We start from the raw sequence: 61972 nt of genomic DNA on the forward strand, positions 1-61972 counted from the left end.
TGCCAGCTGTCCTCCTCAACCTTTTAGTATCTCTCTCGATTTCAATCTCTCTCAAGCGCTTAGTACAGTGCTCTGCACACAGTAAGCGCTCAATCCTGCCGGCTGTCCTCCTCAACCTCTTAGTCTCTCTCTCAATCTCTATCTCTCTCAATCTCAATCTCTCTCAAGCGTTTAGTACAGTGCTCTGCACACAGTCAGCGCTCAATCCTGCCGGCTGTCCTCCTCAACCTCTTAGTCTCTCTCTCAATCTCTATCTCTATCTCTCAATCTCTCTCTCTCTCAATCTCAATCTTTCTCAAGCGCTCAGTACAGTGCTCTGCACACAGTAAGCGCTCAATCCTGCCGGCTGTCCTCCTCAACCTTGTAGTATCTCTCTCAATCTCAATCTCTCTCAAGCGCTTAGTACAGTGCTCTGCACACAGTCAGCGCTCAATCCCGCCGGCTGTCCTCCTCAACCTCTTAGTATCTCTCTCAATCTCTATCTCTCTCTCTCAATCTCAATCTCTCTCAAGCGCTCAGTACAGTGCTCTGCACACAGTGAGCGCTCAATAAATACGATTGAAAAAAAACTCTCTGTCTCTCTTGTCTCTCTGTCTCTCAGCCCGGGCAACTGGGCTTCGTGCAGGGCAGAGATAAGAGGTGGCGCAGCAGGGGAGAGGGGGCCTCAGGGGTGGGGAACGAGGGATAATAATAATAATAATAATGATGGCATTTATTAAGTGCTTACTATGTGCAAAGCACTGTTCTAAGCGCTGGGGGAGATACAAAGCAATTAAGTTGTCCCACGGGGGGCTCACAGTCTTAATCCCCATTTTACAGATGAGGGAACTGAGGCACAGAGAAGTGACGTGACATCCAAAGTCACACAGCTGACAGTTGGCTGAGCCGGGATTTGAACCCCTGACCTCTGACTCCAAAGCCCGTCCTCTTTCCACTGAGCCATGCTGCTTCTCTGTAACCTCCCCAGCGCTTAGAACAGTGCTTTGCACATAGTAAGCGCTTAATAAATGCCATCATTATTATTAACAAAATATAGTAAATATGTATAAGTAAAATAAATAGAGTAATAAATCTGTACAAATGAAGCAGCGTGGCTCAGTCGAAAGAGCCCGGGCTCTGGAGTCAGAGGTCATGGGTTCAAAGGCCGGCTCTGCCAATTGTCAGCTGTGTGACTTTGGTCAAGTCACTTCACTTCTCTGGGCCTCAGTGACCTTATCTGTAAAATAGGGATGAAGAATGTGAACCCCCCTTGGGACAACCTGATCACCAGTGGAAAGAGCTCGGGCTTTGGAGCCAGAGTTCATGGGTTCGAATCCCGGCTCCACCAATTGTCAGCTGGGTGACTTTGGGCAAGTCACTTCACTTCTCTGGGCCTCAGTGACCTCATCTGGAAAATGGGGATTAAGATTGTGAGCCCCCCGTGGGACAACCTGATCACTTTGTAACCTCCCGAGTGCTTAGAACAGTGCTTTGCACAGAGTAAGCGCTTAATAAATGGCATTATTATTATTATTCATTCATTCAATCGTATTTATTGAGCGCTTACTGTTCATTCATTCAATCATATTTATTGAGAGCTTACTGTGTGCAGAGCACTGTACTAAGCGCTTGGGAAGTCCAAGTTGGCAACATAGAGAGACGGTCCCTACCCAACAGCGGGCTCACAGTCTAGAAGTGTGCAGAGCACTGTACTAAGCACTTGGGAAGAACCAGTTGGCAACATGTACAACATATTATTGTAACCTCCCCAGCGTTTAGAACAGTGCTTTGCACATAGTAAGCGCTTAATAAATGCCATCATTATTATTTTATTGTTATACAAATGCTGTGAGGAGGGGAAGGAGGTAGGGCAGAGGCGGGGAGGATGGGGAGGAGGAGAGCAAAGGGGAACTCCTGGCATCCCTAGAGAAGCATCCCTAGAGAAGTAGCATGGCTCAGTGGAAAGAGCCTGGGCTTTGGAGTCCAAGGTCATGGGTTCAAATCCCGGCTCTGCCACTTGTCAGCTGTGTGACTTTGGGCGAGTCACTTCACTTCTCTGGGCCTCAGTTCCCTCATCTGGAAAATGGGGATGAAGACTGTGAGCCCCTCGTGGGACAAACTGATTACCTGGTAACCTCCCCAGTGCTTAGAACAGTGCTTTGCACATAGTAAGCGTTTAATAAATGCTATTATTATTATTATTATTATTATTATTCTAATCCCGGCTCTGCCAATTGTCAGCTGTGTGGCTTTGGGCAAGTCAGTTCACTTCTCTGGGCCTCAGTGCCCTCATCTGTCAAATGGGGATGAAGACTGTCAGCCCCTCCTGGGACAACCTAATCACCTTGTATTAGCCCCCCCAGCACTGTACCTCGCTCTCGCCTGTCCCGCCATCGACCCCCGGCCCACGTCAGCCCCCGGGCCTGGAATGCCCTCCCTCTGCCCATCCGCCAAGCTAGCTCTCTTCCTCCCTTCAAGGCCCTGCTGAGAGCTCACCTCCTCCAGGAGGCCTTCCCAGACTGAGCCCCTTCTTTCCTCTCCCCCTCGTCCCCCTCTCCATCCCCCCGTCTTACCTCCTTCCCTTCCCCACAGCACCTGTATATATGTATATATGGTTGTACATATTTATTACTCTGTTTATTTATTTATTTATTTTACTTGTACATTTCTATCCTACTTATTTTATTTTGTTGGTATGTTTGGTTCTGTTCTCTGTCTCCCCCTTTTAGACTGTGAGCCCACTATCGGGTAGGGACTGTCTCTATGTGATGCCAATTTGTACTTCCCAAGCGCTTAGTACAGTGCTCTGCACATAGTAAGCGCTCAATAAATACGATTGATTGATTGATTGATTGATTAGAACAGGGCTTTGCACATAGTAAGCGCTTAATAAATGCCATCAGTACTATTATTATTATTAACACATGCCATCATTATTATTATTATTACAAGGTGATCAGATTGTCCCACGGGGGGCTCCCAGTCTTCATCCCCATTTTCCAGATGAGGTCACCGAGGCCCAGAGAAGTGAAGTGACTCGCCCAAAGTCACCCAGCTGACAAGTGGCGGGGCCGGGATTTGAACCCATGACCACCGACTCCAAAGCCCGGGCTCTTTCCACTGAGCCACGCTGTTAATGATGTGCCTCTAGCTGTAATTCTATTTATTCTGACGGCTTTGACACCTGTTTATATGTTTGGTTTTGTTGTCTGTCTCCCCCTTCTAGACTGTGAGCCCGCGGTTGGGTAGGGACCTTCTCTAGATGTTGCCAACTTGGACTTCCCAAGCGCTTAGGACAGTGCTCTGCACACGGTAAGCGTTCAATAAATAGGATGGAATAAATGTTTTATTTGTGCTATTTATTTACTTATTTTTTGTTCATATGTTTTGTTTTGTTGTCTGCCTCCCCCTTCTAGACTGTGAGCCCGCCGTTGGGTAGGGACTGTCTCTATATGTTGCCAACTTCTACTTCCCAAGCGCTTAGTACAGTGCTCTGCACACAGTAAGCGCTCAATAAATAGGACGGAATAAATGTTTTATTTGTACTATTTATTTGTCCATATTTATTCTATTTATTTTATTTTGTTAATGTGCTTTGTTTTGTTTTCTGTCTCCCCCTTCTAGACTGTGAGCCCGCTGTTGGGTAGGGCCGTCTATGTTGCAGACTTGTACTTCCCAAGCGCTTAGGACAGTGCTCTGCACAGGGTAAGCGCTCAATAAATAGGATGGAATAAATGTTTTATTTGTACTATTTATTTGTCCATATTTATTCTATTTATTTTATTTTGTTAATGTGTTTTGTTTTGTTTTCTGTCTCCCCCTTCTAGACTGTGAGCCCGCTGTTGGGTAGGGACCGTCTGTGTTGCAGACTTGTACTTCCCAAGCGCTTAGGACAGTGCTCTGCACACGGTAAGCGCTCAATAAATAGGATGGAATAAATGTTTTATTTGTACTATTTATTTATTTGTACATATTTCTTCTATTTATTTTATTCTGTTAATGTGCTTTGTTCTGTTGTCTGTCTCCCCCTTCTAGACTGTGAGCCCGCCGTTGGGTAGGGACCATCTATGTTGCAGACTTGTACTTCCCAAGCGCTTAGGACAGTGCTCTGCACACAGTAAGCGCTCAATAAATAGGATGGAATAAATGTTTTATTTGTGCTACTTATTTAATTTGTCCATATTTATTCTATTTATTTTATTTTGTTAATGTGTTTTGTTTTCTGTCTCCCCCTTCTAGACTGTGAGCCCGCTGTTGGGTAGGGACCGTCTCTAGATGTTGCCAGCTTGGACTTCCCAAGCGCTTAGTACAGTGCCCTGCACACAGTAAGCGCTCAAGCAGCGTGACTCAGTGGAAAGAGCGCGGGCTTTGGAGTCAGAGGTCATGGGTTCAAATTCTGGCTCCGCCAATTGTCAGCTGTGTGACTTTGGGCAAGTCACTTCACTTCAGAGAAGCAGTGTGGCTTAGTGGAAAGAGCCCAGGCTTTGGAGTCGGAGGTCATGGTTTCGAATCCCGGCTCCACCACTTGTCAGCTGTGTGACTTTGGGCAAGTCACTTCACTTCTCGGTGTCTCAGTTCCCTCATCTGTAAAATGGGGACTAAGACTGTGAGCCCCAGATGGGACAACCTGATCACCTTGTATTTATCCCAGCACTTAGAACAGTGCTTTGTACATAGTAAGCGCTTAACAAATTTGGGCAAGTCACAACTTCTCTGTGCCTCAGTTCCCTCATCTGTAAAATGGGGACTAAGACTGTGAGCCCCAGATGGGACAACCTGATCACCTTGTATTTATCCCAGCGCTTAGAACAGTGCTTTGTACATAGTAAGCGCTTAACAAATACCACTATTATTATTATTATTCTCTGGGCCTCAGTTCCCTCATCTGGAAAATGGGGATGAAGACTGTGAGCCCCCTGTGGGGCAACCGGATCACTCTGTAACCTCCCCAGCGCTTAGAACAGTGCTTCTCTAACTTCTCTATGCCTCAGTTCCCTCATCTGTAAACTGGGGACTAAAACTGTGAGCCCCAGATGGGACAACCTGATAACCTTGTATTTATCCCAGCGCTTAGAACAGTGCTTTGCACATAGTAAGCGCTTTATAAATGCCATCATCATCAGGGGACAACCTGATAACCTTGTCGGAGAAGCAGCGTGGCTCAGTGGAAAGAGTGCGGGGTTGGGAGTCAGTGGTCATGGGTTCTAATCCCGGCTCTGCCACTGATCAGCTGTGTGACTTTGGGCAAGTCACAAAGAGCCCGGGCTTTGGAGTCAGAGGTCATGGGTTCGAATCCCGACTCTGCCACATGTCTGCTGTGTGACCTTGGGCAAGTCACTTAACTTCTCTGAGCCTCAGTTACCTCATCTGTAAAATGGGGATTGACTAAGAGCCCCCCGTGGGACAAACTGATCACCTTGTAACCTCCCCAGCGCTTAGAACAGTGCTTTGCACATAGTAAGTGCTTAACAAATGCCATCATCATCATTATCATTATTATTATTATTATTCTCTGTGCCTCAGTGACCTCATCTAGAAAATGGAGATGAAGACTGTGAGCCCCACGTGGGACAACCTGATCACTTGGTATCCTCCCCAGCGCTTAGAACAGTGCTTTGCACACAGTAAGCGCTTAACAAATGCCTATTATTATTATTATTATTATTATTATTGTATCTCCCCCAGCGCTTAGAACAGTGCTTGGCACATAGTAAGTGCTTAACAAATACCCAAATTATTACTATTATTATTCTTTATCCCAGCACTTAGAACAGTGCTTGGCACATAGTAAGCACTTAACAAATGCCAAAATTATTATTATTGTTATTCTTTATCCCAGCGATTAGAACAGTGCTTGGCACATAGTAAGCGCTTAACAAACACCAAAATTATTATTATTGTTATTCTTTATCCCGGCGCTTAGAACAGTGCTTGGCACATAGTAAGCGCTTAACAAACACCCAAATTATTATTATTGTTATTCTTTATCCCAGCGCTTGGAACAGTGCTTGGCACATAGTAAGCGCTTAACAAACACCAAAAAATTATTATTATTGTTATTCTTTATCCCGGCGCTTGGAACAGTGCTTGGCACATAGTAAGCGCTTAATAAATGCCATCATCATCATCATCATCATCATTATTATTATTATTATTAATAAACACGATTGAATGAAATGACTAGAAGGGAGGGAAGGCCTGTCTCCCTCTCTGCGGCCCCGGAGTAAGGACGCCCCCCAATCCTGGGCCCCTCGACCCCCTCTTCGGTGGGCTCCCTCCCCTTCATCTGGCCCCCCACCGCTTCCCTCCCCTTGTTTGTTATTTCAGTGGGGACATTGCTGTTTTTCTTTCTTTCTTTCCAGGGACAGGAGATAAGAGAGGGTGGGAGCGGCTCCCTGCGGCTCCCCTCGTCAGCCTCAAAGGCCCCGGGGGTCTCGGGGGTCCCGGGGGTCCCGGGGGTCCTTTCCACTCCAGGTCTCCTTGCAGCCGGAGGGCTTCCCGGAGGAGGCAGGGGGAAAAAAGAGGGGCTGCCCAGAGTCCAGGCCTGGAGGGTCGCTTGTATGCAGGGGGGGGGGGAGAGACAGAGAGAGGGGGACAGAGATAGAGAGATGGACAGATAGAGACAGAGAGAGAGAAGGGCAGAGAGAGACAGAGAGATACAGACACAGGGAGGGAGATGGAAAGAGACAGAGAGAGACAGACACAGAGATAGAGACAGAGAGATGGAAAGAGAGAGAGAGACAGACAGACACAGGGAGAGAGATGGAAAGAGAGAGAGAGAGACGGACAGAGAGATAGAGACTGGGAGAGAGAGATGGACAGAGAGAAATGGACAGAGAGAGAGATAGAGAGAGAGAGAAGGGCAGAGAGAGACATAGAGATACACACACAGAGATAGAGACAGAGAGAGATGGAAAGAGAGACAGGCAGAGACAGAGAGATAGACACAGGGAGAGAGATGGAAAGAGAGGAAACAGAGAGAGACGGACAGAGACAGAGAGATAGAGAGAGACAGAGATGGACAGAGATAGAGACAGAGAGAGAGAGACAGAGAGATACAGACACAGAGATAGAGGCAGAGATGGAGAGACAGACAGACAGAGAGATAGACACAGGGAGAGAGATGGAAAGAGAGAGATAGACAGAGATAGAGACAGAGAGATACAGACACAGAGATAGAGACAGAGAGAGATGGACAGAGAGCGAGAGAGACAGAGAGATAGACACAGGGAGAGAGATGGAAAGAGAGAGACAGAGAGATAGAGACTGGGAGAGAGAGATGGACAGAGAGACAGAGAAGGAGAGATGGAGAGAGACAGACAGACACAGGGAGAAAGATGGAAAGAGAGAGACAGAAGAGACAGAGAGAGACGGACAGAGACAGAGAGATAGAGACTGGGAGACAGAGATGGACAGAGATAGAGACAGAGAGAGAGGACAGAGAGAGACAGAGAGATACAGACACAGAGAAAGAGACAGAGAGAGATGGAAAGAGAGAGACAAAGAGATAGAGACTGGGAGAGAGAGACAGAGAGAGACTCAGCGATAGAGAGAGACGGACAGAGAGACAGAGACAGAGAGAGATGGACAGAGAGATAGAAACAGAGAGAGATAAGGACAGAGAGACAGAGAGATAGAGACGCAGAGATAGAGAGAGACGGACAGAGAGATAGAGGCGCAGAGATGGACAGAAAGACAGAGAGGCAGACAGGCAGAGATAGAGAGACGGACAGAGAGATAGAGACACAGAGAGAGAAATGGACAGAGACATAGAGAGAGACGGCAGAGAGACAGACAGAGATAGAGAGACGGACAGAGAGATAGAGACAGAGAGAGAGACGGACAGAGAGAGAGTAGAGACACACAGAGAGAGAAAGAGACGGACAGAGAGATAGAGACAGAGAGAAAGACGCAGAGATAGAAATGGACAGAGAGAGACAGAAGACAGAGATGGATAGAGACAGAGAGAGAGACAGAGATGGACAAAAAGATAAAGAGAGAGACAGACAGAGAGAGATGGACAGAGACAGAGAGATAGAGAGAGATGGACAGAGACATAGAGAGAGAGACGACAGAGAGATAGAGACACAGAGATAGAGAGACGGACAGAGAGATAGAGACAGAGAGAGATGGACAGAGACATAGAGAGAGAGAGAGGTGGACAGAGACATAGAAACAGAGAGAGATACGGACAAAGAGATAGAAACGCAGAGATAGGGAGAGACGGACAGAGAGAAACAGAAGAGAGATAGAGGCACAGAGAGAGACAGAGAGATTGAGGACGAATCCAGGCGGAGGGCGGGCTGGAGAGGCGCGGCAGGGGGGGGGACAGGAGACAGCCGGAGCCCACCCACGAAGCCCAAGGGAGAGGCAGGGCTTGGAGAAAGAAAAATTAAAGTTTCCTACAGGAGAAACCGAGAATCAATCGTATTTATTGAGCGCTTACTGTGTGCAGGGCACTGGACTAAGCGCTTGGGAAGTCCAAGTTGGCAACATAGAGAGACGGGCCCTACCCACCAGTGGGCTCCCAGTCTAGGGGAAAAGGAGGGCGACCCTCTCCCGGCCCCATCGCCCCTCACCCAAGCCTCCAGACTCTTTTTAGACTGTGAGCCCACTGGTGGGTAGGGACTGTCTCTATGTGTTGCCAATTTGTACTTCCCAAGCGCTTAGTCCAGTGCTCTGCACACAGTAAGCGCTCAATAAATACGATTGATTGATTGATTAGGTCCGACCCTAAGCGCTCAGTCCAGCGCTCTGCATCATCATCATCATCAATCGTATTTATTGAGCGCTTACTGTGTGCAGAGCACTGTACTAAGCGCTTGGGAAGTCCAAATTGGCAACATCTAGAGACAGTCCCTACCCAACAGTGGGCTCACAGTCTAAAAGGGGGAGGCGGAGAACAAAACCAAACATACTAACAAAATAAAATAAATAGAATAGATATGTCCAAATAAAATAGAGTAATAAATATGTACAAACATATATACAGGCGCTGCACACAGTAGGCGCTCAATAAATACGACTGAATGGATGGATGACACCCCCCCACACACACACACTCCCTTTTACCTGCGAGCCACTCGACCCCCGAGGGAGAGAGGAGACGAGGCCCAGCTGCTGGAGGCTTGGGAGGGGGCCGAGGAGGATTTGGTTGGGGTTGGAGGCGTCTACTACAGCTGCAGCCGCTGCTACTGCTGGAAAATTAAACTCTGTTCTTGCCCTGTTCCTGCCTGCCCGCCTGTGAAGTCCCTGGAGGCCCGCCTGCCCGTCCTCTCCTCTTTAATTCTCATTTCCCACTGACGGCCTGGGCTGGAGGGATTTCCAACTGCAAGGGTTGCGACGTCACCACATTCATTCAATCGTATTTATTATTAATAACGATAATGATGGCATTTATTAAGCGCTTACTATGCGCCAAGTACTGCTCTAAAGCGCTGGGGAGGCTACAAGGGGATCAGGTTGTCCCACGGGGGGCTCACCGTTTTGATCCCCATTTGACGGATGAGGTAACTAAGTAATAATAATAATAATAATAATGGCATTTATTAAGCGCTTACTATGTGCAAAGCACTGTTCTAAGCGCTGGGGAGGCTACAAGGTGATCAGGTTGTCCCACGGGGGGCTCACCGTTTTGATCCCCATTTGACGGATGAGGTAACTAAGTAATAATAATAATAATAATGGCATTTATTAAGCGCTTACTACGTGCAAAGCACTGTTCTAAGCGCTGGGGAGGCTACAAGGTGATCAGGTTGTCCCACGGGGGGCTCACCGTCTTAATCCCCATTTGACAGATGAGGGAACTGAGTAAGTAATAATAATAATAATAATGATGGCATTTATTAAGCGCTTACTATGCGCCAAGCACTGCTCTAAAGCGCTGGAGAGGCTACAAGGGGATCAGGTTGTCCCACGGGGGGCTCACCGTTTTAATCCCCATTTGACAGAAGAGGTAACTAAGTAATAATAATAATAATGGCATTTATTAAGCGCTTACTATGCGCCAGTCTTCATCCCCATAATAATAATAATAATAATAATGGCATTTATTAAGCGCTTACTATGTACTTTGTTCAGGGCTTGACACATAGTAAGTGCTTATAATAATAGTAAGACAGGGGCTGAGAAGCGTAGCATGATCATACAGTACACATACACAGCTATTCTGTTCTACACGGAATCTATTACCACCAACTTCCCAAGCGCTTAGTACAGTGCTCTGCACATAGTAAGCGCTCAAAAAACACGATTGAATGGATGAAGGAATGTTTTGTTTTGTTGTCTGTTTCCCCTTTCTAGACTGTGAGCCGGTTGTTGGGTAGACGTTGCCAACTTGGACTTCCCAAGCGCTTAGTCCAGTGCTCTGCACACAGGCAGCACTCAATAAATGAGAAGCAGCATGGCTCAGTGGAAAGAGCACGGGGCTTTGGAGTCAATCAATCAATCAATCGTATTTATTGAGCGCTTACTGTGTGCAGAGCACTGTACTAAGCGCTTGGGAAGCCCAAGTTGGCAACATCTAGAGACGGTCCCTACCCAACAGTGGGCTCACAGTCTAAAAGGGGGAGGCAGACAACAAAACCAAACATACTAACAAAATAAAATAAATAGAATAGATATGTACAAGTAAAATAGAGTAATAAATATGTACAAACATATATACATATATACAGGTGCTGTGGGGAAGGGAAGGAGGTAAGATCGGGGGGATGGAGAGGGGGACGAGGGGGAGAGGAAGTCATGAGTTCAAATCCCGGCTCTGCCAGTTGTCAGCTGTGTGACTTTGGGCAAGTCACTTAGTTCCCTCATCTGTCAAATGGGGATTAAAACGGTGAGCCCACCGTGGGACAACCTGATCACCTCGTAGCCTCCCCAGCGCTTAGAACAGTGTTTTGCACATAGTAAGCACTTAATAAATGTCATTATTATTGTTATTATTATTACTTACTCAGTTCCTTCATCTGTCAAATGGGGATTAAAACGGTGAGCCCCCCGTGGGACAACCTGATCACCTCGTAGCCTCCCCAGCGCTTAGAACAGTGTTTTGCACATAGTAAGCACTTAATAAATGCCATTATTATTATTATTACTTAGTTCCCTCATCTGTCAAATGGGGATTAAAACGGTGAGCCCCCCGTGGGACAACCTGATCCCCTTGTAGCCTCCCCAGCGCTTTAGAGCAGTGCTTTGCACATAGTAAGCACTTAATAAATGCCATCATTATTATTATTATTATTACTTACTCAGTTACCTCATCTGTCAAATGGGGATTAAAACGGTGAGCCCCCCCGGGGGACAACCTGAACACCTTGTAACCTCCCCAGCGCTTAGAACGGTGCTTTGCACATCGGAAGCGCTTGATAAATGCCATTATTATTATTGTTGTTGTCTGTTACCAACTTGGACTTCCCAGGCTCTGCACACAGTAAGGGCTCAATAAATACGATTGAATGAATGAATGAATGAATGAATGAATGAATGAATGCCGTGGTGTTGAAGGATGTCTGTGGGATGGGGCTGTTTCCTTTGGGAGAGGAAATTTCCTCTGTAGGTGTGACGAGATTTTTTCCCCTCCCTTCCCAAACAAGCGGGACTTTTCCCATCCAGCCGCTCCCGCCCAGGGCCTTGCAGTACCGCCGGCGGCCGGCAGGGGCCGCCGGCTGGCAGAAGCCCAGCTCGCGAGCGCCCCCTCCCGGTGGGTAATGCAGGGCGAGGGTCCGGCCGCCAGAGGGCGCACGGCGGCGCGGGGCCAAACCCGTGAAGCATTCATTCATTCATTCATTCATTCATTCATTCAATCGTATTTATTATCATCATCAATCGTATTTATTGAGCGCTTACTATGTGCAGAGCACTGTACTAAGCGCTTGGGAAGTACAAATTGGCAACATATAGAGACAGTCCCTACCCAACAGTGGGCTCACAGTCTAAATTGAGCGCTTACTGTGTGCCAAGCACTGGACTAAGCGCTTGGGAAGTACAAGTTGGCAACATTCATTCATTCATTCATTCATTCAATCGTATTTATTGAGCGCTTACTGTGTGCCAAGCACTGGACTAAGCGCTTGGGAAGTACAAGTTGGCAAGATTAATTAATTAATTCATTCAATCGTATTGATTGAGCACTTACTGTGTGCCAAGCACTGGACTAAGCGCTTGGGAAGTCCAAGTTGGCAACATCTAGAGACAGTCCCTACCCAACAACAGTGGGCTCACAGTCTAGAAGGGGGAGAAGCAACGTCCCCCGGGTTAGTAATAATCATAATGATGACATTTGTTAAGCGCTTACTATGTGCCAAGCACTGTTCTAGGCGCTATGGGGGATACGAGGTCATCAGGTTGGCCCACGTGGGGCTCACAGTCCTAATTCCCCTTTTGCAGATGATGTAATAATAATAATGATAATGATGATGATGGCATTTGTTAAGCGCTTACTATGTGCCAAGCACTGCTCTAAGCGCTAGAGGGGATACGAGCTAATCAGGTTGGCCCACGTGGGGCTCACAGTCCTAATTCTCCTTTTACAGATGATGTAATAATAATAATAATGATAATGATGATGATGATGATGATGGCATTTGTTAAGCGCTTACTATGTGCCAAGCACTGTTCTAAGCGCTAGACAGGATGCGAGCTAATCAGGTTGGCCCACGTGGGGCTCACAGTCCTAATCCCCATTTTACGGATGAGGTAATAATAATAATAATAATGATGATGGTATTTGTTAAGCTCTTACTATGTGCCAAGCACTGTTCTAAGCGCTGGGGGGATACAAAGTAATCAGGTTGTTCCACGGGGGGCTCACAGTCTTAATCCCCATTTTCCAGATGAGTAACTGAGGCCCAGAGAAGCGAAGTGACTTGCCCAAAGTCACACAACTGACAAGCAGCAGAGTCGGGATTAGAACCCATGACCTCTGACTCCCAAACCCGGGCTCTTTCCACTGAGCCACGCTGAGGCCCAGAGAAGTGAAGTGACTTGCCCAAAGTCGCACAGCTGACAAGTGGCGGAGCCGGGATTAGAACCCATGACCTCTGACTCCAAATAATAATAATCATGATGGCATTTATTAAGCGCTTACTATGTGCCAAGCTCTGTTCTAAGCGCTGGGGAGGTTACCAGGTGATCAGGTTGTCCCATGGGGGGGCTCCCAGTCTTCATCCCCATTTTACAGATGAGGGAACTGAGGCCCAGAGAAGTTGCCCAAAGTCACCCAGCTGACAAGTGGCGGAGCCGGGATTAGAACCCGTGACCTCTGACTCCAAATAATAATTAATTGCCCAAAGTCACCCAGTTGACAAGTGACAGAGCTGGGATTAGAACCCATGACCTCTGACTCCAAATAGTAATAATCATAATGGCATTTGTTAGCTGCTTACTATGAGCCAAGCCCTGTTCTAAGCACTGGGGAGGTTACAAGGTGATCAGGTTGTCCCACGGGGGGCTCACAGCCTTCATCCCCATTTCCCAGATGAGGTCACTGAGGGACAGAGAAGTGAAGTGACTTGCCCAAAGTCATCCAGCTGAGTCGGGATTTGAACCCACGACCACTGACTCCAAAGCCCGGGCTCTTTCCACTGAGCCACGCTGCTTCTCTTCCTGGTTTCCCCCCTCCCACTGAGCTGTGAGGGCTCCCTTGACGGGGGGGAATGGTGATGCAGCGTGGCTCAGTGGAAAGAGCCCGGGCTTTAGAGTCAGAGGTCATGGGTTCAAATCCCTGCTCTGCCGCAGGTCAGCTGTGTGACTCTGGGCCAGTCACTTCACTTCTCTGGGCCTCAGTTCCCTCATCTGGAAAATGGGGATGAAGACTGTGAGCCCCCCCGTAGGACAACCTCATCACCTTGTACGGGCTTTGGAGTCAGAGGTCGTGGGTTCAAATTCCACCTCCACCAATTGTCAGCTGGGTGACTTTGGGCAAGTCACTTCATTTCTCTGGGCCTCAGTTCCCTCATCTGGAAAATGGGGATTAAGACTGTGTGCCCCCCTGGGACAACCTGATCACCTTGGAACCTTCCCAGCACTTAGAACAGTGCTTGGCACATAGTAAGTGCTTAATCAATGCCATTATTATTATTATTATTATTATTATTTTTATTATTTTTATTATTTCATCCTCCCCAGCGCTTAGAACAGTGCTTGGCGCATAGTAAGCGCTTAATCAATGCCATCATCATCATCATTATTATTATTAGCGCATCCTCCCCAGCTCTTAAAACAGTGCTTGGCGCATAGTAAGCACTTAATCAATGCCATCATCATCATCATTATTATTATGATTACTGCATCCTCCTCAGCGCTTAGAACCGTGCTTGGCACATAGCAGGCGCTTAATCAATGCCATCATCATTATCATTATTGCATCCTCCCCAGCGCTTAGAACAGTGCTTGGCACATAGTAGGCGCTTAATCAATGCCATCATCATCATTATAATTATTATTATTGCATCCTCCCCAGCTCTTAGAAAAGTGCTTGGCACATAGTAAGCCCTTAATCCATGCCATCATCATCATCATTATTATTATGATTACTGCATCCTCCCCAGCGCTTAGAACTGTGCTTGGCACATAGTAAGGGCTTAATCAATGCCATCATCATTATCATTATTGCATCCTCCCCAGCGCTTAGAACAGTGCTTGGCACATAGTAAGCGCTTAATCAATGCCATCATCATCATCGTTATTATTATGATTACTACATCCTCCCCAGCGCTTAGAACCGTGCTTGGCACATAGTAGGTGCTTAATCAATGCCATCATCATCATTATAATTATTTTTATCGCATCCTCCCCAGCTCTTAAAACAGTGCTTGGCACATAGTAAGCGCTTAATCAGTGCCATCATCATCATTATCATTATTATTATTGCATCCTCCCCAGGGCTTAGAACCGTGCTTGGCACATAGTAGGCACTTAATCAATGCCATCATCATCCTTCCCAGTGCTTAGAACAGTGCTTGGCGCATAGTAAGCGGTTAATCAATGCCATCATCATCATTATTACTATTATTACTGCATCCTCCCCAGCGCTTAGAACCGTGCTTGGCACATAGCAAGCGCTTAATCAATGCCATCATCATCATCATCATTATTATTATTGCATCCTCCCCAGCGCTTAGAACCGTGCTTGGCGCATAGTAGGCGCTTAATCAATGCCATCATCATCACCATAATTATTATTATCGCATCCTCCCCAGCTCTTAGACCAGTGCTTGGCGCATAGTAAGCGCTTAATCAGTGCCATCATCATCATTATCATTATTATGATTACTGCATCCTCCCCAGCGCTTAGAATCGTGCTTGGCACGTAGCAGGCGCTTAATCAATGCCATTATCATTATCATTATTGCATCCTCCCCAGCGCTTAGAACCGTGCTTGGCGCATAGTAGGCGCTTAATCAACGCCATCATCATCGTCATTATTATTATGATTACTGCATCCTCCCCAGCTCTTAGAACCGTGCTGGGCGCATAGTAGGCGCTTAATCAGTGCCATCATCATCACCATAATTATTATTATCGCATCCTCCCCAGCTCTTAGACCAGTGCTTGGCGCATAGTAAGCGCTTAATCAGTGCCATCATCCTCATTATCATTATTATTATTGCATCATCCCCAGGGCTTAGAACCGTGCTTGGCACAAAGTAGGCACTCAATCCATGCCATCAGTGCTCTCTGCACGTAGTAAGCGCTCAATAAATAGGATTGATGATTGATGATGATGATGATGATGATGATGATTATGATGGGGGGGGGTCCAGAGGGGCAGGGCGATGGGCAGGGCCCTCCCCCCCCGTCCCCGCCCCCCTCTGCGGCTGTTCCCGCCCCGGGCCCGGCCCTGCCAGTCGCCCGGGCAGCCTCATTCCTCCAGGATGACGGGCCCGTCGCCCCTTCTCACCCTGCTGGCCTGGGCGGCCAGACTACTCCTCCTCCTCCTCCTCCTCCTCCCTCCCCCAGCCACCGGCAAGGTAAGGATGCTCCTATCCTTGGGAAGACCCCCCACCCTCCATCAATTCGCTCAGGGGAGGGAGAAAGTGATGGGTCAGGGAGAATGTAATGGGGGGGGAAACTGAGGCCTTCCCACACTGATCCCCCTTTTCCCCTCCATCCCCTCCCCGCCCTACTTGTGTCTATCCGTGCAGATTGATTACTCAATTTGACTTGAGCATATTGACTATTCCGTTTATTTGGTTAATGATGCATTCATTCATCCCGCACCTATTTAACTTGTCCTTCCCCAGCGCTTAGGACAGTGCCCTGCGCACAGGAAGCGCTCAATAAATGCGATTGATTGATTTGCTATTCTATTTATTGTGTTCATGATGCATTCATTCATTCCGCACCTATTTAACTTGTCCTTCCCCAGCGCTTAGGACAGTGCCCTGCGCACAGGAAGCGCTCAGTAAATACGATTGATTGATTGATTGATTTGCTATTCTATTTATTTTGTAACGATTCATTCATTCATTCCGCACGTATTTAACTTGTCCTTCCCCAGCGCTTAGTACAGTGCTCTGCACACAGTAAGTGCTCAATAAATACGATTGATTGATTGATTGATTGATTTGCTATTCTATTTATTTTGTTCATGATTCATTCATTCATTCCGCACCTATTTAACTTGTCCTTCCCCAGCGCTTAGGACAGTGCCCTGCACACAGGAAGCGCTCAATAAATACGATTGATTGATTTGCTATTCTATTTATTGTGTTCATGATTCATTCATTCATTCCGCACCTATTTAACTTGTCCTTCCCCAGCGCTTAGGACAGTGCCCTGCGCACAGGAAGCGCTCAATAAATACGATTGATTGATTTGCTATTCTATTTATTGTGTTCATGATTCATTCATTCATTCCGCACCTATTTAACTTGTCCTTCCCCAGCGCTTAGGACAGTGCCCTGCGCACAGGAAGCGCTCAATAAATACGATTGATTGATTTGCTATTCTATTTATTGTGTTCATGATTCATTCATTCATTCCGCACCTATTTAACTTGTCCTTCCCCAGCGCTTAGGACAGTGCCCTGCGCACAGGAAGCGCTCAGTAAATGCGATTGATTGATTTGCTATTCTATTTATTGTGTTCATGATTCATTCATTCATTCCGCACCTATTTAACTTGTCCTTCCCCAGCGCTTAGGACAGTGCCCTGCGCACAGTAAGCGCTCAATAAATGCGATTGATTGATTTGCTATTCCATTTATTGTGTTCATGATTCATTCATTCATTCCGCATGTATTTAACTTGTCCTTCCCAAGCGCTTAGGACAGTGCCCTGCACACAGTAAGCACTCAATAAATACGATTGATTGATTGATTGATTTACTATTCTATTTATTTTGTTCGTGATTCATTCATTCATTCATTCCGCACATATTTAACTTGTCCTTCCCAAGCGCTTAGTCCAGTGCCCTGCACACAGTAAGCGCTCAATAAATGCGATTGATTGATTGATTTGCTATTCTATTCATTTTGTTCATGATTCATTCATTCATTCCGCGCATATTTACTATTCTATTTTGTTAATCATTCATTCATTCCTTCAATCAATCCATCAATCGTATTTATTGAGCGCTTACCGTGTGCAGAGCACTGGACTAAGCCCTTGGGAAGGACAAGTTGGCAACATAGAGAGACGGTCCCTACCCAATAGTGGGCTCTAGAAGAAAAATAATAATGGCATTTATTAAGCGCTTGCTATGTGCAAAGAGCTGGCACCGAGCGCTTACCATGTGCAGAGCACTGTACTAAGCGCTTGGGAAGTACAAGTTGGCAACCTACAGAACGATGTGCACAGAGCTCTAATTCTGTTTCCTACCTCCTTTCCCTCCCCATTTATGACTGTATTTATCTCTAGACTGTGAGCCCACTGTTGGGTAGGGACCGTCTCTAGATGTTGCCAACTTGGCCTTCCCAAGCGCTTAGTCCAGTGCTCTGCACACAGTAAGCGCTCAATAAATGCGATTGAATGAATGAATGAATTTTCCTTGCACATATTTACCACTCTATAAATACGGTGGAATGAATGAATGAATGAATGAAATCCCCCTCCCCATCCCCCCGCCTTACCTCCTTCCCCTCCCCACAGCACCTGTATATATATTGGTACAGATTTATTACTCTATTTATTTTATTTGTCCATATTTATTCTATTTATTTTATTTTGTTCATCTGTCTCCCCCTTCTAGACTGTGAGCCCACTGTTGGGTAGGGACTGTCTCTAGATATTACCAACTTGGACTTCCCAAGCGCTTAGTCCAGTGCTCTGCACACAGTAAGCTCTCAATAAATGCGATTGAATGAATGAATGAATTTTCCTTGCACATATTTACCACTTTATAAATACGATTGAATGAATGAATGAATGAAAGCCCCCTCCCCATCCCCCCCGCCTTACCTCCTTCTCCTCCCCACAGCACCTGTATATATGTTTGTACAGATTTATCACTCCATTTATTTTTTTGTCCATATTTATTCTATTTATTTTATTTTGTTAATACATTTTGTTGTCTGTCTCCCCCTTCTAGACTGTGAGCCCGTTGTTGGGTAGGGACCGTCCCTATATGTTGCCAACTTGGACTTCCCCAGCGCTTAGTCCAGTGCTCTACACACAGTAAGCGCTCAGCAAATACGATTGAATGAATGAATGAATTTTCCTTGCACATATTTACCACTCTATAAATACGATTGAGTGAATGAAAGAATGAAATCACCCTCCCCATCCCCCCCGCCTTACCTCCTTCCCCTCCCCACAGCACCCGTATATATGTTTGTACAGATTTATCACTCCATTTATTTTATTTGTCCATATTTATTCTATTTATTTTATTTTGTTAATATGCTTTTTTGTCCGTCTCCCCCTTCTAGACTGTGAGCCCGCTGTTGGGTAGGGACCATCTCTGTATGTTGCCAACTTGGACTTCCCAAGCGCTTAGTCCAGTGCTCTGCACACAGTAAGCGCTCAATAAATACTATTGAATGAATGAATGAATGAAAAGAAGGCCTTCCCACACTGATCCCCTTTTTCCTCTCCATCCCCTCCTGCCCTTCCTCCTTCCCCTCCCCGCAGCGTTTGTGTCTATTCGTACAGATTGATTACTCTATTTTACTTGCACATATTTACTATTCTATTTATTTTGTCAATGATGTGCACAGAGCTATAATTCTGTCTGTTTTGATAACTGTGACACCTGTTAACGTGTTTCGTTTTGTTGTCTCCCCCTTCTAGACCGTGAGCCCGTTGTTGGGTAGGGACCGTCTCTGTTGCCGATTTGTCCTTCCCCAGCGCTTAGTACAGTGCTCTGCACACAGTCAGCGCTCAGTAAATACGATTGAAGAATGATCTGTCTGTCCCTGTTTTCCATTCATTCATTCATTCATTCAATCGCCAAGTAGACAACAAAACAAAACATATTAACGAAATAAAATAAATAGCATAAATATGGACAGGTAAAATGAATAAGTAAATAGAGTAATAAATATGGACAAACATATCTATTCATTCATTCATTCAATCGTATTTATTGAGCGCTTACTGTGTGCTGAGCACTGGACTAAGCCCCTGGGAAGGCCAAGTTGGCAACATCTAGAGACGGTCCCTACCCAACAGCGGGCTTCTAGTCTAGAAGGGGGAGACAGACAACAAAACAAAACATGTTAACCAAATAAAATAAATAGAATAAATATGGACAAGTAAAATAGAGTAATAAATATGGACAAACATATCTATTCATTCATTCATTCATTCAATCGTATTTATTGAGCGCTTACTGTGTGCTGAGCACTATACTAAGCGCCTGGGAAGTCCAAATTGGCAACGTATAGAGACGGTCCCTACCCAAAAATGGGCTCACAGTCTAGAAGTTGGGGGAGACGGACAACAAAACCAAACATATTAACCAAATAAAATAAATAGAATAAATATGTACAAGCAAAATAAATAGAGTAATAAATATGGACAAATATATCTATTCATTCATTCATTCAATCGTATTTATTGAGCACTTACTGTGTGCTGAGCACTATACTAAGCGCCTGGGAAGTCCAAATTGGCAACATATAGAGACGGTCCTAACCCAACAGCGGGCTCACAGTCTAGAAGTGGGGGAGGCAGACAACAAAACAAAACATATTAACCAAATAAAATAAATAGAATAAATATGGACAAGTAAAATAGAGTAATAAATATGGACAAACATATCTATTCATTCATTCAGTCGTATTTATTGAGCGCTTATTGTGTGCTGAGCACTGTACTAAGCGCCTGGGAAGGCCAAGTTGGCAACATCTAGAGACGGTCCCTACCCAACAGCGGGCTCACAGCCTAGAATGAATGAATAGATATGTTTCTCCGTATTTATTACCCTATTTATTTATTTATTTTACTTGCACGTATTTATTCTATTTATTTTATTTTGTTAATTTGTTTTGTTGTCTGTCTCCCCCTTCTAGACTGTGAGCCCGCTGTTGGGTAGGGACCGTCTCTAGATGTTGCCAACTTGGACTTCCCAAGCGCTCAGTCCAGTGCTCTGCACACAGTAAGCGCTCAGTAAGTACGATTGAATGAATAGAAGGGGGAGACAGACAACAAAACAAAACATATTAACAAAATATGCCGTGGCTGGGCCTCTCCCCCTGAGGCAGGACCGGTTCCCCTTCATCCATTCATTCAATCGTATTTACTGAGCGCTGCCTGTGTGCAGAGCACTGTACTAAGCGCCTGGGGAGGCCAAATCGGCAACGTATAGAGGTCCCAATAACGGGCTCGCAGTCTAGAAGGGGGAGAGACAGACCTCCAAACAAAACTCGGAGACAGGCGTCAAAATCGTCAGACTAGAATGAGAGCTGTATGCACATCATTAACATTCAGTCATTCAATCGTATTTATTGAGCGCTTACTGTGTGCAGAGCACTGTACTAAGCTCTTGGGAAGTCCAAGTTGGCATATAAAGAGACGGTCCCTACCCAACAGCGGGCTCACAGTCTAGAAGGGGGAGACAGAGAACAAAACAAAACACATTAACAAAATAAAATAAATAGAATAAATATGGACAAATAAAACAGAGTAATCAATCAATCAATCAATCAGTAGTACTTATTGAGTGCTTACTGTGTGCAGAGCACTGTACTAAGCGCTTGGGAAGTCCAAGTTGGCAACATATAGGGACGGTTCCTACCCAACAGCGGGCTCACAGTCTAGAAGGGGGGAGACAGACAACAAAACATATTAACAAAATAAAATAAATAGAATAAATATGGACAAATAAAATAAATAGAGTAATCAATCAATCAATCAATCAATCGTATTTATTGAGTGCTTACTGTGTGCAGAGCACTGGACTAAGCGCTTGGGAAGTCCAAGTTGGCAACATATAGGGACGGTTCCTACCCAACAGCGGGCTCACAGTCTAGAAGGGGGGAGACAGACAACAAAACATATTAACAAAATAAAATAAATAGAATAAATATGGACAAATAAAATAAAGAGTAATAAATCTGTACAGACATATATACAGGTGCTGTGGGGAGGGGAAGGAGGTAAGGCGGGGGGATGGGGAGGGGAGGAGGGGGATTTCATTCATTCATTCATTCAATCGTATTTGTAGAGTGGTAAATATGTACAAGGAAAATTCATTCATTCAATCGCATTTATTGAGCGCTTACTGTGTGCAGAGCACTGGACTAAGCGCTTGGGAAGTCCAAGTTGGCAACATATAGGGATGGTCCCTACACAACAGCGGGCTTACAGTCTAGAAGGGGGAGACAGACAATAAAACATATTAACAAAATAAAAGAAATAGAATAAATATGGACAAATAAAATAAATAGAGTAATAAATTTGTACAAACATATATACAGGTGCTGCGGGGAGGGGAAGGAGGTAAGGCGGGGGGGGATGGGGAGGGGAGGAGGGGGATTTCATTCATTCATTCATTCATTCAATCGTATTTAGAGTGGTAAATATGTACAAGGAAAATTCATTCATTCATTCAATTGCATTTATTGAGTGCTTACTGCGTGCAAAGCACTGGACTAAGCACTTGGGAAGTCCAAGTTGGCAACATATGGGGACGGTCCCTACCCAACAGCGGGCTCACAGTCTAGAAGGGGTAGACAGACAACAAAACAAAACATATTAACAAAATAAAATAAATAGAAGAAATATGTACAAATCAATCAATCAATCAATCGATTTATTGAGAGCTTACTGTGCGCAGAGCACTGGACTAAGCGCTTGGGAAGTCCAAGTTGGCAACATATAGGGACGGTCCCTACCCAACAGCGGGCTCACAGGCTAGAAGGGGGAGACGGACAACAAAACATATTAACAAAATAAAATAAATAGAATAAATATGTACAAATAAAATAAATAGAGGAATAAATACGTACAAACATATATACATGTAGAGTGTCAGAGGGTGTGGAAAGAGCCCGGGCTTGGGAATCAGAGGTCATGGGTTCTAATCCCAGCGCCACCACTTTCATTCAATCGTATTTATTGAGCGCTTACTGTGTCCAGTTGTCAGCTGTGTGACTTTGGGCAAGTCGCTTCACTTCTCTGGGTCTCGGTGACCTCACCTGGAAAATGGGGATGAAGACTGGGAGCCCCAAATGTGACAACCCGATTACCGTCTCTATATGTTGCCAACTTGTCCTTCCCAAGCGCTTAGTCCAGTGCTCTGCACACAGTAAGCGCTCAATAAATACGATTGAATGAATGTAAAATGGGGATGAAGACTGGGAGCCCCACGAGGGACAACCTGATCACCTTGTGTCCCCCCCAGCGCTTAGAACTGTTTTGCACGTAGTAAGCGCTTAACAAATGCCATCATTATTATTCCAGCGCTTAGAACAGTGCCTTGCACATAGTAAGCGCTTAACAAATACCGTGATTATCATCTGCGGACGAAGGGATCGGTTCTCGATGGGTTTGTGTTGGTGTCCGGCTTTTGGTTGTTGCGTGCCGCGTCAGAATGGCCCATCTCAAGGCCTGTGTGCCCGGACGGAGGTCGCCTTTTGACCTGCCACGCTGGCCCTTATAATAATAATAATGGCATTTATTAAGCGCTTACTATGTGCAAAGCACTGTTCTAAGCGCTGGGGAGGTTACAAGGTGATCAGGTTGTCCCATGGGGGGCTCACGGTCTTAATCCTTATTTTACAGATGAGGGAACTGAGGCCCAGAGGAGTTAAGTGAGTTGCCCAAAGTCACCCAGCTGACAATTGGCAGGGTCGGGATTCGAACCCATGACCTCTGACTCCAAGGGGCCATGCTGTACCCCCGCTCCCCTTTCGTATACGCCCATTTCGACCCCCATCTCTGGGCCGTTTTCTGGGCGATTCGCCCCCCGCCGTGACCCCGCCCCAGGTGGGCCATGTCGAGGCCCGAGTACGGGGCGCCCCCCATTCATTCATCCAATCCTATTTACTGAGCGCTTACTGTGTGCAGAGCACTGGACTAAGCGCTTGGGAAGGACAATTCGGCAACAGAGACAATCCCTACCCAACGCTGGGCTCGCGGTCTAGAAGGGGGGAGGCAGACAACAAAAGAAATAGGCAGACATCAATAGCATCACTATAAATAGATTTATAGATAATAATAATAATGGTATTTGTTAAGCGCTTACTATGTGCAAAGCACTGTTCTAAGAGCTGGGGTTGATTCAAGGTAATCAGATTGTCCCACGTGGGGCTTACAGTCTTCATCCCCATTTGACAGATGAGGGAACTGAGGCCCAGAGAAGTGAAGTGACTTGCCCGAAGTCACACAGCTGACAAATGGCAGAGCCAGGATTTGAAGTTAAGCGCTTACTATATGCAAAGCACTGTTCTAAGCGCTGGGGTAGATACAAGGTAATCAGATTGTCCCACGGGGGGCTTACAGTCTTCATCCCCATTTTCCAGATGAAGGAACTGAGGCCCAGAGAAGTGAAGAGACTTGCCCAAAGTCACACAGCTGACAAGTGGCAGAGCCAGGATTTGAAGTTAAGTGCTTACAATGTGCCAAGCACTGTTCTAAGCGCTGGGGTAGATACAAGGTAATCAGATTGTCCCACGTGGGGCTTACAGTCTTCATCCCCATTTTCCAGAGGAAGGAACTGAGGCCCAGAGAAGTGAAGTGACTTGCCCAAAGTCACCCAGCTGACAAGTGGCAGAACCGGGATTTGAAGTTAAGCGCTTACTATATGCAAAGCACTGTTCTAAGCGCTGGGGTAGATACAAGGTAATCAGATTGTCCCACGTGGGGCTTACAATCTTCATCCCCATTTTCCAGATGAAGGAACTGAGGCCCAGAGAAGTGAAGTGACTTGCCCAAAGTCACCCAGATGACAAGTGGCAGAGCGGGGATTTGAACCCACGACCTCTGACTCCAGAGCCTGTGCTCTTTCCACTGAGCCACGCTGCTTCCCCTAGATCTATACACATCATTAATAAAACAAATAGAATAATAAATACATACATATACACACAAGTGCTGTCGGGCAGAGGCCGGGGAGGAGGGAGCTCAGCCGAATCGGACCGTGTGAGCGTGAGCTCACCTCCTCCAGGAAGCCTTCCCAGACTGAGCCCCCCTTTTCCTCTCCTCTTCCCCATTCCCCCCGCCCCACCTCATTCATTCATCCATTCAATCGTATTTATTGAGCGCTTACTGTGTGCAGAGCACTGGACTAAGTGCTTGGGAAGTACAAATTGACCTCCTTCCCCTCCTCACAGCACTTGTCCTTCCCAAGCGCTTAGTCCAGTGCTCTGCACACAGTAAGCGCTCAATAAATACGGTTGAATGAATGAATGAATGAATGTACAAATAGATACAACATCTAGAGACAGTCCCTACCCAACGGCGGGCTCACAGTCTAGAAGGGGCAGACAGACAACAAAACATATTAACAAAATAAAATAAATAGAATAAATATGGGCAAGTAAAATAGAGTAATAAATATGGACAAACATATATACGTAGTGACTTAAATATAAACATATTTACTATTTTGTTAATATGTTTTGTTTTGTTGTCTGTCTCCCCCTTCTAGACTGTGAGCCCCCTGTTGAGTAGGGACCGTCTCTAGATGTTGCCAACTTTGACTTCCCAAGCGCTTAGTACAGTGCTCTGCACACAGTAAGCGCTCAATAAATATGATTGATTGATTGATTGATAAACAGCACCCCCCTCTAAATGTTTATCACCACCAAAAATTGGGTCACCCGGTTTTCTGCTAGGTATCTAAGCATGGGGACTTTCCTTTTTTCAGAGCAGTAGTTGCCCCAAATCAATCAATTAATCAATGGCATTTATGTACAGATTTATTGCAGATTTATTATGGGAAGCAGCGTGGCTCAGTGGAAAGAGCGCGGGCTTTGGAGTCAGAGGTCATGGGTTCAAATCCCGGCTCCGCCAATTGTCAGCTGTGTGACTTTGGGCAAATCACTTTCTCCCCCTTTTAGACTGTGAGCCCACTGTTGGGTAGGGACTGTATATGTTGCCAACTTGTACTTCCCAAGCGCTTAGTACAGTGCTCTGCACACAGTAAGCGCTCAATAAATACGATTGATAATAATGACAACTTCTCTGGGCCTCAGTTCCCTCATCTGTAAAATGGGGATTAAGATTGTGAGCCCCCCCGTGGGACAACCGGATCACTTTGTAATCTCCCCAGCGCTTAGAACGGTGCTTTGCACATAGTAAGCGCTTAATAAATGCCATTATTATTATTATTAATTACTCCATTTTACTTGCCCATATTTATTATTCTATTTATTTTGTTAATGATGTGCCCATAGCTATAGTTCTATTTATTCTGGCAGGGTTGACACCTGTCTACACGTCTTGTTTCGTTGTCTGTCTCCCCCTTCTAGACTGGGAGCCCGTTGTTGGGTAGGGACCGCCTCTAGGTGTTGCCGACTTGGACTTCCCAAGCGCTTAGTACAGTGCTCTGCACGCAGTCAGCGCTCAGTAAATACGACGGAATGGCTGAATGAAATGGGAGTACACGGGATGCGTGTACACGTGGGTGGCGGCGGCCCGCGCCCGGTGAGGGTTTGCGTGGGAGATGTGCCCGTGAGTGAAAACGGTGTAGAGCGGGTTGTGCGGGCGGCTTTGTGTGAGGTGGGCGGAGGGTGTGTATGTGTAACGGTTGTGTGTGCTGGAGGTGTGCGAGGCTGTGGGGGACGAAGGGAACATTGTGTTGTTGTGGCAGATGGCGTGTCCTTGACGGGGAGCTGTGTGCGCGTCTTGTGGCCTCTCCTGCCCCCGGCCGTGCGCGTCCATCGGGTCCTGGTGGTGGCCAAAGGCCTCTCTAACCGGACCCAATAATTAACAATAACAACAACAATAATAATAATAATAATAATAATAATAATAATGATGATGGCAATTGTTAGGCACTTACTATGCGCCAAGCACTATTCTGAGCACTGGGGAGGATACAAGGTCATCAGGGTGTCCCACGTGGGGCTCACAGGCTTCACCCCCATTTTCCAGATGAGGGAACTGAAGCCGGGAGAAGTGAAGTGGCTCGCCCAATGCCACACAGCTGATAATGATGGTGATGGTATTTGTTAGGCGCTTACTCTGGGCCAAGCGCCGTTCTAAGCCCTGGGGGGAGATACGAGGTGATCAGGTTGTCCCACGTGGGGCTTGCCACCTTCATCCCCATTTTGCAGATGCGGGAACTGAGGCCCGGAGAAGTGAAGTGACTCGCCCCAGGTCACGCAGCTGATGATGATGGTATTTGCTAGGTGCTTACTCTGGGCCAAGCACTGTTCTAAGCGCTGGGGTAGATACGAGGTGATCAGGGTGTCCCACGTGGGGCTCACAGGCTTCATCCCCATTTTCCAGATGAGGGAACTGAAGCCAGGAGAAGTGAAGTGACTAGCCCAAGGTCACACAGCTGATGATGATGGTATTTGTTAGGCGCTTACTCTGTGCCAAGCACCATTCTAAGCATTGGGATAATAATAATAATAATAATAATGGCATTTATTAAGTACTTACCATGTGCAAAGCACTGTTCTAAGCGCTGGGGTAGATACGAGGTGATCCGGGTGTCCCACGTGGGGCTCACAGGCTTCATCCCCATTTTCCAGATGAGGGAACTGAAGCCGGGAGAAGTGAAGTGACTAGCCCAAGGTCACACAGCTGATGATGATGGTATTTGTTAGGCGCTTACTCTGTGCCAAGCACCGTTCTAAGCATTGGGATAATAATAATAATAATAATAATGGCATTTATTAAGTACTTACCATGTGCAAAGCACTGTTCTAAGCACTGGGGTAGATACGAGGTGATCAGGGTGTCCCACGTGGGGCTCACAGGCTTCATCCCCATTTTCCAGATGAGGGAACTGAAACCGGGAGAAGTGAAGTGACTAGCCCAAGGTCACACAGCTGATGATGATGGTATTTGTTAGGCACTTACTCTGTACCAATCACCGTTCTAAACATTGGGGTCATAATAATACTAATAATGATGGCGTTTATTAAGCACTATGTGCAAAGCACTGTTCTAAGCGCTGGGGAGGTTACAAGGTGATGAGGTGGTCCCACTGTGGGGCGGGGGGGGGGGGCTCACAGTCTTAATCCCCATTTTCCAGATGAGGTAACTGAGGCCCAGAGAAGTGAAGTGACTTACCCCAAGTCACCCAGCTGACAATTGGCGGAGCTGGGATTTGAACCCATGGCTTCTGACTCCAAAGCCCGGGCTCTTTCCAGTGAGCCCCATGGGGCTCCCGGGCTTCGCCCCCATTTTCCAGATGAGGGAACCGAGGCCCAGGAAGTGACGTGACTTGCCCCAAGTCACCCAGCTGACAATTGGCGGAGCTGGGATTTGAACCCATGGCTTCTGACTCCAAAGCCCGGGCTCTTTCCAGTGAGCCCCATGGGGCTCCCGGGCTTCGCCCCCATTTTCCAGATGAGGGAACCGAGGCCCAGGAAGTGCCGTGACTTGGCCAAGGTGACACAGCAGACAAGGCCGTCGGCCCGGGGCCGGGCTGTTTGCCGGGCCCTCCACCTCGCTCTGTCTTCCCCCGCAGGCCGTGGTCCGGGCCTCCACCCCGTCCGCGGCCCACCGGGTCCGCCGGGCGTCGGGGCTGCCGTCGGAGGCGGAGATGCTGCCTGGGCCGGGGCCGGAGCCGCCGGGGGCCGAGCCGCTGGCCCGGGCCGTGGGGCGCCTGCTGGAGGCCGGCCGGCTGCGGGAATGGGAACAACGACGGGAACAGGAAGAGCGGGAACAACGACGGGAGCGGGAGGCGCGCTACCTGTCCGGCCTGCTGCGGCTGTGGAGTGAGCTGGCTCCCGGGCCCCCCGAGCCCGACTACGAGGACGGCGGCCCGGGGACGCTGCTCCTCGGCCGCTACCGGACGGACGGAGGCCCGGCCGGGGCGGGAGCGGAGGAGCCGGCCTTGGACGACGACCTGGACCCCGAGCTGCTCCGGTAAGGGCGGAGGGCCGGGCCGAGGACCGGAGGGCGGGCGGGCGGGCGGGAGGGACCGCGGGCACCGTCCATGGTCATCATCAATCGTATTTATTGAGCGCTTACTATGTGCAGAGCACTGTACTAAGCGCTTGAAGTCCATGGTTCCCGGCTTTCCCCCGGGGGGTCCCGGGATCTGCTTCTCCCGCCCAGGTACCTGGTAGGCCGCATCCTGGCGGGCCTGAGCGAGCCCCCGGCCCCGCACGCCGCCCAACCACGGGACCCGCGGCCCCGCCGCCTCCGCCGAGACCTGGAGCCCGACCGGCCCGAGGCGCTGCTGCGAGTCAAGCGGCTGGACGGCGGCCAGGAGCCCGGGGGAGCCCGGCCCGGAGGCTTCGTCCGCGCCCGGCCCGCGCGGGGCCTGCCCTACCGCCCCCACTGAGGCCCGGGGGCCCGGGGACACCTCCGCCGGGGACCGCCAACCCAGGAGGAGGAGGAGGAGGAGGACACGAGCGCTCGGTCCAGTCCTCCCACCCCCGTCAGGCCCCTCTCTCTCGGCCGGCCCGCTCCCCCGTGTGTGCGTTTGTATGTGTGTGTGTCTCACCCACCGTGCGTGTCCAGCGCCTGACCAGTTTGCTGTCAATAAAACAGCCCAACAGGTATTTTACCGTAGCCTCCCAACCGCTCCTCCTTCAGGGAGCTACGCATCCGGCCGGCCGCCCTCCCTCCACCTCTCACCTCCAGCCCCGGCTCCCTTCCCTCTCCTCCTCCTCCTGGGGTGGGCCGGGCCCACCAGAGACTAGGACCGGAGGGACACTGCCAGCGCCACCCTAGATTTGGGTCTGGGGTCAGGGTTGCGATGACAGGAGAGGGACCTGCGAGAAGGGGAAAGGCGGGGGAACCCTGGCCGGGCTCGGGGCGGGGGGAAAGACGGGGACCTGGGGAGAGATTCAGAATCCTGCACTAGGGCCCAAGGACGGGGCGCCTGCTGGAAAGGGAGAACTGAGACAGGTGGAGATCCCCACGAAGGCTACTTCGACGGCGAGTCCATTCCTGCTGTCGGGGGGAAGGGGAAGCACAGCACTCACGTGCCCCTTGGGCTGCCCGGAACCAAGGTGGGAAAAGCTAAGGCCAGCGCAGGACGCCGACAGAAGTCCGGGGCAGGGACGGAGCGGGGGCTCGGCGTGAAGGGAACCCAGCCACCCCCGGGCCATCCGGGGACGGACCTCAGCGGACTCCAGTGGGCCCAAAGCCGGGCAGAGGGGGTGGGAAGCCAAGCTCTTCCCACGTTCTGCCCATCCTCCGCGTCACCTCACCCCTTCCACCCTCCTCGCGGAGTCCCACCAGCTCAAGTCGACCCCGGGCCCTGGGACGCGCCAGCCCCGGACGGCATCCGTCCGTCTGTCGAGCGGGCAGCCGGGGCCACAGACTTGGGCCACCCCCTCCCCCGACTCTGCCCTCTCCAGGGTCTCGGTCAGGGACGTACCTGACTCGGGCCCACGGGATCCGGATTCGACTCCTCCTATTCGGCGGTCCTATTGCTCCCTAAACCGGTCCCCCACGCAACCCCGGCCCCAGGGCCGGAGAGGCGGCCCAAGGCGGACAAGTAGGAGGGGCCCCCGTGATGAGAATAATATTTATTATAAATGCCGGGGGAGGTGGAGGGAGAGGAGCGGGGCAAGGAGTTGGCCGGGCAGCAGGGAATCCAGAAAAGGAGGCCTAGGGCCTCCCAGCCCGTCTCCTGTCTCCCAGTGCGCTCCTGGCTCAGGACCCCAACTTCCCGGGGTCTCGTCCCCGCCCGCGGCCGCTCGGGACCCTCCCTCTCTTACGACGCCGATGCTGGCAGGCCGAGAGACGGACGGCACAGGCCATGAGCGCCCGTCTCTCAAGCTGGGGGCCATCGGACCGGTTTCCAGTCCTTGGGGTGGCCCGAGGCCGACTGGAGGGGGACCGAGATGCGGGCCGGGTACGGAACGGCCAGGTTGAAACAGTCAGGAACGTGGGAGGGGGGCAGAGGCCCAACCCGGCTGGCGAGGGGCCGGCGGAGAAGTGATAAAAACCGGGACACCTGGGCCCAGGAGACGTTCAGGGGAAAATGGGGCTTTACGGCCTTGCCTTCGACGGGTGGAGAGGCCAGCCTGAGCCAAAGCGAGGCAAGGGAACAGTGGCTTCCTTGCGGGGGGAGGCCCGTTCCAAGGCTTACTGTGATGTTGGCATGTCCTCCCCAAATTTCAGCCGGTGCGCCACGTTCTTGGCCTCCAACAGAGCCTGAGCCAAGGGTGAAAATCGGTCAAGATGGTTCAGTGCCCTGGCCTAGGGCCCCACTCCTCCACTCCCAATGGAGCAGTCCAGAAGATCACCCCTCCACCCAGGAAGTAGCGTGACCTAGACCACGACCCTGGGAGTCACAGCACCTGGGTTCCAATCCCAACTCTGCTACCTGACTGCTGGGTGGCCTTGGGCAAGTCATTTAACCTCTCTGGGCCTCCGTAAAATGGGGATTCGAGACCCGTTCTCCCGCCCCTTTAGACATTTGGGACGGGGACCGTCTCCAATCTGAGTCGCTTGTATGTACCCCGGGGCTTCATTCAGTGCTTGGCACATCGATAAGCACTTAACCAACACCACTATCACTATTAGTAGTATTAATAATAATTATTATTGAAGTTCCAATGTTCCAATACCACTATTTCACCTCTCCCCGCCCAAGCTGGCCCAACTCTTCCCAGAACATCCCTGCCCACCGCGGCCAAACCGACCGAGAGCTTGGAGCTGAGGAAAACCCTGGCAATCCTGGGCTTTCCCCGTTTTCCCCCCGGGGCAGTGGGCCCAAGGGCCGGCGCAATTCACCTCATGATGCACATAATCCTCACAGCTGTAGCACCAGACGGAGAGATCCGTGAAGCTGAGTACCAGGGGGTGCCCCGACGTCTCAAAGTGTCGCACCATGTGTGCGTTGATGTAGCGGCCACAGTGGACCTAGGGGGAAGGGTACGTCGGTGGGTCGTCCGGCCCCGCGCTCTGTCAGCCTTGACCCCATCCCCACCTCCTTGCACACCTGGTAGCAGCAGAGGCAGACCCAGTTCTCCAGGGGAAGACCGCAATCCTGGCAGGGCCTGGTCACATCCAGGTGGCCTGAGGGCACTGGGCACACTGAGGTGAGGTGAGGGCACCAGGGCAAGGGGGTCACCGCACAGAATGTGCCCTGCATTGGGATGAAGGAAAATCAGTGGTCAGCTTCATCTTCCCCTTGCCAGTCCCTTCCTGTCCCCCTTCTCCAAGAGCATCCCCCCGCAGCCCCGCTCCCGGCCAGGGGTACCGGTGACACCCAAGGCACTGAAGAGGAAGCCGAGGCCTAGGGAGAAGAGGAGCCGGACTAACCGGGAAAAGAACCCAGGAGTCTGGAATGCAGATGTTACTCACCGAATCTGCTCCCGGCTCCTCCTGCTCACGCCCGGTGACTTCCAGCCATGTAGGGGCAAAGCACCCGCCCGCCGCTTCTCCCAGCAGCTCCCCATCCTGGGAGCCCTCTGGGGCCAGGGGCTCCTGAAAAAACGGAAACCAGGAAACGGGGATGACAACGGCTGCCCCCCTCTCCCCTCCTACCACATCCCCGTGGCTCAGTGGAAAGAGCCCGGGCTTTGGAGTCAGAGGTCATGGGTTCAAATCCCCCTCCGCCAACTGTCAGCTGGGTGACTTCGGACGAGTCACTTCACTTCTCTGGGCCTCAGTTCCCTCGTCTGTAAAATGGGGATTAAGACTGTGAGCCCCATCATAGGACAACTTGATCACCTTGTAACCCCCCCGGCGCTTAGAACGGTGCTTTGCACATGGTAAGCGCTTAATAAACGCCATCATTATTATTATTACTATCCCCCAGTACGCACTCATCACCGGTCACCACCTCCAGGGGGTTACTGGAGGGTTCCGTTGGGAGCTCCCATGGGGTTCTTCTCTCTCCCCCCAAAGGCCAGATGAACGAGGGAGGACGCAGAGGGTGGGCTCCCTCCAGCAGGGAGATTCCACGTCCTGACGCCTTTGTACCTGAGGCCCATCTTCGGGGACGAGGGGCTCTGCCCCGTGGGCATCCATTGCTCCCGCTGCTTCCGGGAGCCCGTCGCCCAGCTTCAGGACCTCCAGACTCAGGAAGTCTTCCACTTCGGGGCCCGGCTCCTCCCGGGGGGGCCCCTCGGCCGGCTCCTGGCCGTCTGGAAGCCCCGCGGTCTGTTCCGCCCCCACCTCCTCCGCGGCCCGCTCTGCCGTGGTCCCAGCGGTGGGCGGCCCTGGCGATGCCGGCCCCGTCCCGAAGCCCCCTGCCGCGGGCCCCGGCGAGGAACGCTGCTTCGGGATGGCTCCGGATGCAGCCGGACGCCTCGGGCTCGAGTCTTCCGGAGCCCTAGGGACTGGCCGAGGAAAGGATTCGTGACCAGTGAGCCTCAGGAAGGCCCCGCGGGGACCAGGGGAGGAGGCGGCTTTGTAGGAGACCGCCTTGGGATCCGCCAGTCCGACCCGCCCCCTGCTCCTTCAGAGAGGACGGGCCCGGGGCCCCGAGGCAGAACTCACCGTTGAGCCGCAGACTCTGCCAGTACTTCCGATGGACCCGGGTGACCTGGGCAAGGGATTCCAGGGCTCCCGGGTGCAGGGGGCGGAGCCAGGGGAGCACCGGGGGTGGGTCCCCCAACAACGTGCGGGTGCACATGGCCATGGACTCGGAGATGGACGACAGGTTGTAGCCACCCTGGGGGGGGCGAGAAGGGAGTTGGGCGACGCCGTTGGCCCGAGGAGCGGGAACCGTCCTTCCCAGATCCGCCCGCTCCGAAGAAGAACAGCACCCGGTCTTCTAGGCCGCTGCTCCGCTCTGGGACTTGGAGGAGCAGAGGAAAAGCCTCTCCCAACTTCAGCGGAACCGTACGCCCCCCTCAGCCGCCGCCCCGACCTCCCTCCCCCCGTTGCCCGCGGCAGCTGAGTTTGACCATGTCTATTCACCTCCAGGACGAGGACCAGCCGGCCGCCCGCCAGCCCCATCAGCAGGTGGGTCATGTGGGCGTAGCCCTCGGGGGTGACCTGGCAGCCCCCCAGGGGGTCCCCGCGGGCTGCGTCGAATCCAGCGGACACCAGGACCAGCTCGGGGTTGAACTGAAACAGAGATGAGGGAAGCTGAGACACCAACTGTGAGGAAGGAGACAGGGAGAAGAGATGGGGCACACGGGAGGAGAAGGAAAGGAAAAGATTGGGAGCGGCGCTGGGGAGCCCCGGGGCGGGGCAGGGCCTTTGGCGCCCCGACGCCCTCCCTCACCTCATAGGCAACGGGCATGATGATGCGGTGGAAGGCCGTCAGGTACTCCGGGTCCCCCATGCGGGGCCCGTTCCAGGGCACGTTGAGAGTGAAGCCCTCGCCCCGGCCCCGGCCCGTCCGGCTGCTGTCTCCGTCCTCCGAGGTGGGGAAGAAGGAGCCGTGGTCGTAGCGGTGCAGGGAGACGTAGAGCACGCTGCGGGGCACGGGGCGCGGTCAGGGGGAGGGGAAAAGCCCCCGATCCGGCATCGCCCCCGACCGCCTCGCTCCCTGCCAAGCCGCACGGGTCCCGGCCTTCTCCCGTTCCCCATCGCCCCGGCCTCCGTACCCTCTCCTGGGGGCAGGGCTCACCTGGGGTCCTCCTCGAACATGTGCTGGGTCCCGTTGCCGTGGTGAACATCCCAGTCCAAGATCAGGACCCTGCGGGGCCGGGGTAGGGTGTGAAGGGTGGGAGCTCGGGGGCAGAGGGGGTCGACTCCCGGCCCGGAGCGGGCAGGAGCCGGAACCGGGTCCCCGGAGACCTCCGCTGCCTCGGCCTTCCTTCCCTTCCCCTCCCTCCTCCGGCCCCCGGCCCCTCACCGCAGGGGCCGGCCGCCAAGCTGCTGGGCGTGGCGAGCAGCCACGGCTACCGAGTTGAAAAAGCAGAAGCCGCAGGCGGTATCCCGCTCGGCGTGGTGCCCGGGGGGCCGGACGATGGCCACGCCGTTCCGCACCTGGGGAGGGAAGCCCGGAGAGGAGCCATCGGCGCTCTGCCTCCCGGCCCGCCGGCCCACCCCCGGGGGCGACTCGCTCCAAGCGCACAGGATCATCCCCCCGAATCCCGCGGGCTGCGGCGGTGGGCCGTCCGGGCCCCCCGACCTGTCCGTCCAGCACGGCCTCCACCAGGCTGCAGGCGGAGCCGGCAGCCAACTGGGCACAGTGGAAGGAGCGGGGCGCGATGTAGATGGAGTTGTAGCGTTCGCCCTCGCGGTGCAGCTCTCGCGGCTTCAGCCCGCTGGTCGCCCTCATCTGCTCCACGTACTCGGGGCTGCGGGGAGGAGGCGGGGGGCGGGTGGGCGGTCAGCGTGGCTCCAGGGTGGGGCCTCCAAGTGTCCCCGGGCCCGGCCCCCACCTGTGGCACAGCAGCAGCTCCTGGTCGGAGGCGAGACGGGCGGGCAGGGCCCGGCAGCGCTGGGTGAGCCCCAGCTCGGCGTGGCGCTGGGCGATCCGGGAGATGCGCTGCGGGAGCTCCGGGTGGTGGCTGGGAGAGCGGCCGGGGAGAGGCGGGCGGGAGGGTCGGAGCCGGGCGGGCCGAGGGGAAGCCCGGGCCCCCGGCTCTCTCCCGGACCCCCCCGTACCTGTCCCACATGTTGTAATGCTCCATCATCGTCGGGTCGTACACCAAGCCCGTCCGGGCCAGGGGCGGAGGCCGCAGCACCTCCTCCATCACCCGATCCAGGGTGGCTGCCAGCTCCTTGGGAGCTATGGCGGGCCTCGGACCCCCTGCCGCCTTCTCTTCCTCTTCCTCCTCCTCCTCCTCCTCCTCCTTCTCTTCCTCTCCCTCCTCCCCCGCCACCTCAGGCTCCTCAGGAGTGGAAGGAGTTTCGACTGGGGAGGGGAAGAGCGGATCCAACCGGCCCCCTCTTCCCTCTCCCCACCTCGGCACGCCACCCCGGGGTACGGGGAGGGGAAAGGAAAGAGACGGAGAGCGGGGGCCCGGGCCGGACGGGGCGTGGCGGGACTGACCAGACTAGAAGAGGAGAGCCACGGAGGCCCCGGGGAGAGCCACAGCCCAGTCTTTCTGGTCTTTCCGGGGGCCCGGGGCAGCAGGGACCACGAGGAGACTGGGGCTTTACCATGCCTCTCGAGGACCCTCCAGTAACGTTGGTGAGCCGCCAGGGCGTGAGACACGGAGGCCAGGGCGCTGAAGGGAGGAACGGGCGCTGACGAGGACTCCCAGGGGGCCAAGGACGGCCGCCAAACCCCGCTCCCCGGTCGCCCCCAGCCCCCCGGGCTGCTTCTCCTCGCTCACCCCCCCCAGCTCCTGAGCCACCTCCCCCCTGCCCTCCGTATCTCCTTCCTCTCCCCGCTCTCCTGTCCTCCTCTCACCTTTGACACGGGGGACCAGGTGCCTCAAGGAGGGGGCAGGAGTCCCCTAGCAGGCTCTTGAGGGCTGTACTGGTGCCCTCCCCGAGGGAACGCAGGTTATAGCCGCCCTAGGGAGGGTGAGAATCCAGTCCGGGCTGTGGGGGAGGCGCCCGGCCCCCGCTTCTCCAGCCCAGCACCGCCGGCCTGCCGGACCTGGGACCGGCTGCCCGGGCTGCCCCCACTTCTAGGCTACCTGAGGGGCAGAGAGGGCTCACTCACCTCCAGCGACAAGATGAGCTTCCCCCCGGCGAGGCCCATGAGCAGGTGGGTGAGGTGAGCAAAGCACGCTGGAGTGGCGGCCATCTCCCCCTGTGGAGGGGGAGGAAGAGCGGGGTCGGCCTCCCACACCCGGCAGCCCCTGAACTCCCGGGATGGGAGCTGACACGCATCCCCGACCCCCCAGAGAAGTCCTCTCTCCTTGATGGAGACACCCGAGATCCCGGCCGGAGCCGCCGTGGGGGCGGGAATAGAAGTCGGACCCGCGGGCTCCCGGCCCAGCCCCCTTCTTCCCTCTGCTGCTCCAGAGAGAAATCACGAGGGGCTCGGGACCTCCCCGTTCCTGGATCAGGAAAGCGGAGGAGGTTTTTCCTACCTTGGGGTCCCCCATCATGGAGTCAAAGCCAGCAGCGACTAGGACCAGCTGGGGCTGGAACTGTAAGCGAGGAGGGAGGGCAGTCGGGGAGGAGGACAGGCGGGGAAGGGGAGCAGAGCGCAGTGGCTCCATTCCCTCCCTCCCGGGGATTTCTGCACCGAGCCCCCGCCGGGCTCCCCTCCGCCAGCACCGGTACCTCAAAGGCGATGGGCAGGAGCAGGTGAAGGAAGGCCGAGATGTAGTCTGGATCCCTCATCCCCACCTGCAGAGGAGGTGGACGCTGAGGCCTTCCCACACCCCACTCCCTGACGATGACCCCCCAACCCACGGGCCTTAGTCCAGGGGTCCAAGTTTGGCGACCTAGGCCAATTTAGGATGCCAGGAGGCGGAGGGCACTTTGCCAACTCTACGTCCCGCCCAGGAACTCGCCTGGTTCCAGGGCACGTTGACGGTGTAGCCTCGGCCCCGGCCGGAGCCCGTGGCCCGCCAGTCTGACTCGGGCAGGTGCGGCCAGAAGCGGGCGTGTTCGTAACGGTGGATGGAGAAGTACAGGACACTGCGGGGAGGGAGGCCGGGGAACCCAGGTCAAGCACGGGTCAGCGGCCTCGGCCCCTGAACCGCCCCTTGTTGCGACGCACCCCTCCCCGTCCCCTGCGGCCGCGGCCCCAGGCGAGGTGGGCCGCACCTGGAGTCCTGCTCAAAGATGCGCTGGGTGCCTTGGCCGTGGTGAACGTCCCAATCCACGATGAGGACCCTGCAGGGAGAGGTCAAGGGTCAGGATTCTTGCCCCGGGGAGAAATCAGCTGAGCGGCAGAGACACCAAAGGGCAACCGGAGGCACAGGACGGTGGTGGTGGAGGAGGTTCAGCGGGGGGGTCTCCCCGAGCCGTGCGGCCGCCCCCGTCCCCTACTCCCGCCTCATCCGCCCCGGTCCGGGGCCGCCCTCCGTCCCGACTCACCGCTCGACCTGATGCTTCTCCTGAGCGTGCCGAGCACTGACGGCAAGGTGGTTGAACATGCAGTAGCCATCCATGCGCTCCCGCTGGGCATGGTGGCCGGGGGGCCTGCAGGACGGAAGCCAGGCCGTCTTGGTGGACGGGCCCCGGCCCGGCCCGAAGCGGGGAACCGTGTCGGTCTGTCATCAGGGGGGGAAGACCCAGCTCGGGCCCTTGGGGCCCCAGGCCTACCTGACAACAGCCAGCCCGTTGCGCACTTCCCCAGCCATGACCATGTCGACCAGCTGCAGCACCGTACCCGTGGCCAGGCGAGCACACGCATACGAGTTCTGCGGGAGAAGACGGCCGCGCAGCCCCACACCTGGTTAGGGGACGCGCGGGGGCTGGAGCGGAGAGACGACCCAAGCCCCCCGACCTACCCCCCACACCCCACCGCCTCAGGGGCTGAACCCGGGCATCTTGGACGCGCGCGCACGCTACTCACGGGGTGAAGGAAAACCGAGTCGTAGGTGTCAGCCAGGGCCCGCAGCTCCTCTTCGCTCATCTGCTGGGTCGACTCCATTAGCTTCAGGTACTCCTGGCTGGGGAAGGGGAGGGGGGTTTGGTGGGAGGCAAGGAAAGAAATGACACACATTCCCAGTTGCCCTCATGGCACTCTCACGCTCACTCTCTCCAGCCCAGGGGTTGAGTAGGGGCGAAAGGGGCGAATTAGGGATCAGGTGCTCAGTCCCTTCCCTTCTATTTTAGTCAGGGTATTGATTAGGCACTTACTAGGTTCCAAGCCCCGTGCTGAGTCTGGGGAAGGTACGAGACAACTGGCTCAGATACGATCCCTGACCCACAAGGGGCAGGGAAATGAGAGTTTTCTCATTTTAGAGATGAGAAGACTGAGGCCAGAGAGGTTAAGCGACTGACTGAAGTCACCCAGCAGGCCAGGGGCCGTTTCTACCCGGCCTCCCTGCTGCCGATAGCCTGGTCCCCCGGAGAGCCCACTGGCAAGGGATGGCTGGGGGTGGCCTCTCGCGGGGCCGGAGTCCTTGGGGCAGGGCCAGGCTGGGGTGGCACAAAGGCAACCCGGCCGGACTTCGGTACTCCCGGCCCCCGACGGTGGCTCATTTCAATGGAGGCAGGGGCTCCCCTGATCTAGAGATGACCTAGGGTCAAAGCAGAAGTGCTGCCGGTCAGCTCCCAAACGGAAGCCAGTCAGAGGGAATCCGGGCCCAAGACGTCCAACCTTGTCCCGACTCGAGATGAGGAAACAGATCTCCGAGCGAGAACCGGCCCAGAACTCCTTTCTGGTAGGGGGGCTGTGCCCCGTGGGCCCGGGGGTACTTCCATTTTGACCCCAGTCATCTCTAAGTCAGGGGTGCCGCTGCCTCCGCTGAAATGAGCCGCTGTCGGAGGCCGGGAATTTTGGGGAGAGGCGGGGAGGGAAGGGAAGGGCAGGGGAGGGGAAAGGAGTTGGCCGGACAAGCCCTCCCACCGAGACAGCGACCCAGGGCCGGCGCTCAGGGATCACCTGTGCACCCGTAGCAGCTCCTCGTGGGTGGCCGGCCGGGCCTGCGGAGACAGGGAAAGATGAGGGCCGATCTGGAACGGAGAGCAGTACCCTGACTCGACCTCCCCCGCCTCCCCTGATTCCCACCCTGGGGGGCCTCAAAATCTCCATCTTCAGCTCCCTCTAGATTGTAATCAATCAATCATATTTATAGAGCGCTTAATGTGTGCAGAGCACTGGACTAAGCGCTTGGGAAGTACAAGTTGGCAACATATAGAGACAGTCCCTACAACAGTGGGCTCAGGGAACGTGTCCACCAACTCTGTTATGCCGGCGTATTCCCCCAAGCGCTTAGCACGGCATTCCGTGCGCAGTAAATTCTCAATAAACAGGACCGATCGACTGATCGATCGTCATCAACGGCGGCATTAAAGAAGCACGCACCGTGCAGAGGTGCCAACATTTTGAGCACGGGGGCCAGGAACTTTAGGGGGGGACGGGAACCGGGTGGGGGCTATCAAAGGTGTTCAGAGGGCTACCCCGCCAGAGAGCCACCAGTCTGTGTCTTTGAGGCCCTGACTGGGAACTCAAAGCCTTCCCTTCAAAGCCCTACTGAGAGCTCACCTCCTCCAGGAGGCCTTCCCAGACTGAGCCCCTTCCCCTCCCCACAGCACCTGTATATATGTATGTACATTTTTATTACTCTATTTTATTTGTACATATTTATTCTATCTATTTTATCTTGTTAACATGTTTTGTTTTGTTCTCTGTCTCCCCCTTCCAGACCGTGAGCCCACTGTTGGGTAGGGACTGTCTCTAGATGTTCCCAACTTGTACTTTCCAAGCGCTTAGTCCAGTGCTCTGCACACAGTAAGCGCTCAATAAATACGACTGAATGAATGAATGAATGAGTCCGGCCCGAGCTCCGGGATGGGTCCAGTTCACCCTGCTCTCTCGGCCCCGTGGCTACTGTGTACTCACCACTGGACTAGCTACTTGGACAAACGCACTAAGCACGAAAGGCTCCTGGCCTTGAGAAGCTCATGCTCCAGTAGGAGAGACCCAAACTGCCAAATTCATTCATTCATTCATTCAACCGTATTTATTGAGCGCTTACTGTGTGCCGAGCACTGGACTAAGCGCTTGGGAAGTCCAAGTTGGCAACATCTAGAGACGGTCCCTACCCAACAGTGGGCTCACGGTCTAGAAGGGGGAGCCAGAGAACAAAACAGAACATAGTAACAGAATAAAATAAATAGAATAAACATGTACAAGTAAAATAAATGGAGTAATAAATACGTACAAAGATATATACATATATACAGGTGCTGTGGGGAAGGGAAGGAGGTAAGGTGGGGGGATGGAGAGGGGGAGGAAGGGGAGAGGAAGGAGGGGGCTCAGTCTACCAAAGATAAATGGAAAAACACCATGGCCTGGGGGAAAGAGCACAGGATTAGGGAGTCAAGAAACCTGGGTTCTAATCCCAGCTCTGCCAATTACCTGCTCTGTGACTTTGGGAAAGTCACTTTGTTCTTTTCTTTGTGGTATTCGGGGGCTTGCACTATAATGATGGCATTTTTATTAAGCGCTTACTATGTGCAAATCACCGTTCTAAGCGCTGGGGAGGTTACAAGGTGATCGGGTTGTCCCATGGGAGACTCAAAGTCTTCATCCCCATTTTCCAGATGAGGGAACTAAGGCCCAGAGAAGTGAAGTGACTTGCCCCAAGTCACCCAGCTGACAATTGGCGGGGCCGGGATCTGAACCCATGACCTGTGACTCCAAAGCCCGGGCTCTTTCCACTGAGCCACGCTGCTTCTCTATACTTAGCTTCTTGAGTTTCTTGGGGAGTGGGGAAACACGTCCTCCGCATTTTTGCAGAAAAACCATCTGGGAAGCCGAGTGAAGTACGGAGCGGGGAGAGACAGGAGGCTGGGAAATCGGCAAGGAGGCTGATAGAGTAATCGAGGCAGGATGGGGTATGTGGATTAGCGTAGTAGCAGTTCCGATGGAGAGGAAAGAGCTATGCTTCCCTATACTTCATATACTTAGCGCTGGAGTAGATATATTGGTTGGACACAGTCCACGTCCCACACAGTGCTCACGGTCTTAATCCCCATTTTCCAGATGAGGTAACTGAGGCTCAGAGAAGCTAAGCGACTGGCCCAAGGTCGCCCAGCAGGCAAGTGGTGGAGCCAGGATTAGAACCCAGGTCCCCTCAGGCCTAAACCTTAGTCACTCATTCATTCGATTGTACTTATTGAGCACTTACTGTGTGCACGGCACTGGGCTAAGCACTTGGGAGAGCACAATACAGCAATAAACAGTCCCTGCCCACAACAGGCTTACAGTCTAGAGTGGGGGAGACAGATAGCAATGAGCTGAAGGTGATCCACTAGGTCCCACTACTCCAGGCCTCAGTTTCCTCATCTATAAAATGGGGATACGATACCCCTTCTCCCTCCCGCTAAGACTGTGATGAGGCCTGTGTCGTTATCTTGCATCTACCTCAGCGCTTCGTCGTCAGTCGATTGTATTTACTGAGTGCTACGGGCAGAGCACTGCACTAAGCACTTAGGAGAGCAGCGTGGCTCAGTGGAAAGAGCCCGGGCTTTGGAGTCAGAAGTCATGGGTTTGAATCCCGACTCCACCACATGTCTGCTGTGTGACCTTGGGCAAGTCACTTCACTTCTCTGAGCCTCAGTTCCCTCATCTGTAAAATGGGGATGATGACTGTGAGCCCCACGTGGGACAACTTGATCACCTTGTATCCCCCCCAGCGCTTAGAACAGTGCTCTGCGCATAGTAAGCGCTTAAGAAATGCCATTATTATTATTATGATAAACAGACACATTTCCTGCCCACACCAAGCTTACAGTCCAGAAGGGGAGGCGGACAATACGAATAAATAAATTACAGATATGTACATAAGTGTTGGCAGGGCCGGGATGGGGGATGACGAAAGGGAGCCAGTCAGGGCAACGCAGAAGGGACTGGGAGAAGGGAAAAGGTGGGCTTAGTCAGGGAGGGCTTCGAGGAAGAGGCAGGATGTTCGCAAGCAGACGACGGCGAGATAGACTGAGGCAGAATGAGAAGGGTAGTATTTGAAGAGCAAAGTGTGTGGTCTTAGGCTGTAGTAGAACGGTTGACAGAAGTTGTAGGAGGGGGCAAGGTGACTGAGTGCTTTAAAACCAAAGATGAGGCGTTCCTGCTTGAAGCGGCGACGGATGGGCAACCACTGGAGTTTCTCGAGCAGTGGGGAAACACGTCCTCGGCATTTTTGCAGAAAAACGATCTGGGAAGCCGAGTGAAGTACGGAGCGGGGAGAGACAGGAGGCTGGGAAACCGGCAAGGAGGCTGATAAGAGTATATGGGGGATGACTAAATGAGATATATGTTGCCAACTTGTACTTCCCAAGCGCTTAGGAGCCTTCCAGGAGGCCTTCCCAGACTGAGCCCCTTCCTTCCTCTCCCCCTCGTCCCCCTCTCCATCCTCCCCATCTTACCTCCTTCCCTTCCCCACAGCACCTGTATATATGTATATATGTTTGCACATATTTATTTATTTATTTATTTTACTTGTACATATCTATTCTATTTATTTTATTTTGTTAGTATGTTTGGTTTTGTTCTCTGTCTCCCCCTTTTAGACTGTGAGCCCACTGTTGGGTAGGGACTGTCTCTATATGTTGCCAACTTGGACTTCCCAAGCACTTAGTCCAGTGCTCTGCACACAGTAAGCGCTCAATAAATACGATTGATGATGATGATGGTTAGTCCAGTGCTCTGCACACAGTAAGCGCTCAATAAATACGATTGATTGATTGATTGATTGATAGAGTAATCACGGCGGGATAGGGTACGTGGATTTGCATAGTAGCAGTTTGGATGGAGAGGAAAGAGTGGAAAAAAAAAAGCTTTTCCCTCACAGACCGTCCCGTGAACATCCGTTTATTTGCGTTCGGAGAAGACGGCGCTGACAAAAATCCGTCTGCGAATTCTGGTGTCTCGTACTCTTCCAAGCGCTTAGTACAGTGGAGTTATTTGTGTTTAGAGAAGATACCACTGACAGGGAGGTGTCTGCTAATTCTGTTGTCTTGTGCTCTCCTAAGCATTCAATACAGTTGTATTAAATCCCGCCCGCCTTACCTCCTTCCCCTCCCCACAGCACCTGTATATATGTATATATGTTTGTACGTATTTATTACTCTATTTATTTTATTTGTACATATTTATTCTATTTATTTTGTTAATATGTTCTGTCTTGTTCTCTGTCTCCCCCTTCTAGACTGTGAGCCTGCTGTTGGGTAGGGACCGTCTCTATATGTTGCCAACTTGTACTTCCCAAGCGCCTAGTACAGTGCTCTGCACACAGTAAGCACTCAATAAATACGATTGAATGAACGAATGAATTTTGGTGATGTTGTAGAGATCGAACCAACGGGATTTAGTAATGGCTTGAGTGGCGGGGGCTAAACGAGAGACAGGAGCCAAGGATAACGCCAAGGTTATGGACTTTTGAGACAGGAAGGTTAGTGGTGCCTTCTACAGTCCAACTGTCAGCTGTGTGACTTTGGGCAAGTCACTTAACTTCTCTGTGCCTCAGTTACCTCATCTGGAAAATGGGGATTAAAACTGTGAGTCCCCCGTGGGACAATCTGATCACCTCGTAACCTTCCCAGCGCTTAGAACAGTGCTTTGCACATAGTAAGCGCTTAACAAATACCATTATTATTATTATTATTATTATTATTATTACAGTGATGAGAAAGTCAGTGAGAGGACAAGGTTTGGGTGGGAAGATAAGAAGCTGTTTTAGACCGTGCTTTGCACATGGTAAGTGCTTAACAAATACCATTTTATTGTTATTATTACAAGGGTAAGATAATGGTACTAATTCAAAATAAGCCATTAAGTACTAATAGTAACTACAGTGCTTGTTAAGTGCTTATGCTGGGGTGGAGATAATCATTATCTCCAAGCATTTATGGAGAACTTACTATGTGCAGAGCACTGTGCTAAGCCCCTGGGAGAGCACAATACAACATAATTAGCAGGCAGGTTCCCTGCCCATAACTATCTTATAGATAATCAGGTCATGCATAGTCCCTGTCCCTACATGGGACTCACCGTCAATGAGAGCAGATTATATTTTATTGTTTTATTGTAATTTCCCAAGCGATCAGGACAGGTCTGGGCACACGGTAAGCACTCAATAAGTATGACCGACTGAGTGAATAAAAGGATATTGAAGCCCCGTTTTGCATAAGAAGAAACCGAGGCCCAGAGAAGTTACGTGACTTGCCCAAAGTTATGCGACAGGCAGAGGTAGAGTCAGGATGAGAACCCAGATCCCTGGGCACACTGTTGGGTAGGGACTGTCTCTATATGTTGCCAACTTGTACTTCCCAAGCGCTTAGTACAGTGCTCTGCATACAGTAAGCACTCGATAAATACAACTGATTGATGGATTGATTGATTGACCCGTGCTCTTCCTATCAAACCACACTGCTGCTTCTTCCACGCAGGGGGAAAGGCCCGAGCGATGGTTTGGAGGCGGGAGAGTTGTGAGCGAGGGACAGTTAGACGCTCTGCTGGGAGTCAACAGGGGGAGAGCCTTGAAGCCAACTGTTGGGAGCTTGGATTTTGTAAAAGAAAGGAGTAGGGTTGGGAAACTTTGGGAGAGGGAAGTCATGGGGACCGATCAGCGTTTTAGAGAGCTGTAAGCCACTGAAAGGAAAATAAACTGAAGAGGAAAGAGGCCAGAGGTGAAGGTGACCAGTAAGTAACCCATGGGAGTGGGGAAGAAGCGGGTGGAGAGGGGAAATCTGTGAAATATTAAACAGGAAAAAGCAGCCGGATGTAGAGCCAGACTGAATGATGGCGGTACGTGGCAGAGGTCACTGACGATACCAAGGTTGTGAGTTTTCTGGACAAGGAGGATGGTGATAATAATAATAATGATGGCATTTGTTAAGCGCTTACTATGTGCAAAGCACTGTTCTACGCGCTGGGGTGGATACAAGGTGATCAAGTTGTCCCACGCGGGGCTCCCAGTCTTCATCCCCCTTTTCCAGATGAGGGAACTGGGGCCCAGAGAAGTGAAGTGACTTGCCCAAAGCCACACAGCTGACAATTCGCGGGGCTGGGATTTGAACCCATAATAATGATAATAATAATGGCATTTATTAAGCACTTACTCTGTGCAAAGCACTGTTCTAAGCGCTGGGGAGGTTACAAGGTGATCAGGTTGTCCCACGGGGGGCTCACAGTCTTCATCCCCACTTTCCAAATGAGGTAACTGAGGCCCAGAGAAGTGAAGTGACTTGCCCAAAGTCACACAGCTGACAAGTGGTGGAGCCGGAATTTGAACCCATGACCTCTGACTCCCAAGCCCGGGCTCTTTCCACTGAGCCACACTGCTTCTCAGATAATCGGGTCTCACATGGGGCTCACCATCTAAGAAGGAGGGGTAATGGATTTCACACCCCCATTTCGCAGATGAGGGAACTGAGGCACAGGGAAGCGAAGTGACTTGCCCAAGGTCACACAACAGACAAGCGGCGGAGCAGGGATTAACTTCTCTGTGCCTCAGTTCCCTCATCTGTAAAATGGGGATTAAAAACTGTGAGCCCCCCGTGGGACAACCTGATCACCTTGTAATCTCCCCAGCGCTTAGAACAGTTTATTTATTTATTTATTTATTTATCTATTTTACTATTCTATTCATTTATTTATTTTACTTGTCCATTTTTATTCTACTTATTTTATTTTGTGAATATGTTTCGTTTTGTTCTCTGTCTCCCCCTTCTAGACTGTGAGCCCACTGTTGGGTAGGGACAGGCTCTGGATGTTGCCAACTTGTCCTTCCCAAGCGCTTAGTCCAGTGCTCTGCACACAGTAAGCGCTCAATAAATATGACAATGAATGAATGAAATAATGAACAGGGCTTTGCACATAGTAAGCGCTTAAGAAATGCCATTATTATTATTAGAACCCAGGTCTTCTGATTCCCAGGCCCATGTTACTTCTCTAGTGTTGTTGTAGATTTGGGAACGTGGCAGGATGAGTTCCCTGAGAGGATTAGTGTGGCGTGAAGAGAGTAGAGGACCTGGAATTGAGCCTTACGGGGAAATTCATAATAAAAGGGTGAGGATGAGGGAGAGGAAGAGGTGGCAGGAAAAGAAATTGAGGATCAGCAGGGAAGACGGAATGAGAACCAGGAGCAACCTGAGTGAGTAAAGCTTGAAGAGCGTAGAGGATCTGGAACTGTGCCCTACGGGAAATTCATAGTAAAAGGGCGAGGATGAGGGAGAGGAAAAGGTGGTAGCAAAAGAAATTGAGGATCAGCAGGGAAGACGGATTGAGGACCAGGAGCACCCTAAGTGAGTAAAGCTTGAAGAGTGTAGAGGATCTGGAACTGTGCCCTATGGGAAATTCATAGTAAAAGGGTGAGGATGAGGGAGAGGAAGAGGTGGTAGCAAAAGAAACTGAGGATCAGCAGGGAAGACGGATTGAGAACCAGGAGCACCCTGACTGAGTAAAGCTTGAAAAGCCTAGAGGATCTGGAACTGTGCTTTACAGGAAATTCATAGTAAAAGGGCGAGGATGAGGGAGGGGAAAAGGTGGCAGCAAAAGAAATTGAGGATCAGCAGGGAAGACGGATTGAGAACCAGGAGCACCCTGAGTGAGTAAAGCTTGAGGAGCGTAGAGGATCTGGAACTGTGCCTTACGGGAAATTCATAGTAAAAGGGCGAGGATGAGGGAGAGGAAGAGGTGGCAGCAAAAGAAATTGAGGATCAGCAGGGAAGATGGATTGAGAACCAGGAGCACCCTGAGTGAGTACAGCTTGAAGAGCATAGAGGATCTGGAACTGTGCCTTACGGGAAATTCACAGTAAATGGGAAAGGATGAGGGAGAGGAAAAGGTGGCAGCAAAAGAAATTGAGGATCAGCAGGGAAGACGGAATGAGGACCAGGAGCACCCTGAGAGAGTAAAGCTTGAAGAGCGTAGAGGATCTGGAACTGTGCCTTTCGGGAAATTCACAGTAAAAGGGCGAGGATGAGGGAGAGGAAGAGGTGGTAGCAAAAGAAATTGAGGATCAGCAGGGAAGTTGGAATGAGAATCAGGAGCCCCCTGAGTGAGTTCAGCTTGAAGAGCGTAGAGGATCTGGAACTGTGCTATATGGGAAATTCGTAGTAAAAGGGCGAGGATGAGGGAGAGGAAGAGGTGGCAGCAAAAGAAATTGAGGATCAGCAGGGAAGACGGAATGAGGACCAGGAGCACCCTGACTGAGTAAAGCTTGAAGAGCGTAGGGGATCTGGAACTGTGCCTTACGGGAAATTCATAGTAAAAGGGCGAGGATGAGGGAGAGGAAGAGGTGGCAGAAAAAGAAATTGAGGATCAGCAGGGAGGACGGAATGAGGACCAGGAGCACCCTGAGGGAGTAAAGCTAAGGTCGAGGGGCTGGCCAACAGAGAAGCAGCCTGGCCCAGTGGCGAGAGCACGGCCTTGGAACTCAAGGGAAGTGGGTTCTCATCCCACCTCTGCTACTCGTCTGCTGTGCGACTCTGGGAAGTCACTTAACTTCTCTGTGCCTCAGTTACCTCACCTGTAAAATGGGGATTAATAATGATAATAATAATAATGATGGCATTTGTTAAGTGCTTACTATGTGCAGAGCACTGTTCTAAGCGCTGGGGGGGGGGGTTACAAGGTGATCAGATTGTCCCACGTGGGGCTTAATCCCCATTTTACAGATGAGGTAACTGAGGCTCAGAAGTTAACTGACTTGATGATGATGACATTTATTAAGCGCTTACTATGTGCAAAGCACTGTTTTAAGCTCTGGGGAGGTTACAAAGCGATCAGATTGTCCCACAGGGGGCTCACAGTCTCAATCCCCATTTTACAGATGAGGGAACTGAGGCCCAGAGAAATGAAGTGACTTGCCCCAAGTCACACAGCTAACAATCGGCAGAGCCAGGATTCAAACCCATGACCTCTGACTCAAAAGCCCGGGCTCTTTCCACTGAGCCACGCTGCTTCAAGTCACAAGCGGTGTGACTTGCCCAAGGTGACACAGCAGACATGTGGTAGAGTTGGAATTCGAACCCATGACCTCTGACTCCAAAGCCCGGGCTCTTTCCACTGAGCCATGTGAGCCCCATGTGGGACGGGGACTGTGTCCAACCTGATTTACCTTGTATCGATCTCAGTGAGTCAAACAGTGCTTGGAACATAGTAAGCGCTTTACAAACACCACAACTACTATTGTTATTAGTATTATTAATGTCTAAGGTGGTCAAGAGGGCAGAGGAGGAGGACTGAGAAGGGTCGGTAAAATAGGGGGCAGGGGCCTCAAACCTCTCCCCTTCTCATCTTCCTCCTAAGCAGCGTGGCTCAGTGGAAAAGAGCCCGGGCTTTGGAGTCAGAGGTCATGGGTTCAAATCCCGGCTCCGCCAACTGTCAGCTGTGTGACTTTGGGCAAATCACTTCAATTTTCTGTGCCTCAGTTACCTCATCTGTAAAATGGGGATTAAAACTGAGAGCCCCCGGTGGGACAACCTGATCACCTTGCAACCTCCCCAGCGCTTAGAACAGTGCTTTGCACATGGTAAGCCCTTGACAAATACTATTATTATTATTATTATTAAAATGGGGATGAAGACTGTGAGCCCCCGTGGGACAACCTGATCACCTTGCAACCTCCCCCAGCGCTTAGAACAATGCTTTGCATGTAATAAGTGCTTAACAAATACCATTATTATTATTATTATTATTATTATTATTATTATTAAAATAGGGATGAAGACTGTGAGCCCCCCGTGGGACAACCTGATCACCTTGTAACCTCCCCAGTGCTTAGAACAGTGCTTTGCACGTAGTAAGCGCTTAACAAATACCGTCATTATTATTATTATTAAAATGGGGATGAAGACTGTGAGCTCCCCGTGGGACAACCTGATCACCTGGTAACCTCCCCAGCGCTTAGAACAGTGCTTTGCATGTAGTAAGCGCTTAACAAATACCATCATTATTATTATTATTAAAATGGAGATGAAGACTGTGATCCCCCCGTGGGACAACCTGATCACCTTGTAACCTCCCCAGCGCTTAGAACAGTGCTTTGCACATAGTAAGCGCTTAACAAATACCATTATCATTATTATTATTATTAAAATGGGGATGAAGACTGTGAGCCCCCCTTGGAACAACCTGATCACCTTGTAACCTCCCCAGTGCTTAGAACAGTGCTTTGCACAGAGTAAGCGCTTAGCAAATACCATTATTATTATTATTAAAATGGGGATGAAGTCTGTGAGCCCCCCTTGGAACAACCTGATCACCTTGTAACCTCCCCAGCGCTTAGAACAGTGCTTTGCACATAGTAAGCGCTTAACAAATACCATTACTATTATTATTAAAATGGGGATGAAGACTGTGAGCCCCCCTTGGAACAACCTGATCACCTTGTAACCTCCCCAGCGCTTAGAACACTGCCTTGCACGTAGTAAGCTCTTAACAAATACCATCATTATTATTATTAAAATGGGGATGAAGACCGTGAGCCCCCCGTGGGACCACCTGATCACCCTGCAACCTCCCCAGCGCTAAGAACAGTGCTTCGCACATAGTAAGCAAGTAACAAATGCCATCATTATTATTATTATTTCTACTACTACTCGGCCAGAAACACGACCCGGGCCACTCACCTGCACAGGAGTGCAGCGCTCCAGCAGCTGGTACTTTGCCAGCTTCTCCCGCACAGCATGTAGCCGCTCTGGGCACTCAGGAAAACTGGGAAGAGGAGGAGGAGGAGGATGGGGAGGAGGAGAGCGGCTCAACGGGCCTTCCCCGTCCCTTCCCAAGGCCTCCAGCCCCCCTCGGGTTCGGCCACTTCTAAGAAAGAGCCCGAAGGGCGGAGAGATGGCAGGCAGGGCTCACCTCTGGTCCCACAGACAACGGAATTCGCTGAGCCGCTCCTCGCAGGCCAAGCCCGTCCCCGTGGGCGCTGCCGCCTCCGGCCCCAGCTCCTGCAGCCGCACGACGGAGAAGACCTCAGACCCCGGGAGACCGCAGCCCAGGCGACCCCGGCGGGGCGGGAATGGGCCGCCCCGCCGGGATGGATCGTGGGAAATTCCCCCAGACGGAGGATGACCGATGGGAGGGAAATGGGAGGAGGTCACGGAGGATGCACCGTCCCCTCTCGCCCCTCACCTACCAGTCCCCGCACGCCGGCCACCAGCTCCTGCTCGGCCCCCTTGCTCAGCTTCTTCATTCTGCCCTTCTTCTTGACGTCGGGGAGACCGGGGCCGCGGCAGGGAGGTGCCGGGGTCCCCGTCCCGCCGCCCCGTTCCTGCACAGACAAAGGAGGGGGTCTGGGGAGGGTTGGGCGCGACGCTCCCCCGGCCACCCGCGACACCCCGCGTACTGGGCGACCTCCTGTTGGGTAGGGACCGTCCCTATAGGTTGCCGACTTGGACTTCCCAAGCGCTTAGTCCAGTGCTCTGCACATAGTAGGCGCTCAATAAATATGATTGATTGATTGATTGAGTCTAGCACGGGGATGGTCGTACTGGGCGACCTCCTGGGATATAAGTCTAGCGTTGGGAGGGTCGAGTTGGGGGTGGGAAGGGGCGGGACCCCCGACTCCCTGGGGGCTCCCCCGTCACTCTGCCCCCTTACCGAGGGGGCTGTGCTGGGGGCGTGGGGGGGAGGAGGAGGAGGACAGCGGGGGCCGCGGCGGGTCACCCGCTGCCCCGGGGCAGGCGCCCCGTTGTTGGAGGCCATTTGGGGGGGCCTCCTCTCGGTCCTGAGAGAGGGGGAGCGATGGGGCCGGCTGAGGGGTGGGCACGGGACCCCGGGGACCCAGGCCGCGGTGGGGAGGGTGGGGGGCTCCTGCTGGGGGTGGGGGGGGGGGGATAATGGGGGATGGGGAGGCGGGGGGTGGGACGGGAAGCCTCTCCCCCAGCACGACAGGAGAGGGCACGCGCTGGGCGGTCCAGGGGAGCACGCGCGAGGAGAAACCGCTCCCCACGCCCGACAGGTGGGGGCGCGCGCGCACTGGGCGGTCCGGAGGGGGGGGGCGCGCCTGAGGAGAAACTGCTCCCCCTGCCCAACAGGAGGGGGCGCGCGCACTGGGCGGTCCAGGGGAGCGCGCGTGACGAGAAACCGCTCCCCCTGCCCAACAGGAGGGGGCGCGCACGCACTGGGCAGTCCGGGGGAGCGCGCGTGAGGAGAAACCGCTCCCCACGACCGACAGGAGGCGCGCGCGCACTGGGCGGTCCGGGGGAGCGCGCGTGACGAGAAGCCGCTCCTCCTGCCGAACAGGAGGGGCGCGCGCACTGGGCGGCCCGGGGAGCGCGCGTGACGAGAAACCGCTCCCCCCCGCCCAACAGGAGGGGGCGCGCACGCACAAGCACGCACTGGGCGGTCCGGGGGAGCGCGCGTGAGGAGAAACCGCTCCCCCCGCCCAATAGGAGGGGGCGCGCGCACGCGCACGCACTGGGCGGTCCGGGAGAACGCGCGTGAGAAGAAACCGCTCCCCCCCCGCCCAACAGGAGGGGGCGCGCGCGCACAGGGAAGTCCGGGGGTGCGCGCCTGAGGAGAAACCGCTCCCCCCCGCCCAACAGGAGGGGGCGCGCGCACACGCGCGCACTGGGCGGTCCGGGGGAGCGCGCGTGACGAGAAACCGCTCACCCTGCCGAACAGGAGGGGGCGCGCGCACGCGCACGCACTGGGCGGTCCGGGGGAGCGCGCGTGACGAGAAACCGCTCCTCCTGCCGAACAGGAGGGGGCGCGCGCGCGCGCACGCACTGGGCGGTCCGGGGGAGCGCGCGTGAGGAGAAACCGCTCCCCCCGCCCGACAGGAGGGGGAGCGCGCGTGAGGAGAAACCGCTCCCCCCGCCCAACAGGAGGGGGCGCGCGCGTGAGGAGAAACCGCTCCCCCCGCCCAACAGGAGGGGGCGCGCGCACGCGCACGCACTGGGCGGTCCGGGGGAGCGCGCGTGAGGAAAAACCGCTCCCCCCGCCCAACAGGAGGGGGCGCGCGCACGCGCACGCACTGGGCGGTCCGGGGGAGCGCGCGTGAGGAAAAACCGCTCCCCCCCGCCCGACAGGAGGGGGCGCGCGCACGCGCACGCACTGGGCGGTCCGGGGGAGCGCGCGTGAGGAGAAACCGCTCCCCCCGCCCGACAGGAGGGGGCGCGCGCGCACTGGGCGGCCCAGGAGAGCGCACGTGAGGAGAAACCGCTCCCCCCCGCCCAACAGGAGGGGGCGCGCGCACGCGCACGCACTGGGCAGTCCGGGGGAGCGCGCGTGAGGAGAAACCGCTCCCCACGCCCGACAGGAGGAGGCGCGCGCACGCGCAAGCACTGGGCAGTCCGGGGGAGCGCGCGTGAGGAGAAACCGCTCCCCACGCCCGACAGGAGTCGCGCGCACGCGCACGCACTGGGCAGTCCGGGGGAGCGCGCGTGAGGAGAAACCGCTCCCCACGCCCGACAGGAGGGGGCAAGCGTGCACGCGCGAGCACTGGGCGGTCCGGGGGAGCGCGCGTGACGAGAAACCGCTCACCCTGTCGAACAGGAGGGGCGCGCGCACTGGGCGGTCCGGGGGAGCGCGCGTGACGAGAAACTGCTCCCCCCGCCCGACCGGAGGGGGCGCGCCCGTGCGCTTTGGGAGGTCCGGGATCGCGCGGGGGGGGGGGGGGGGGCGCACGCGGGGACCAGAAGCCGCTCTCCCGCCCGACCGGAAGGGGGCGCGCGCGCGCTGGGCGGTCCGGGCACTCGCGGGCCCGCGGGGACCAGGAGGAGGAGAAACCGCTCCCCCGCACCTGACCGGTGGGGGCGCGCGCGCGCTTTGGGACGTCCGGGATCACTTGGGGGGAGAGGGGGGCGCACGCAGGGACCAGAAGCCGCTGCCCCGCCCGACCGGAGGGGGCAGGCGCGCATGCAAGCCGGGGACCAAGCCCGACGGGGGGGGGGCGCGCGCGTGCGCTAGGGGCGGGAGGGGGGGGGGACCACGAGGAGATGCGCTTAGTACAGTGCTCTGCACACAGTAAATAATAAATACGATTGATTGGGAAGCCGCTCCAGGCGCCGCCTCTCGCCGTTCCACGCCCGACCGGAGGGGGGCGCACACGCGCGCGCAGGGCGGGAGAAGTGGCTCCCCCGACCGACCAGTGGGGGCGCGCGCATGCGGGGACCAGGAGCCGTCCCCGGGCCCGATCAGCGGGCGCGCGCGCTGGGCGGGGCCCAAGAGGAGAAGCCGCTCCCCCGCCCAACCAGAGGGGGGCGTGCGCTGGGCGGTCCGGGGACGGGGAGGACAAGCCGCTCCAGGCCCCGTCTCTCGCCGTTCCCGCGCCCGCCCGGGGGGGGGGGCGCGCGCACGCGCGTGGGATGAGGGAGAAGTAGCCGCTCCCCCGCCCGACCGGAGGGGGCGTGAGCGCGCAGGCTGGGCGGTCCGGGCACACGCGCGGGGGGCGGGTCCCAGGAGGAGCGGCCGCTCCCTCGCCCGACCGGAGGGGGCGAGCGCGCGCGCGGGGTGCGGGTCGCAGGAGAGGCCGCTCCCTCACCCCACCAGAGGGGGCGCGTGCGCGCAGTCTGGGCGGTCCGAGAACGCGCGCGCGCGCTTGGGGGGCGGGTCCCAGGAGGAGCGGTGGCTCCCCCGCCCGACCGGAGGGGGCGCGCGCGCAGGCTGGGAGGTCCGAGCACGCGCGCGCGCTTGGGGGGCGGGTCCCAGGAGGAGAGGCCGCTGCCCCTCCTGACCAGAGGGGGCGCGCGCGCAGGCTGGGCGGTCCAAGCACGCACGCGGGGGTCGGGTCGCAGGAGAAGAGGCCGTTCCCTTGCCCGACCAGAGGGGGCGCGCGCGCAGGCTGGGCGGCACGCGCACGCGCACGGGGGGGGGCGGGTACCAGGAGGAGAGGCCGCTGCCCCTCCTGACCAGAGGGGGCGCGCGCGCAGGCTGGGAGGTTCGAGCACGCGCGCGCGGGGGGGGGGCGGGTCCCAGGAGGAGAGGCCGCTCCCCCGCCCGGCCGGAGGGGGCGCGCGCGCAGGCTGGGCGGGTCCCAGGAGGAGAGGCCGCTGCCCCTCCTGACCAGAGGGGGTGCGCGCGCAGCCTGGGCGGTCCGAGCACGCGCGCGCGCGCGGGGGGGGGCGGGTCGCAGGAGGAGAGGCCGCTCCCCCGCCCTACCAGAGGGGGCGCGCGCATGCGGGGGGGGGCGGGTCCCAGGAGGAGAGGCCGCTCCCCCTCCTGACCAGAGGGGGCGCGCGCGCGCCTGCGGGGAGGGAGGGTTACCGCGGCGACGGCGCGCGCGATGAGGGGAGGCCGTACGGCGCCCAGCTGGTCACCTCAGGGAGCGCCCGGCCGAGCCCGAGCCCGCGCCCGCCTCGTGCGGCGCCGCCCGCCCGTGGCCCCTCCCCCTCCCGCCGCGCGGCGTGATGACGTCATCGGGGCGCCTCAGGGGGGGCCCCCTCATGTCTGTCTTCCCCTCCTCATAACGGTGGTGACGATGATGAGGGCATTTATGAAGCGCTCACTCTGTGCCAAGCCCTGTTCTAAGCGCTGGGGAGGTTACGAGGTGATCAGGTTGTCCCACGGTTCTCACAGGTCTTCATCCCCATTTTCCAGATGAGGGAACTGAGGCCCAGAGAAGCGAAGCGACTCGCCCAAAGTCACCCAGCTGACAAGTGGCGGAGCCGGGATTTGAACCCACGACCTTGGACTCCCAAGCCCGGGCTCTTTCCACTGAGCCAAACGGTGCTATTTGCTTCAGCGCCTACTAGGTGCCCGGCACTGTGGGGGATCCAAGGTGATCAGGTGGTCCCACGGTGGGGGGCTCACAGTCTTCATCCCCCATTTGACAGAGGAGGGAACCGAGGCCCAGAGAGTAGTAGTAATAATAATGATGGCATTTGTTGAGCGCTTACTATGTGCCAAGCACTGTTCGAAGCACTGGCGGGATACAAGGTGATCAGGTGTTCCCATGGGGGGCTCACAGGCTTCATCCCCATTTTACAGATGAGGAAACTGAGGCCCAGAGAAGTGAAGTGACTCGCCCAAAGTCACCCAGCTGACAAGCGGCAGAGCTGGGATTAGAACCCATGACCTCGGACTCCCAAGCCCGGGCTCTTGCCACTGAGCCACGCTGCTTCTCTTCTAATAATAATAATAATGATGGTATTTGTTAAGCGCTTACTATGTGCCAAGCACTGTTCTAAGCACTGGGAGGGATACAAGATGATCATGTTGTCCCATGGGTGGCTTACAGTCTTCATCCCCATTTGACGGATGAGGTAACTGAGGCTCACAGAAGTTAAGTGACTTACCCAAGGTCACACGGCAGATATGTGGCAGAGCAGGATTAGAACCCATGACCTCGGACTCCCAAGCCCGGGCTCTTGCCACTGAGCCACGCTGCTTCTCTTCTAATAATAATAATAATAATGATGGTATTTGTTCTGCACTTACTATGTGCCAAGCGTTGCTGTAAGCACTGGGGAGGGGATACAAGGTGATCAGGTTGCCCACGGGGGGCTCCCAGTCTTCATCCCCATTTGACAGATGAGGGAACTGAGGCTCAGAGAAGTGAAGTGACTTGCCCAAGGTCACACAGCAGATATGTGGCGGAGCAGGATTAGAACCCACAACCTCTGACTCCCAAGCCCGGGCTGGTTCCACTGAGCCACATTGGCCCAAAGTCACCCAGCTGACAAGCAGCGGAGTCTGGATTAGAACCCATGACTTCTAACTCCCAAGCCCGGGCTCTTGCCACTGAGCCACGCTGCTTCTCTTCTAATAATAATAATGATGATGATGGTATTCGTTAAGCACTTACTATGTGCCAAGCGCTGTACTAAGCGCTGTGGGAGATACAAGGTGATCAGGTTGTCCCACGGGGGGCTCACAGTCTTCATCCCCATTTGACAGAGGAGGGAACTGAGGCTCAGAGAAGTGAAGGGGCTTGCCCAAGGCCACACGGCAGACATTGAGAAGCAGCGTGGCTCAGTGGAAAGGAGCATGGGCTTTGGAGTCAGAGGTCATGGGTTCAAATCCCGGCTCCGCCAATTGTCAGTTGGGTGACTTTGGCCAAGTCACTTCACTTCTCTGTGCCTCAGTTCCCTCATCTGTAAAATGGGGATGAAGACTGTGAGCCCCACGTGGGACAACCTGGTCACCCTGTAACCTCCTCAGCGCTTAGAACAGTGCTTTGCACGTAGTAAGCGCTTAATAAATGCCATCATTATTATATGGCTCAATAAATAAATACGATTGATGATATGGCGGAGCCAGGACTAGAACCCATGACCTCCGACTCCCAAGCCCGGGCTCTTTCCACTGAGCCACGCTGCTTCTCAAGACACCGAGCCGGTTGGCGGGTAGGGACCGTCTCTGTTGCCGAATTGTCCCTCGCAGGCGCTTAGGACAGTGCTCTGCACACAGTCAGCGCTCAATAAATACGATTGAATGGATGAAGTCACAGTCTTTCAGACTGTGAGCCCGCTGTTGGGTAGGGACCGTCTCTAGATGTTGCCAACTTGGACTTCCCAAGCGCTTAGTCCAGTGCTCTGCACACAGTAAGCGCTCAATAAATACGACTGATGATGATGATGATGATGAAGGAATAAATAAATGCGATGGACTGAAATAAATGACCCTGGGCCTGGGCCTGTGTCCCCCCCAAGCCCCGGGGGCCCTGCCACCCTCCACCTCCTGCCAGCCCAAACCCCTTCCCTCACCCCAATTTACCGAACCTCCAAACCACCCTCGGCCTGCCGGCCCGACTAGCTCTCGTCCTAAGCCCTCCTGAGAGCTCACCTCCTCCAGGAGGCCTTCCCACCCTGAGAAGCGGCGTGGCTCAGTGGAAAGAGCCCGGGCTTTGGAGTCCGAGGTCACGGGTTCAAATCCCGGCTCCGCCACTTGTCAGCTGGGTGACTTTGGGCAAGTCGCTTCACTTCTCTGGGCCTCAGTTCCCTCATCTGGAAAATGGGGATTGACTGTAAGCCCTCTGTGGGACAACCTGATCACCTTGTAACCTCCCCAGGGCTTAGAACAGTGCTTGGCACAGAGTAAGTGCTTAATAAATGCCATTATTATTAGAGCTTCTTCCCACTGGCTCCAGCGCTTAGAACAGTGCTTTGCACATAGTAAGCGCTTAATAAATTGAGAAGCAGCGTGGCTCAGCGGAAAGAGCCCAGGCTTTGGAGTCAGAGGTCATGGGTTCAAATCCCGGCTCCGCCACTTGTCAGCTGGGTGACTTTGGGCAAGTCGCTTCACTTCTCTGGGCCTCAGTTCCCTCATCTGGAAAATGGGGATTGACTGTAAGCACTCTGTGGGACAACCTGATCACCTTGTAACCTCCCCAACGCTTAGAACAGTGCTTGGCACAGAGTAAGTGCTTAATAAATGCCATTATTATTATTATTATTATTAGAGCTTCTTCCCACTGGCTCCAGCGCTTAGAACAGTGCTTTACACATAGTAAGCGCTTAATAAATGCCATTATCATTATTATCATTATTATTATTATTAGAGCTTCCCACTGGCTCCAGCTCTTAGAACAGTGCTTTGGACATAGTAAGCGCTTAATAAATTGAGAAGCAGCGTGGCTCAGCAGAAAGAGCCTGGGCTCTGGAGTCCGAGGTCATGGGTTCAAATCCCAGCTCCACCAATTGTCAGCTGGGTGACTTTGGGCAAGTCACTTCACTTCTCTGGGCCTCAGTTCCCTCATCTGGAAAATGGGGATTCAGACTGTAAGTGCTTTGCACATAGTAAGCGCTTACTAAATGCCATTTTTAAACTTTTAGACTGTGAGCCCACTGTTGGGTAGGGACCGTCTCTATATGTTGCCAACTTGTACTGCCCAAGCGCTTAGTACAGTGCTCTGCACACAGTAAGCGCTCAATAAATACGATTGATGATGATTTAAAAAAAAAACAAAAAAACACTTTCCTGCACCTCTTGTGGCGTCATCTTACCTCCTTCCCTTCCCCACAGCACCTGTAGATATGTATATATGTTTGTACAGATTTATTACTCTATTTATTTATTTATTTATTTTACTTGTCCATATCCATTCTATTTATTTCATTTTGTTAGTATGTTTGGTTTCGTTCTCTGTCTCCCCCTTTTAGACTGTGAGCCCACTGTTGGGTAGGGACCGTCTCTATATGTTGCCAACTTGTACCGCCCAAGCGCTTAGTAGAGTGCTCTGCACACAGTAAGCGCTCAATAAATACGATTGATGATGATTTAAAAAAAACAAAAAAACACTTTCCTGCACCTCTTGCGGCGTCATCTTACCTCCTTCCCTTCCCCACAGCACCTGTATATATGTATATATGTTTGTACAGATTTATTACTCTATTTATTTTACTTGTCCATATCTATTCTATTTATTTTATTTTGTTGGTATGTTTGGTTTTGTTCTCTGTCTCCCCCTTTTAGACTGTGAGCCCACTGTTGGGTAGGGACTGTCTCTATATGGTGCCAATTTGGACTTCCCAAGCGCTTAGTCCAGTGCTCTGCACACAGTAAGCGCTCAATAAATACGCTTGATGATGATGACTCTGAATCCTCGCCCGCCTTTCTCTCCCCTCCCCACACCCAAAAACGGGGCCCAGAGAAAACCAGCTTCAACTGGAAGTCCTCCGGCCGCTTTTCCTGAGCGCCGAGGCCCGATCCGCTCAGAGAGCCGGGCGGAGGGCACCCCGCGGCCCCCCGGCCTCACCCTCTCGGTTGCCCTGTGGTGTCTAATCTCCCACTTTCATTCGGCATTATTTCCCATGCGGCTGGAGCCTGGACTGGGAGAGATAAGGGCGCTGGGGGAGTGGGATCTGAGGACTCGAGCCTGCACCGTGGGATGATCCCGAGTCTCGCCCGGGAGCCCACTGTTGGGTAGGAACCGTCTCTATACGTTGCCAACTTGTCCTTCCCAAGCGCTTAGTCCAGTGCTCTGCCCACAGTAAGCGCTCAATAAATACGACTGAATGAATGAATGAATGCCAGAATATAACCCATCCCCTCAAGGTCAGGTGTGTCCTGGGAAGATAGCGGCCCTCCATCCTTTGCCTCTTCCATTCCACGCACCTCCCTAATCCCCATCCCCCTACCCCAAATAATAACACTACTGGCATTTAGAAAGCACCTACTAAGAGCCCGGGCTTTGGAGTAAGAGGTCATGGGTTCGAATCCTGGCTCCACCACATGTCTGCTGTGTGACCTTGGGTAAATCACTTAACTTCTCTGAGCCTCAGCTACCTCATCTGTAAAATGGGGATTGACTGTGAGCCCCACGTGGGACAACTTGATCACCTTGTATCCCCCCCGCCAGCACTCAGAACGGTGCTCTGCACATAGTAAGTGCTTTACAAATGCCATTATTATTATTCTCCCCCTTTTAGACTGTGAGCCCGCTGTTGGGCAGGGACCGTCTCTATATGTTGCCAACTTGTCCTTCCCAAGCGCTTAGTCCAGTGCTCTGCCCACAGCAAGCGCTTAATAAATACGACAATGAATGAATGCCAGAATATAACCCATCAGAGAAGCAGCGTGGCTCAGTGGAAAGAGCCCGGGCTTTGGAGTCAGAGGTCATGAGTTCGTATCCCGGCTCCACCACAAGTCTGCTGTGTGACCTTGGGCCAGTCACTTAACTCCTCTGTGCCTCAGTTACCTCATCTGTCAAATGGGGATGAAGACTGTGAGCCCCACGTGGGACAACCTGATCACCTTGTAACCTCCCCAGCGCTTAGAACAGTGCTTTGCACATAGTAAGTGCTTAATAAATGCAATCATTATTATTATTATTTTATTATTAACCCATCCCCTCAAAGTCACTCCATCACTAAGGTCAGGTGTGTCCTGAGAAGATAGCGGCCCTCCATCCTTTGCCTCTTCCATTCCACGCACCTCCCTAATCCCCATCCCCCTGCCCCAAATAATAACACTACTGGCATTTAGAACGCGCTTACTAAGAACCCGGGCTTTGGAGTCAGAGGTCATGGGTTCGAATCCCGGCTCCACCACATGTCTGCTGTGTGACCTTGGGCAAATCACTTAACTTCTCTGAGCCTCAGTTACCTCATCTGTAAAATGGGGATTGACTGTGAGCCCCACATGGGACAACTTGATCACCTTGTATCCCCCCACCGCCAGCACTTAGAACAGTGCTCTGCACATAGTAAGTGCTTTACAAATGCCATTATTATTATTATTATTATTATTATTATTATTATTATTATGTTGCCAGTTTGTACTTCCCAAGCGCTTAGTACAGTGCTCTGCACATAGTAAGCGCTCAATAAATACGATTGATGATGATGATTCTCCCCCTTTTAGACTGTGAGCCCACTGTTGGGTAGGGACCGTCTCTATATGTTGCCAACTTGTACTTCCCAAGCACTTAGTCCAGTGCTCTGCACACAGTAAGCGCTCAATAAATACGATTGATTGATTGATGTGCAAAGCACTGTTCTAAGTGCTGGGGAGGTTACAAGGTGATCAGCTTGTCCCATGGGGGGCTCGCAGTCTTCATCCCCATTTTCCAGAGGAGGGAACTGAGGCCCAGAGAAGGGCCCAAAGTCACCCAGCTGACAATCGGCGGAGCCGGGATTCAAACCCATGACCTCCGACTCCAAAGCCCGGGCTCTTTCCACTGAGCCACTAGGCACCGCAGCAGCAATTGAGGAAAGCCGTCCAAGCCGTCACCAAAACCTGCTGGTCTCAGCTCCGCAACATTGCCAAGATCCGCCCTTTCCTCTCCATCCATACCGCTATCCTGCTCATTCAAGCTGTCATCCTATCCCGTCTGGACTACTGCATCAGCCTTCTCTCTGATCTCCCATCCTCGTGTCTCTCTCCACTTCAATCCATACTTCATGCCGCTGCCTGGATTATCTTTGTCCAGAAACGCTCTGGGCATATCACTCCCCTCCTCAGAAATCTCCAGTGGCTACCAATCAATCTGCGCATCAGGCAGAAACTCCTCACCCTGGGCTTCAAGGCTGTCCATCCCCTGGCCCCCTCCTACCTCACCCCCCTTCTGTCCTTCTCCAGCCCAGCCCGCACCCTCCGCTCCTCTGCCGCTGATCTCCTCACCGTTAGGCCTCGCTCTCGCCCGGCCCGCCGTCGACCCCCGGCCCACGTCCTCCCCCCTGCCTGGAATGCCCCCAATCCCTCCGCCCATCCGCCAAGCTAGCTCTCTTTCTCCCTTCAAGGCCCTACTGAGAGCTCACCTCCTCCAGGAGGCCTTCCCACACTCAGCCCCTTCCTTCCTCTCCCCCTCGCCCCCCTCCATCCCCCCTTCTTACCTCCTTCCCTTCTCCGCAGCACCTGTATATATGTATATATGTTTGTACATATTTATTACTCTATTTGTTTTACTTGTACATATCTATTCTATTTATTTTATTTTGTTAGTATGTTTGGTTTTGTTCTCTGTCTTCCCCTTTTAGACTGTGAGCCCACTGTGGGGTAGGGACTGTCTCTATATGTTACCAATTTGTACTTCCCAAGCGCTTAGTACAGTGCTCTGCACACAGTAAGCGCTCAATAAATACGATTGATGATGATGATGATGATGATGATGAAAGGGGAACAGTGCAAGATTTCAGACAGTGGAAGTCTCCTTTGTCGCTTTAAGGCCCCGGGGCTCTGGGAGAAAAGCTGCTCCCGATTTATCTCCTAGACTTCACACTTCTAGGCTGTGAGCCCACTGTTGGGTAGGCACCGTCTCTAGATGTTGCCAACTTGGACTTCCCAAGCGCTTAATACAGTGCTCTGCGCACAGTAAGCGCTCAATGAATACGATTGAGTGATTTATCTCCTCTATTAGCTCCTGCCCCTTGTCTCATCCTGACTTCCAGCCTCCAGCTCAAAAAAAGTCCAGCCCCCCATCCCACCACATTTTACAGACCAACCCCCTCCCTGATCGCCTGCCCCCATCCTCATATATACACGGCCCAGGCTGCAGGTGCCATATTTTATTGTACAAATGCAGTGGGGGGCTAGAGAGGAGGGGAAGGGTTTCTGTACAAATGCCAGGGGGAGGAGACCACCCCCAGGCCCGCTTCTTAGGCCACCCCGCATCGCCCGGCCTCCTCCCAGCCAACCTGCCCCAGGA

General features: G+C 53.1%; 2 protein-coding genes across 3 annotated transcripts; one reads left to right on the forward strand and one right to left on the reverse strand.

Moving 5' to 3' along the window:
- The first annotated feature begins 15815 nt into the window (after nucleotides 1-15815).
- Nucleotides 15816-29055, forward strand: PCSK1N (proprotein convertase subtilisin/kexin type 1 inhibitor). Its single transcript, XM_038748335.1, has 3 exons — nucleotides 15816-15947; nucleotides 28009-28409; nucleotides 28602-29055. The coding sequence occupies exons 1-3, from the start codon at nucleotides 15852-15854 to the stop codon at nucleotides 28828-28830; spliced, it is 726 nt and encodes a 241-aa protein (XP_038604263.1). The 5' UTR covers nucleotides 15816-15851; the 3' UTR covers nucleotides 28831-29055.
- Nucleotides 29056-30501: 1446 nt separating this feature from the next.
- HDAC6 (histone deacetylase 6) lies at nucleotides 30502-54211 on the reverse strand. Of its 2 annotated transcripts, none has more exons than XM_038748292.1 (28): nucleotides 54151-54211; nucleotides 50078-50212; nucleotides 49801-49889; nucleotides 49569-49653; nucleotides 38875-38915; nucleotides 37840-37936; nucleotides 37587-37684; nucleotides 37359-37463; nucleotides 37086-37154; nucleotides 36830-36956; nucleotides 36597-36662; nucleotides 36401-36460; nucleotides 36028-36117; nucleotides 35770-35876; nucleotides 35517-35584; nucleotides 35019-35268; nucleotides 34793-34921; nucleotides 34540-34708; nucleotides 34261-34394; nucleotides 34033-34101; nucleotides 33685-33877; nucleotides 33375-33524; nucleotides 32952-33126; nucleotides 32433-32791; nucleotides 31812-31934; nucleotides 31447-31593; nucleotides 31239-31367; nucleotides 30502-30656 (listed from the first exon to the last, which is right to left on the reverse strand). In XM_038748292.1, exons 2-28 carry the CDS (start codon nucleotides 50132-50134, stop codon nucleotides 30588-30590), a joined length of 3255 nt encoding a protein of 1084 aa, XP_038604220.1. In that variant the 5' UTR covers nucleotides 50135-50212; nucleotides 54151-54211; the 3' UTR covers nucleotides 30502-30587. The 2 variants fall into 2 exon arrangements, with proteins under 2 accessions (XP_038604220.1, XP_038604219.1); XM_038748291.1 differs by lacking the exon at nucleotides 54151-54211 and adding an exon at nucleotides 50542-50663.
- Nucleotides 54212-61972: the final 7761 nt, after the last annotated feature.

This window comes from Tachyglossus aculeatus, chromosome 6 (assembly GCF_015852505.1).
Source record: "Tachyglossus aculeatus isolate mTacAcu1 chromosome 6, mTacAcu1.pri, whole genome shotgun sequence".
Classification (NCBI taxonomy): Eukaryota; Metazoa; Chordata; class Mammalia; order Monotremata; family Tachyglossidae; genus Tachyglossus; species Tachyglossus aculeatus.

Coding starts and splice junctions, on each gene's coding strand:
- PCSK1N (XM_038748335.1), top strand. CDS start 15,852: ATGACGGGCCCGTCGCCCCTTCTCACCCTGCTGGCCTGGGCGGCCAGA. Junction 15,948..28,008: donor CTCCCCCAGCCACCGGCAAG/GTAAGGATGCTC, acceptor CTTCCCCCGCAG/GCCGTGGTCCGGGCCTCCAC. Junction 28,410..28,601: donor CTGGACCCCGAGCTGCTCCG/GTAAGGGCGGAG, acceptor TCTCCCGCCCAG/GTACCTGGTAGGCCGCATCC.
- HDAC6 (XM_038748291.1), bottom strand. CDS start 50,646: ATGGCCTCCAACAACGGGGCGCCTGCCCCGGGGCAGCGGGTGACCCGC. Junction 35,877..36,027: donor AGCTCATCTTGTCGCTGGAG/GTGAGTGAGCCC, acceptor CACCCTCCCTAG/GGCGGCTATAACCTGCGTTC. Junction 33,127..33,374: donor GGCTGGTCCTCGTCCTGGAG/GTGAATAGACAT, acceptor CGCCCCCCCCAG/GGTGGCTACAACCTGTCGTC.